General features: G+C 32.0%; 5 protein-coding genes across 18 annotated transcripts; 2 read left to right on the top strand and 3 right to left on the bottom strand.

Annotated features, from left to right (window-relative positions):
- Positions 1–9,470: 9,470 nt before the first annotated feature.
- On the top strand, positions 9,471–17,172 carry LOC108334029 (uncharacterized). Of its 10 annotated transcripts, none has more exons than XM_052870516.1 (8): positions 9,471–10,190; positions 10,593–10,678; positions 10,763–13,344; positions 13,720–13,773; positions 14,640–14,971; positions 15,580–15,672; positions 15,764–15,956; positions 16,595–17,172. In XM_052870516.1, the coding sequence occupies exons 1-5, from the start codon at positions 9,673–9,675 to the stop codon at positions 14,895–14,897; spliced, it is 3,498 nt and encodes a 1,165-aa protein (XP_052726476.1). In that variant the 5' UTR covers positions 9,471–9,672; the 3' UTR covers positions 14,898–14,971; positions 15,580–15,672; positions 15,764–15,956; positions 16,595–17,172. The 10 variants fall into 10 exon arrangements, with proteins under 10 accessions (XP_052726476.1, XP_052726475.1, XP_017425102.2 ...); XM_052870515.1 differs by having other exon boundaries at positions 10,483–10,678; positions 15,580–15,662; XM_017569613.2 differs by having other exon boundaries at positions 10,483–13,344; positions 15,764–15,809; positions 15,901–15,956.
- Positions 17,173–17,710: 538 nt separating this feature from the next.
- On the bottom strand, positions 17,711–19,506 carry LOC108333724 (transcription factor FER-LIKE IRON DEFICIENCY-INDUCED TRANSCRIPTION FACTOR). 2 transcript variants are annotated; one of them, XM_017569199.2, is made up of 4 exons: positions 18,970–19,504; positions 18,515–18,712; positions 18,240–18,413; positions 17,711–18,135 (listed from the first exon to the last, which is right to left on the bottom strand). In XM_017569199.2, the coding sequence occupies exons 1-4, from the start codon at positions 19,456–19,458 to the stop codon at positions 18,031–18,033; spliced, it is 966 nt and encodes a 321-aa protein (XP_017424688.1). In that variant the 5' UTR covers positions 19,459–19,504; the 3' UTR covers positions 17,711–18,030. The 2 variants fall into 2 exon arrangements, with proteins under 2 accessions (XP_017424688.1, XP_052726830.1); XM_052870870.1 differs by having other exon boundaries at positions 17,953–18,162; positions 18,970–19,506.
- A 5,519-nt stretch (positions 19,507–25,025) lies between these two features.
- LOC108334496 (protein SOSEKI 3) lies at positions 25,026–29,269 on the bottom strand. 4 transcript variants are annotated; one of them, XM_052870841.1, is made up of 7 exons: positions 28,988–29,269; positions 28,616–28,890; positions 28,452–28,521; positions 27,998–28,113; positions 27,025–27,898; positions 25,488–25,738; positions 25,026–25,377 (listed from the first exon to the last, which is right to left on the bottom strand). In XM_052870841.1, the coding sequence occupies exons 2-7, from the start codon at positions 28,803–28,805 to the stop codon at positions 25,352–25,354; spliced, it is 1,527 nt and encodes a 508-aa protein (XP_052726801.1). In that variant the 5' UTR covers positions 28,806–28,890; positions 28,988–29,269; the 3' UTR covers positions 25,026–25,351. The 4 variants fall into 4 exon arrangements, with proteins under 4 accessions (XP_052726801.1, XP_052726800.1, XP_052726802.1 ...); XM_052870840.1 differs by having other exon boundaries at positions 25,026–25,379; positions 25,489–25,738; positions 29,006–29,269; XM_052870842.1 differs by having other exon boundaries at positions 28,616–28,952; positions 29,113–29,257.
- Positions 29,270–38,916: 9,647 nt separating this feature from the next.
- Positions 38,917–40,183, bottom strand: LOC108333562 (uncharacterized). Its single transcript, XM_017569027.2, has 2 exons — positions 39,848–40,183; positions 38,917–39,701 (listed from the first exon to the last, which is right to left on the bottom strand). The coding sequence occupies exons 1-2, from the start codon at positions 39,899–39,901 to the stop codon at positions 38,967–38,969; spliced, it is 789 nt and encodes a 262-aa protein (XP_017424516.1). The 5' UTR covers positions 39,902–40,183; the 3' UTR covers positions 38,917–38,966.
- Positions 40,184–66,868: 26,685 nt separating this feature from the next.
- Positions 66,869–69,319, top strand: LOC108333369 (probable glucuronoxylan glucuronosyltransferase IRX7). Its single transcript, XM_017568794.2, has 4 exons — positions 66,869–67,616; positions 67,701–68,062; positions 68,146–68,396; positions 68,524–69,319. The coding sequence occupies exons 1-4, from the start codon at positions 67,334–67,336 to the stop codon at positions 69,002–69,004; spliced, it is 1,377 nt and encodes a 458-aa protein (XP_017424283.2). The 5' UTR covers positions 66,869–67,333; the 3' UTR covers positions 69,005–69,319.
- Positions 69,320–70,084: the final 765 nt, after the last annotated feature.

The following is a 70,084-nucleotide window of genomic DNA, read 5'->3' as shown; positions in this document are numbered from 1 at the left end:
ATTCAACGTCTAACCACTCAATAGTCAACATTAAAAATGATCGGTGACAATTTTGTAAATAAATGCAATTATTAAACTTCGTTTAGAATTATAATTCGACGTAAAAGGATAAAAAAAATCATCGAATGCCTCAGCGTTAGACGTTAATAGGTTAGTGAATTCAATAAAAATTTGAGCGGGAGATTGAAAATTCATTCACTTTATCTTAATGCACGTGACCCTCTTATCTCAAACTTTTCTTGAACGAAGTTTGACGATCATCACATATAATCTTCGTTTGTTTTCACCGATTATTTTCGTGTTCTTGTCCTTCATAGACGCATTCTGTTTTCTCTCTCACAAGTGGCAACACTTTATTCCGATGAACCCACCTTTTGAAGGTTAGTTTTCGTTTTCGTTTTGAATAACTTATTTGTTAAACTTGTTTGTTGTTTTTTTTTGTTGAACTTGTTTGTTGTTGTTGTTTGATTGAACTTGTTTGTTGTTTGTTATTGTTATTTGTTGTTGATCTTATATTACCGTTCATAGTTTTGCTTTTCACGTCTCGTAGAGTTATAAAAAAGGATTACAATTAATTAAAAAAAATTAAAAAAATTGATTAGCATTGTATATTGACAAAATTCAACGTTAAATTAACGTCTCCCGATATGATGTCGTTCTCGAATTCTTATATTGACAGAATTCAACGTTAAATTAACGTGTCTCCCGATATGATGTCGTTCTCGAATTCGACGTGAAAGGCCAAAAATATTCGACGTTGCACGCTGTTTTTATATTAGTGAATGTTATACTTCAACGTGCTCAAATATATTTTAACTTTTTATTAAGAATTTATTAATGGCTAATATATTTTAACTTTTATTAAAAAATTATTAATGACTAATACATGAGTTACATGTGATGTATATATTATTATTGATTGAATTTACATATCAAAATATAGTTAGAACTTAACTATATTAATATGTATTTATTGTGTTCTAGACGGTGAAGTAGTCTTCAATAAAAAACAAAATATGTTACTTTTATCACCATGGATTTAGGATTTAGGATTGCAAGACATACATTTACTTAGTTATTAATGTTAGAATTGTTAAAACCAATATATCGCAAATAAAATAGGGTAAATTGGATTTAAAAAATTGATCTTTCCATATTTAAAAAACAATGTATAATAGCTTATTTAAATGAACTTTTTCAATCTTTCAAAAATGTGAAAACCAAGTAAAGAAAATAAAGCAAGATTCATACTAAGAGTTTTATATTGGTTCGACTCAATAGAATCTATCTCGAGACAGTCTTCTTCTAAACAACCTGAGTTTTGAAGGATTTTTACTATAATAATGTAGAGTTTACATATATACAAGTTTACCTATGAAATCTTAACCTCTAACCAGAATGATTATGAATCACCCTTGTTATTTTCTTACACAACAAGTGCACATAGCAATCATCAAATTTACAACGAATGTAAAGAAACGAAAATATCTCAAGTGAGAATCTCACACTAAAATCAGAATAAGTTACCACTTAACTACATCCAACCATGCTTGAAGACTTCTTGTCTTGATTTCCAAGTATTAAGGTTCTTTATTCTCCAAAAATACTTCCTGGCCTTTGTTGCTTCACAAATTAAAGTTCTAGATTACACTTATTCAAAACATAATGGAGACAATACTCATTTATATACAAAAACATGTTATTGGTATTTTTAATCAATTATAATTTAACATAATAAATTAAAACGATAAGCCAACATTTTTTGTCTTGCATTTTAACATATTCATTAATGAGTTAAAGCCTAGTTATTCAAGACACTTGAAACATCATAAAAAAGTGGTTTAAACCCTTATTTGGTCATCATATTTGTGTGTCAATCTCAAGTGGGTCATCATGTTTTTTTCAGTCTCAATCGGGTCCTTAAACTTGTTAAAATGAGTCAATTAAGCCATCTCCATTAATTTTTCAGTAACGTCGTTTGCCTTTGATTACGTGGTGCACAGACAATGAACTCAGTTTAAAATATTTAAATACGTGGATAATAGTTATTTGAAAAAAAAGAAAAAAATAAATATACGTGGCAGGGAATGAGGGATTTTGCTGTTGATTGGCTTTTTTTTAAGTTAAACAGAAAAAATGAAATGGGAATTAGGAATTTCATGAGTTAGGGATTTTGCTGGGGTGAGTGAGTGTGAGAATTAGGGCTTTGTAAAATATTTGCAAAGACGAAGACAATCACGTTGCAGTGGAGGAGGGTCACTGTAAGGATGAGGTTGAGGGTGAGGGTCAGGCTGATGTTCACCCTGAAGTTGGAACAGAAATGGAGGAGGGTCACTGTGAGGCTAAGGTTGAGGCTCAAGTTGGAACAGAATTGAAGGAGGGTGACTGTGAAGTTGCAAAACAAATTGAACATGTGGAGGATGGTGAAGTACATGATGTAGAGGAGGTTGAGGTACATGATGTAAATGATTTTGAGCTGCAAGATGTAGAAGAGGATGAGATTGAGGATGATCATGTGGCTGATGATGAGGGTGAGGATGAGGCTGGAGATGATGGTGAGAATGAAGAGGCTGGAGATGATGGTGAGGATGAGTCTGTGAGTGAACATGGTGAGGATGAAGATGTAGATGAGTATGTGAGTGAAGAAAGTCTAGTTGATGGCACCATTGAGTGTGACATTGGTAGTTTGAAACGAAATGTGAGGGAAGAACAACCTGACAGTCCAATAGGTGAGTCATCAAGGACAACTGATAGTGATTCCATGCATGATGTTCGTGGCTTGTCTGACACTGAGTGGGTGTCAGATGAGTTGGATAGTGGTCCAGATAGTGAGGACGATGATGATTCCATTCGGAGAACTTTGTTTCCCACATTTAGCATGCCTAAAAGTTTGACGGATTATAAATGGAAAGTGGGAACCTATTTCACTGAGAAAAAGGAATTTACAGAGGCCATTAGGACTTATGCACTGAGTAATGGAAGAAATTTGAAATTCATGAAGAATGACAAAAGGAGGGTTGCTGTAAAATGTTTGGGGAGCTAGGGTAAATGCAAATGGTATGCTTATTGTGCCTACAGGTCAGCTGCCAAGTCATGGCAGCTAAGAAAAGTTATTGATGATCATAGTTGTAGTACAATTTGTAATGTGAAGTTGATGACTTCTAAGTGGTTGAGTCAAAGGATGGTAAAATCTGTCAGAGAGAACCCTAATATGAAGGTGATGGACATTAGGGACAAAGTAAGTAGGAAATGGAATGTAGGAATCTCTAGAAATATGGCTTTTAGGGCAAGAGCCATGACAAAAGATAATGTTGAGGGGTCATTCAAGGAACAATATAGAAGAATCTATGATTATGGTCATGAACTTCTGAGAGCAAATCCTGGTTCAACAGTCAAAATAAAAGTTGAAAATAGTAATGAAGAGTGTATATTCAATAGAATTTATGTATGCTTGAAAGCATGCAAAGATAGCTTAGTTAGTTGTAGACCCATCATTGGATTAGATGGATGCTTTTTGAAAGGCAAGTATGGAGGGGAGTTGTAACGCCCCGGCAACTCACAGGGACCATCGACTGCCCCCACAAATCACCACCAGGCTTTCCAGTGTGCTTCATCCCAGAATTACTCCAAGCTAAGCACGCTTAACCATGGAGTTCTTATGGGTCAGGCTACCGAAAAGTAAATGCATTTTGGTGATATGAGTAGTCAAATCAATTCCTTTAAGATATCCTTCAACTGTATAGTCCCATACCTACACAGTCTCCAGATCCCTCTCATTCCGGTGTATGTCCGATTCGTCCATGTACCCCTTCCACCCGAAGCTGCCAGGAGCCGCTCCTTGTCTGTGCCCCCTGCACCATGCTTCTTGCACCGGCGTCACTCCCCGCCCTCGTCTCCGTGCCCGGGTGTCACATGCCCACCAGCTTCCGCTTGGTTCGTCCTCGAACCACACCGTACTGGGAGAGGCTAGGCTCTGATACCATCTGTAACGTCCCGGCAACTCGCAGGGACCATCGACTGCCCCCACAGATCACCACCAGGCTTTCCAGTGTGCTTTGTCCTCACTCGCACACTTTCCGGGAAAACTTCCCAGAAGGTCACCCATCCCAGAATTACTCCAAGCTAAGCACGCTTAACCATGGAGTTCTTATGGGTCAGGCTACCGAAAAGTAAATGCATTTTGGTGATATGAGTAGTCAAATCAATTCCTTTAAGATATCCTTCAACTGTATAGTCCCATACCTACACAGTCTCCAGATCCCTCTCATTCCGGTGTATGTCCGATTCGTCCATGTACCCCTTCCACCCGAAGCTGCCAGGAGCCGCTCCTTGTCTGTGCCCCCTGCACCATGCTTCTTGCACCGGCGTCACTCCCCGCCCTCGTCTCCGTGCCCGGGTGTCACAGGAGTTACTAACAGCAGTTGGAAGAGATGGAAATGAACAAATTCTTCCCATTGCATATGTTGTTGTTGAGGTAGAAAACAAAGACTCCTGAACTTGGTTTTTGGAGCTTCTCATTGCAGACCTTGGTGAGGAAGCTGTTTGTGGAGCATGTACATTTATTTCAGACCAACAAAAGGTCAGTCACTCATAACAAATGTTAATTACAACCTACATCACAAATAAGTCAGCTGACATTAGTATTTGAAATTGGAGGGACTTTTGTCTGCAATTCAAGATCTTCTACCTAGGGTAGACCAAAGATTTTGTGTTAGACATTTGCATTCCAACTTCAGAAAGAAATTTCCTGGAAAAGAGCTTAAACGTATGATGTGGAGGGCAACAACAGCCACATATCCACAACTATGTGAGGCTGAAATGAGGAAAATTGAAGTGATAAATGTAGACGCATTTAAATACTTGATTACAATTCCACCTAGGTATGTAATCACTTTTCTCCAAACCTTATTGTGCTTTTACTGTTATATTTGCTTTGACATTTTATATTTATTGACATTTTAATCTCCCAAGTTTTGGTCAAGATCTATATTCAGTCCTAGATCACAATCTGACACTCTTGTCAACAACATATGTGAGGGGTTCAACAGTGTGCTAGTTAGTAGTTGGTGTAAGCCACTTATCAATATGTTAGAAGACATTAGGGTTTACATCATGAAGAGATGGGCTACGAACAGGACAAAAATGGGTTTGTATCAAGGTTCTGTGTGCCCTAAGGTTCTCAACAGATTCGAAAAGCAGTCATGGTTAACCAAATATTGGTTACCAAGGTAAGTTCACACCCACATTTAATTTCTGATAATCATTAACAACATGTTGCTAACTGTGTTTTCATTTTTGTGCTCATGACAGATGGTCATCAAATCAATTATTTGAAGTCTTACACATTTCACAATTTGGGGAGCAATTTGTTGTCAATATTGAAAACAAGGACTGCAGTTGTAGAAAGTGGTTAATAACTGGAATTCCTTGCACTCACGCAATAACTGCAATGAAATTCTTGAATTTAAATGCAGAAGACTACATTGGTCATTGGTTTAGGAAGTCTACTTATGAAGAGACCTACAGCACCATCATTTATCCTATTAATGGTCAACTTGTTTGGGACATAACTTCATATCCAGATGTGTTACCCCCAAAGAAGAGGACAATGCCAGGAAGACCCAAGAAAAAACGAAGACTAGAGCCTTGGGAGTTGAAGAAGAATGACACTGAATTAAGAAAGGGTGGGAGCAAAAAAATTTGTGTTGTCTGCAAACAACTTGGACACAACAAAAAAAACATGTCCACAACGACCTACAACACAATCTGTGCCTTCACCAGATGTGTCTACTAATCAACCTACTCAACAAACACAACTCACAATCCCTTCACCAAGAGATGTGCCTATTTCTCAGGAGTCAGCTGAATGTCCTTCTCCAAACGTTATTTAATCTGTACTGATGAAGGACCAATGTATTATTAGTTTTTTTTTTGTAATGTGTATTGCTCAAGACATATTTAGTGATGAAGACAATGTAGTATAACTTTTGTTTTGGTCTATGTGTACTTCATGAAGACATATTTGGTGTAATTTCTATTGAAGAAGTAATATCAGGTTTATTTTCTTATGTTATTGACTGAGTAAGATTGATGAAGTAATGATATCAGGTTTCTTTTGTTATGTTAACATCAGGTTTGTTTTGTTATCTTATGCATTGAGTAAGACAAAGTTCATATAAGGTTTTTTTGTTAAATGATAATGAAATCCATTTTTTATTCATGTCGTTATCATATGTTTATGATGTTTAACAAAGTTGCTTTCTGATGTTACCTTTGCACTTCCTTTAACAACAGCAACCCATATAAAATTACATTAATCAAATAAGACAATATTAAGAAGTCAACTTTATATTTAAAACAGGCAGACAACAACATTCTATTCCAAACATCCTTCCAAAGATCAAATTACATTCATATAAACCTACTTTCATCTACTTTCATCAACCAAGTTTCATCAACATTGATATCACAATTACATTAAAAACACATGTAACAAACACCATGCCCATTAAAACCTTCATCCTTTTCTCCAAAATAACTACACTTTTCTCCAAACACCCAATTCTCAGCTTTTCACCATCTCTTTCTTCCATCTTCATCACACTTTGTTCCATCTTCATCAAACTTCTACCCACTTCTTCATTCCTTGCACTTGCACTACATTCCTTGCACTTGCACTACTGTCTTCTAAATTCACCACATTTCGAGAATCAATTACTTCTTCAGTGCACCACTCAAAAAAGTTGCATCCAACGAAATCTTCACTCCCAACCTGTGGAACAACAAAACACACACTCCCTCGTCACCGAAATCAAAACTCTCACCCTCTGGAAAATCAAAACCATACAATAACTCACAAAACTGCTTCCATTAAACTCACCTTGAAGTTAGGGCAACCCCAAAATCTTTTGCCCTTGCTTTTAGGGGTTCTGGCAACGCGGAAGACTGCAGGCCGCCCACAAAAGCAACTGGGTTTTACACCCAACCTACTCCCACTATCAGAGCTATTTTGAAAACCCCAACCTGTGCATTTGCAAGACGAAGAACAATCAGACATTTCGTCACTTCAACACTGCTTCCACAACTCTTCCTAACGAAAACGGAGATGTTAAACACTTTCGAAATCAGGATTCTCTCTAAATATTAACTTTTACGGCTAACACATCACACGTGGCAATCTATTCACATAACACAACACCAATGAAATTTAATAAACAATGTCTCGTCAACTAAAATAGATTACACCTCAACAAAGATAAACGACGTTACTGAAAAATTAACGGAGAGGGCTTAATTAGCTCATTTTAACAAGTTTAAGGACCCGATTGAGACCGAAAAAAACATGATGACCCACTTAATATTGACATACAAATATGAAGACCAAATGAGAGTTTAAACCTAAAAAAGTTAATTAAATACACGTGAAACATCATAAAAAAGTTAATTAAATACACCTGAAACATCATAAAAAAAAATACATTATTAATCAACTTGCTCCCCTTTCAACAATTGAGTTTTTAACCACTAAAGACATTATTTTAGATCTTGATTTCTCATTATTGACTTTTTTTTTTATAATCAACAAAGTCAAATTTTAAGTTTAATGTTTCAATTACATTTTTACTTTTATGTTTTATATCAAATAATTATTAAATTAACCTAATAGATGATATGTTTGACCACTTACAATCAAATGATAATAACATTTTATTTTCACAACATTATATCCGTCTCACTAACACCACTTTTGTTTCTATTTTTGTGAATTCTTTATGACAATAATTAACAACATTTTTTGTTTTAATTAAATGTTTGATTGATTTAGACTTTTCTCCTTTAAATATATTTTGCCATAGTAAAATTTCATCAAATTGATCGAGTTGGGTTACGCAAACATGTGACCTTCAATAATGTACTTTTAATAATTTATTAAACTTAAATTAACTTCAAAGAAAAATATGAGATGAAATATAGATAAATACTGACCACAATATTATAAAAATTATACTGGTTTAATAAATCATTTTATTTCTTTCTTTCTCTTTTATAGATTATTATAACATGTTAACCCAATCTTCATATCAAGTTGCTTACACTTATACTATTTTACCATTTCAATTAAATTTGTTTTCCAATTCATTATATGTCTTCAACTATTTACGATTTATAATTTGCTATGATATTATCTTCCATCCTCTTCATACAATTAAATATTATCTGTTCTCAAAGATTTGACAATGAAATTGATAAAGATAAAAAAAACAAAGATAACAACAATGATGAGAATATACAATTACGTAATTATAGAAATCATTTAATTTTCTTATAAATTCACCAAACATGACTAAAAAATATGTGAATGAAAAAAAAAACTATTTTATAGTATAAACTATCATGCTTTTATATTTTTTAACAATATTATTATGCTAAATTAATTTTCTGTTATTTCATTTAAGACTTGTTTATGCTATTTATTTGTATAAAATAATCCATATATAATAATTACATTATTGATTTTGCTTACACAAACAAAATAGTAGAACCAAATAAATTGCAATCGAAAATATAAACACATAAAAACTTAAATAAATAGTAACAACATAATCAAACAAATAAATATTACAAATAAAAAAAAAATTCATCCCTTTAGAACCATGATAAAACAACATAAAAATAAAATAAAAAATACAAAAAATATGCTTCTCATGCACTAATGTCTTCTATAATTTATTAATTTTTTGTTCGATTAAAAAGTATGATAAAAAATTACAAAAAAAAAAAACGTGTTTCTCTTATACTAACTGGATAAAATAATAAAAAGTAAAAAGAAAAAATAAAAAAATAAAAAAACATCTCTCCTAAATATGAATTAGAAAAAAAACCAGAATTATGTTATACGAAACAATTTCTTCACAATATAAAAAAAAAAAAAAAATCTCACCTTTGCAAATTAAAAAAATAATGTATTTTACAAACATCACTTGCCAAACCTTTCGTATTCTGATAAGATATACGAAAATTATTATAATTGTATATAACATTCCTATCTATCTATCTATTTATAACTCTCTCTATATATAATTTAAAATCATGATGAGTAGAGTTCTCTACTATCAACACTTATTATTGTGCAAACAAAAATAATGAGGATAATACTCATTGTTTTTTTTATTGGGTTTTATTAGAAATATAACTTGCATAAAAAGCAGTTATCAATTTTTTATAATACGATACTTGCGGCATCTTGTTATAGGTTAAAATTTTAAAAATAAAATATTATTGATTAATATTGAATAAATTAAAATGAAATTGTATAGAAAAAGGATGTAATTTCACAACTAAAGTAAAATTATTGGAGATTAAAAAGTAGAAAAATAATAACTGAACTGTTAATAGGATTATGCTATGGATATGCATCAGATATAATAATGTAAATACTTTTTTTCAGATTTTCAGAATGTGTTGGAATTTTGAGTTGAGTTGAAGCCATTAGACCAAATTCTAACTGCAGAACTCCAAAGTCCACTTTTCAAACACCGCACTGCATCTATCTATCTATCTATCTATCTATATTTAAATATGCAAGTGCAACCTTGGAAGCCAACTCCAGAAAACTAAAACACAATCTAAACAAAAAAAAAAAGCAAAAAAAAAAGAGGGAAGAAGAATGGGATGAAGCTGGAAATCGAAATCTTGCAGGGCAAAGAGAAGGCATTGACATTTGAAAGATGGAGCAACGAAACCCTTCCCCGTCGCCGTCACCCGTTCGAGTCCTCATTCGCCCTCCGTCTTCTCCCTCGCCGTCGACCACCGATCATCCTTCGCCGTCGCCGTCGCCGTCTCAGGCGCCGCTCCCACGCGCCTCCGATGGCGTGGTGGTTGTCGGCTTCATCGCGCGACGGCATGACGATTCCGCGCAGCTCCTCGACCGTGTCATCGACTCCAACGTCTTTGCCTCCGGAAATCTCGACGCCCCGCTCCTCGTCGACGATGAGGAGGCGAGGGAGTGGTTCGAGCGGAGGAGAATCAGCTACTTTCACGACCACGAGAGAGGGATTTTGTTCCTTCAGTTCTCTTCCACTCGCTGTCCCGCAATTCACACGGCTGCGGACGTTGCGACTCCGGGATTTGATTCTGCCGTCGAGGAGCACGAGTTCGGCGACCTCCAGGGAATGCTTTTCATGTTCTCTGTATGTCACTTTCTTCACTAAATACCTTACATTTTATTATGTACACTTTTACAATATCAATAACCTAATCGTATAGGCTAAATTACAGTTACAGAAGTTCTGGTAAGGTTTTTGATATTCATGTAATGCAAGTTTGTGTGAAAGAGATAAGTACACTAACCTTCGGTGAATTAGTACGTTGAATTTTACTGTTGTTGATAGCTATCCGTGAAATTACAGGGTGCGTGGTCTGTATTATTTTTATTTTAAATTGTGTGTGGTTGATGGTGTAATTGACGTCTTAGAAATGCAGGTTTGTCATGTTATTATATATATTCAGGAGGGGTCACACTTTGGTTCTAGAATTTTAAGGAATTTTCGTGTGCTGCAATCAGCTAAGCATGCAATGGCTCCCTTTGTTAGATCCCAAACTATGCCGCCTTTGCCGGCTAGATCGCATCCTTCATCGTCCTCAAGATCCGCTTCAGCAGCAAACAATTCATCTCCAGGTAGAGGTGGTGGTAACTTGAGTCGCAATGTGTCGGCCATATCTCTCATGTCAGGTTTAGGTTCTTATGCTTCTTTGTTTCCAGGACAGTGCATACCTGTCACACTGTTTGTATTCATCGATGACTTCTCCAGTTTATCTAATTCCAGTGCAAATGGGGAGGATTCTTCAGATAGTACTTCACTTAGTCAATCGTCTAGTTTGAGTGGAGCAGCCAAGGGAAACTTGTCTGCTAAAGGTTCTGGTTCGGTAGTAGTGCTGGCACGCCCTGCAAGCCGATCTGAAGGTGGATTTAGGAAGAAACTACAGACATCTCTTGAAGCACAAATTCGCTTTCTGGTGAAGAAATGCCGGACGTTATCAGGTCCTGAAATAACTCATCCTGGCATAAGGACTGCAGGTTCCTCAACTGCTGCCCCTTTGTTTTCACTTGATGCATCTAGGACAGTTGTCTTATTAGACCGGTTTTCAAATCAAAGAGGTGAGTCTCTTGAGTTTGCCATTGGCCTTGTTGACGATGTATTAAATGGGAAAGCAACTCCAGATTCCCTTTTGCTTGAAAGCCATGGTCAAAGTGCAACCAAAGAAGATTTAATATCAGTTAAGGAGTTCATTTACAGGCAATCTGATATTTTGAGAGGGAGAGGGGGACTAATTAATACCAACAGTGGCTCAGCTGCTGGTGTTGGCATGGTTGCTGTTGCAGCAGCTGCAGCTGCTGCCTCAGCTGCATCTGGGAAAACGTTTACTACTCCTGATCTTCCAAATCTTGAAGTTTGGTTATCTTCTAGTCGTCATATCTTGAGTGGAGTTCTCTGTGCAAAAGGTGGTTCCCTGGATGAATTTGATATTGTCAAAAGGAAACCTCATTCTCGGAATACTGTTTCATCCTCAGCGGAAGGATCTTTGAAGAATACAAATCCTTTAGATGTTGCAGTATCTTGGTTACAAAGTGGTAGAGGGTTGAACACTAAATTCTCAACTATGTGGTGCCAAAGAGCCATTCCAGCCGCAAAGGAACTTTATTTGAAAGACTTGCCTGCTTGTTATCCTACTTCACAACATGTGGTCCATTTAGATAAAGCATTAAATGCATTTCGGTCAATGGTGAAAGGACCTTCAGTGGAACTATTTGCAAAAAAATTGGAAGATGAATGCACTTCCATATGGAAATCAGGAAGGCAACTATGTGATGCTGTTAGTTTGACAGGAAACCCATGCATGCACCAGAGGTATGATGCTGAAACCAGTAATTCAGATTTAGGAGCCTCGCCCAAGCCACATTCAAGTGGCTATTTTTTCCTTCACGCTTGTGCTTGTGGGCGTTCCCGACAGTTACGTCCTGATCCTTTTGATTTTGAATCAGCTGATGACAGTTGCTTCTCTGACTGTGATAAGCTACTTCCTGCAGTCAAATTACCAGAAACAGAAGTTGCAGCACCTGTTAAATCTTCTGCTTGGAGTTTGCTTCGTATTGGGGGTGCTAGCTACTATGAATCTTCTAAAGGCTTACTTCAAAGTGGATTTTCTGCCACTGAAAAATTTCTTTTGAAATGGACAATATACCTAGAAAAAAAGAAAATACCAAATGGTTCTACAGAGAGTATAGTGAAGCAAGGCTCTGTAATTAGGGCACCCAAGGTTGAATCCATTGCAGATGCAAAGAAAACTGGGGTTATACAAACCCACCCTGCTGTGCTGAACGGAGTGGAAGACATTGGAACATCTTTAGATGTCATGAAGGTTGATGATAAAAAGATAAGTTTTGGTAGAGGTTTCCCTATTTTCAAAATGAGAAAACCTTTTTCTGAGGTTGTTGCTGGATCCACAGCTAGTGATTCAGGATTCCCTCCTCTTCAACAAAGGAAGTTTCCTACACCAGGTTCAGAAAAGGGTATCAAACAAAGCAGGTCTACTAATCAGACTGTTGAACAGATTAATGTAGCCATTGATCATCAACTATCTCAAAATGTTTCATCTACTCAGGGACATGTTGATGGCAATGGCAACAATATCAGCAGGGACAGTGATCCTTTTTTGCGGATTGGTAGCAATGTAGTACCTGTATACTCGAATGATGTTGAAAAGAACAAATCACATTCTTTGAAGCATGTAGTAGTATATGTTGGATTTGAGCATGAATGCCCCCGTGGCCACCGTTTTCTGTTGAATGCAGAACATCTTGCCAAACTTGGTTCTTCATACTCATCATCGGAAGAATCTCATGTATCTTCTATGGAGCCTTCTGGCATAAATCAGGCAGGTCATACTAAAGTAAGCAAGAATTCTTCCTGGAACAAAGTTCATCGAAGCTCAAATGAAATTCTTTCTGTAGCCTCAAATAAGGAGAGAGATGTAAACAAATCTAACGAAATGATTCCTAATGGTGATTCAAATTCAGATGGATTAACACATACGGACATTTTGCTAAAGCAATATAATTTGAACTCAACAAATACATTTGGAAAACCCCTGAATCTTATGAAGGATTTTGGAGGAGATATTCATGCTATTAGCATGGGTGGTGATGATCTTGCATGGTCCATGTTGAATCAAAACTTGCCTATCTACATGATCTGTCCTCACTGCAAGCTTTCAAGGAATAACAAGGATACACCAAAGTTTAAGTTTGCAAGTGGGATCTCACAGCTTAAAAGAATTTTTCTGGTAGGAGTTTACTTCCTGTATAAGCATTAAATTATGTTTCAATTAGCATGATAATTTTTTTTTCTGTTAATAATAAAATGCATTTTGGAGTGTGTATGTCATTTTATTCTTCTGATTTCTTTTCTTATAAGCCTACATGTGTTGCACAAATTTCCTTATGATTGTTTGTCTTTTACACTTTGTCTATGAACTTCACTTTTCACATATTTACATTGTGTTAAAAATATGACATTTTCAAGGGTAATAAACTCATGCATATAAATTTAGCTGGTGCATGTTTGTGTGCCACTTGATACTGATGTTGACTGTTGAGTTTAATCCTTTTATTTTTAAATTATTATGAAATTGGCAAACTAATCTATATATATTCTTTAGGTGACACCCGCATTTCCAGTGGTACTAGCAACATGCCCTGTTGTACAATTTGAGGTATGCCTTTATTCTTCCATTGTGCAGCTCTTGGAAATTTTTGAATGTAAATTAAGGATAGATAATTTGCATATTTAAAAAGCCTACTCTTTATGCGTAGAGTTAAACTTCTGTTGTGTACTATAGGCCAAGCTTGTTGATTTGTGTAGCATTTTGTCTATCACCTTTCATCTTTGTAATTTCTGGTATTACTTTTACCAAAATGTTGTACAACTATAATCAGAAGAGAACTTGAAAGCCTTTAAAGGTACCTGTGAATTTTAGCAGCCATCTCTGTTATGATTTAACTATTGGATTTAAATTTATATGGCTGTGATGCGCTTATGCTTGACTAATAGCTGTTTGTTTAAGAAAAAATTTCAACTTTTCAGGAAGTGAGAATTGCTTTGTGCAATATTCAAGATCATTTGAATAATCTTTGTTTTTTTTTTTAAACCAATTTTGCAGTGAGTAAAATTGATTTTGAGAGAAGTCGAGTAAAATTCATTCTAGGTATGAGATCCACAAAACAGGCACACACACACACATTTAAGAAACGAGAATGGTTTATCTTCAAACAAAAGTAGTTCTTCTAAACTTAAATATATATATATATATATATATATATATATATATATATATATATATATATATATATATATATATATATATATATATATATATATATCATCCCCTAATTTAATATTTTTAATCTTGAATCTTTCAAAATCAAGTCTTGTAATGACAATTCTTTCTAAATTAATGTCAATATCTAAAACGAAACCAACCCTAAATCCAAATTTTGCAACCTTACTGTTGTTTGTACTTTTCAAGTTATATAAATTTTCTGATCTGCTCAACTGTGTCTTGCTTTTTTTACCTTGTAGACATCATGCTTGCCTCCCTCAGTTCCAGATCGTGAGAAAAAATTGCAGTTTAGCCTTGGATGTGAAGTGATCTTGCCACCAGAGAGCTTCCTGACACTTAAATTACCATTTGTGTATGGTGTCCAGCTTGAAGATGGCAACAAACATCCTCTTAACCCCTTTGAACAACAGCCTGAAATGACTGCCTGGATCGCCAAGGGCACAGTACTGAAGATCTTGTCCAAGTGGAACAGTGATGAGGGATATCAACCACAGTAAAAGCTTACTAAAATTTTGAGTGGCGTTCCTAAGATTGAAAAGGAATGAATGTCAACAGCTTCTCCAAAACTCAGGTGCAGCTTGTGCTCCCTCTTTCTTTCTTTTAGCTAACATCATGTTTTGGAAATTTAAAGGGCAAAAATATGCACCTTGCTATAGTTATTCAGTACAGAAACTAGATCCTTTATGCTAAAGGAAACAAATTATATTGTGTGCCCTTTCAAAGACGCCCTTGGTCCTTCTGATGGAGGAAGGTAAAAACTGTATATGAGATCATAGTAAGAAATTGACAAAGAGTATACTGTAGCAGGGTCCCATCTAGTGAAAACCTTGTGCTAGACTGTCTTGATGATCAGGATACCGCATGTCTATCTACTTTGAAGAACTAGCAGAAACCTTCTCCCAAGATCTTTTTTTGCTTCGTGTGTTCTTTACAGAATATTTGCAAGTTGTGATTAAACTTTAGTCTGTACCTTTAAAACCGATGTGTAATGTTTTCTTCACTCTTTATTAGCTAAATTATAGCATTTTTTTTCTTATGGAGATTATCTACGAATTTTGAAGGTCTAAAACTAATTGGAAAATGTGTTGGATAAAAAAATAGGCTATTAATGCGGATTACAGTTTAATATTGTCTTGCATAAAATAATTGAGTTTGTGACTTTATTGAGATTGTGTGCAGGATAAGTAACTCTGTGGATGATGGATATGTTCTGCAATTGAATTACTGAGATGTAATGGAAACTAGTGGAGTTCATTATTCAGGCATGAACTGGTAACATGGATTTTTTCTTTTGTACATTGTTTGTACTTAAATCTCCACCCTTTTAATTAGGTGCAATTGTTGGCCTCTTGGTTATTTGCAGCTCTGTGGTACGCTTTCTAGCTTCTTCGTACGTTCTTGTATCTCATGTGAGTATCTGCAAATTTATGATTCAATTATTGCTGTCTGGATTCATTTGGATGATATCGCCCTTTACAAATGAAAGCATTCCATGATTAGAAGGAGCCTGAGATATGTGCATCAATTACCAGAGAATCATAATGGTCGCAGTAATGGTATGTGACTATGCTTTCTGGACGTAGTTCCTTATTTTTTTTTTCATATTTATCTTTTCAAGTGTCCTCTCTTAAAAAAGACTTCATTTGTTGTGATCTTTTTTCTCTTTAGCCTTCTTGACAGTAAATTTGTTGTGGGGGTCTGCTTGGATCTTTATCTTAGTTTGGATAGCTGATACGTCCGTTCTACCAATATTGTGCAACTTATTATATAGAACTATAAAATAATATAAATAACCAAATAAACAGTACAGTTTGTTAGGTCATACAAAGTAGAGGTAAGTGTTGATTAATCGCTTATATTTGCACTTTTCACAGCTAATTGCATAACCAACTCTTGGATTTAGATTAAAGTCCATTAATTGATGTACTGGAATATCATGTTAAGGAGTAACTCTTGATACACTATAAAAGAATTTCATTATCTCTTTCACATAATTCTTGGATCTGCTTGTGATTTATACATTTTTGTCCTTATAATAGTTAAGATAAGATAATTGGGCTAAAATACAGGCCTCGTTTATGTCTTTTTATTTGTATGTTACTTATTTATGGTCATGTCCCTGTCAACAAATCTTGGAAGTGTAGAATTTCAACTCAATTGATAGACTTACTATGAAGACGAAGTTTGCTTGCAGGTGATGCTCCTCAAAGTTGTAGATGATGAAAGATACGATAGATGGCATGCGTATACGTAGAAGATCATATAACGAGGACACTCGCTGATATCTTTGATGTACTGATCTTGTTCTTCAACGTGAACCACAGTATATGAGCAATGATATTGACCGTGTGCATTTCAATATTATGCCAAAAACACCAAAGGATAAAAGGAGCAAGCGTGGTCTAGCCAGGAAAAAACCGTGCTCATTGGTGTATTTCTGATTTCTTGATATCGTAAGCTTGCTGATCATCAGGGTGGTGAAAAATGGTTGAACTGAAGCCTGTGATGACCTCTGTGAAAGCCTAAATTACTGTTCTTGAAAGTTGAAACTGTCGGCTTACGCATTACGTCATCTGGAGAACAAACTGTAATTTTACGAGTGAACTTTCATTTGTCTGTAGGGTTAGAAACATTGCTCTTTTTTTTTATTTCTTGATTTTCAACATCTTTAGTCATTTATTTTGTAAAAGTAAGTGATTCCATTCTATTTCTCTTCGTTTTGTATTAAAAATGTTTAAGGAGAATGCCAACTTTCAAAATCGGATGAAGTAAGGTAAATTTTCTAGGGATAAGAATTAGAAAATAATTCATAATTTTGTGCGAATTTTATACGTGAATTATTCCGAGGTGTTTAAAGTTATTTATCTTTTCCTTATAAAATGGAATGAAGATCAACTTGAATCGAAGTTTTGTGCATCCTGCTACCCATCCGAACATGTGATTAATCAAATATATTGACATGGTTGATTTTATTTTACTGAAAAGTTTAAATGTAATAAGAGTAATGTCAGGAGAGTTATGAAATTTAATTATTTTATGGTAGTTACTTTGTTTTAGAAGTTTATAATATTGTCAACCGTAATAAAATTAGATGATCATTGTCATACGTGATTAAATTACATATGTAAATAGAGTTAATTTTTACTTTATAAGTGGTTAAAGATTCACTAGTGGTTGAACAAAGTGATGATATGAAATTAGTGATTAATAATATCATTAAATTATTGAAATATATAATAGACTCATAGCCAATGATTAATGATGCTAAGAAGTCATTAACAATATTAAACGTCTAGTGGACTTTTTCAAATGTGTGAATATTCACTACTCTTTTCTCCCCGTCTCTGACGAATTAATATTTTTTAGGAGCACCAAATAATTTTAAAAATAAGTTATTATGAACACTTTGTGTGTAGGGTTTGGTGTTTTGCTAGGCTTTGTAGTGTTTTTATTTGTTCTGAAAATTGAAGAATTACACAGAACGAAGTGTTGTGATGGTTATAGTTGATGTCATACTAGTATTATTATACTGATGGTGTTGGAGGCTCATACTTGCTGCGGCGATATTATATGTGTTTCATGGTTCATCATAATCTCTTACATGCAATACGTCATACTTGGTGCATTGACTCAACCAGAAAAGGATGCCACAAATTCAAAACCTTGGTTCAGAAGAGCGCCAGTCACCCATAGCTTCAAATTTTGCAGGTTAATTTCTGGTTCAGACCCTTTTATCTGTTTTCAACACATCAATGACTTAATCTGTGAACAAAAATAATAACTCAATCTTTCAACGAAACAGAATTATTGAATTGGAAAGGAGAGGGAAAACAGCTCACATTCAATGTAAATGTAAGTTGAAAACTGTTACAAACTGTAGCCAAGTTTGAATTCTGAACACTAAAACCTGCAAGAGACTCAAGAGCTCTGAACAACGATGCAGCCACTCCTTCTCCTTTATTGCACACTATTTTTGCATAATACCCTCTTTCCTCCACTTGCACAATCTCCACCTACAAACAAGCATTCAAAAATGTTGCAGCGATTAGTGTACATAGAAAGACTAACTGAAAAATTATGGAGCTATATCATGAATTTCTATAATCAAACCTACCTGCATGATCTTCTTGAAGATTGGATGACTATTCCGAGCAGCTTGCACATTTTTGGAATTGTTAATTGATTCTTGATAGTTTTCACGCACTAATAAAGATGCTTCAAGTCCTGCAACTTCAGCCTTCAGCTTCCTAGCTTGAGCTTGAAGCTCATGCACGTATGCTACTGCGTCTCCAATTATGGAAGCCTTGTCCATCTGCGTACATAGCTATATCAATTACATTTCACTCTCAAATATAAACATCATGTTAGTTTTAGGCTCACTTTGGATAAATTTCAACATAAACAAACACTTACAGTAAAAGAATAGTTTAAGTAAGAAACTTAATTCATTTTACCACCTTCGTGTGTTTTTAGAGAAATTCTTCTAAGCAAAACTTAATTAAACATATGTTGTTAGTTTCAAGCAACCCTCTTACATTAGACTTTATAATAACAGTTTTACTCATGTACCTTTGTTATGTTGGGAACCAAAGAACGCAATGCGTAAAGCTTCTCCTTCATTCGGCCTCTCCTTCTCCTCTCAGAAATGAGAGTCTTGGACCTGTCATTTTTCAGTTTGGGTTTGGAATCGTCATTCTTGGTGGTTGTTGTTGTTTCAGAAGAATGCTCTCCATCGTGTTCTTCTTCTTCTTCTTCTCTTTCCCCTTCTCCTTCTCCCTTCATCTCCCCATCAAAGCATGAAAAGGAGCTAAATGTGGAGCTTTGATCATAGACATTCACAGCATTGTTATAGTTCTGATCAAAAGGGTTTGCAGGGCATGGAAGGAGCTGATTGTTAACAAAACCATCAGTGATGAGGTCAGAACCGAAGTCACAGTTAGCATCTTCGTTCTCCCCTCGGATCAAATTGATGAACTGATCAAAATTTGGATTGTCAACGAAGTCGTACAGCTCAAAATCATTGATGTACGCCTGTGTGTCTTGATGAATTGCATCCATAGCGTTCACAGTTAGAGCTTGGGTAGCTAGAGGCCTGATCCTAATATATATAGAAGGTTGACATGATTATTAATATATAGTTTTGGTGTGAATGGAATAACAAGAGTTTCCTTTCATGTCACCAAGGTCTATTATTTTATTTGCACCATTGTTAATTAACTCAAGTAGAGATGCCTTTCATTTTTTTTTTCTGATTATTTGGTTAGTATCTGTCAAAGGACCAAAAGATGTAACCTGCTTGTACACTAGATAGTTTTTTGTTGCTACTTGCATGTATTTTCTTTCAGAAACTATTTTACTCTCATATCTGACACTTTAGTTGTTTACGTTGTAAAATGCCACTCTTTTCATCAAATCCAACCCGTAAGTTTCTTTGGCTGTTTATATATAACATAGATTCAACTCCAAGACAAATAAATTGTCATTTTAATTCTGTTTTTATTTTATTTTAAGCATATATAAATCGAAATCAGTCCAGTTGCAGCCGCTCTCAACTTTTCAACTGTTGCACATATATATTCTGATGAATGATTGCAACTGGCAACAGCAAGAATAATGCAGAAGCAGTGTTGAGAAAACTGTGCAAAGTTTTAAACTGTGTTAAGTAACCTTTTTCCAGAAGCAATTTTAAATAAAGCTGGTCATTTTCATATCAATATGGGTAATAATAGCACTATTTTATGCTGCTTTAGATGAGGTTGTATATGGGTAATGAGCATTTCTCGACTTTTATATTGATTGAAGTTGAAGCCAGTATTGTTGTCAAGATCATTATCACAAAAGGGTCACTTTCTATGCTGAGTACTGCAACATCTTCGGGATAAATAAATGCAGATGAACAACTGCTATAATGTGAACAGAATCTACTGGGAACATGGTGACGTGTCTCACATATTTTAAATTTCATAAAGCAAATGGAAGGTGCTATGGATGCAAGTTAGTGATTTCACAATCATAACAGCCGTCAAACTTTGCACCACATAGTAATACTCCCTATTTTATAAAAAAATATCAAATATTTGATAAAAAGGAATCCACAGTTTCTGTGCTGAGTAAAAAAGAACTATGTACCAGCAGTGTATATAGAAAATCTTTTTTAATCAGTATAGAAAGTGTATGGTATGGTCTCCATTGGAACTAAACACCACTTAGGCTTTAGATTGTCTATCCAGGCCGTTTTCTCGGGTTGTTCATCCGGAAGTTCACTCAAGTCTAAGTCAGGCCAGTATGATCTACCAGGTCAAATTATTAGTGATAATGATTCATTAAACCCTTAATGCAGATTAAAATATAATTGAGTTGTTATTAGATCAGCGAAACGTAAAAACTCGTTACAACTCTTATAAATAATGATCCAGGTATGATTTTAGGATCATTATGTACACATAACTTGTTGTGTTAACTGATTGGTTATTTTAGTGCGTCAGAGTGTCTTTAACTGGACCGATCCATATGGCTTGAACAAGAAAGACAAAGAGGCAACAATGAAACTTGGAGCAAGTCCATCAATTTTTTAACACAATTTGAAGTGATTTGAATAAGTAACCTCAACCAGGAAAAAAAAAATTGGTTACCCTAGTTCCCAGTTAATCAGTTAATGCAAATATTAACGTGTCTATATAAGTCATGCATGTTAGCTTAATTAGCTAGTGATTGATAAATTATTTTAAATTTTTTTAACTATTGACTTGTTACTGAAAGAAAAAACATGCAGATATGAACTGCATATATGTAACTGTCAACAAACGAGAGTAAATATATAACTGTACCAAGTAGACACATGTTGCTCCCATTGACCTTGATCAGATGATTGAAGTTTTGGATCCTCTGACCCTTTCTTTTTTCAGAAGGAGAATCTAAACTGACATCATTGACGACGGTTTTGATGCCTTATTTAGTTCTATTTTATGGTAGGCAACTATAACAAAAAGGAGAAAGAAGAACCACACGCAGAGTTTGAATTTCTTAATGAACATCATTGCTTTGGAATAATACTTGTGGAAGGCACACAAAGGAGTGTGTGAGACAACAATGTGAGGTGACGCTTACACGTGCCATGACCACCGTAGACATTTTATTTTCCACATATCATAGCCAATAGTTCAGTTCATCTCATTTTAACATGGGTATATATATATATATATATATATATATATATATATATATATATATATAATAAGCTTCATAGTGTTGTATCATAAAAAAATAAGCATTTTTTTTTCTGGTTTTGGTTCTAGAAACAATAAGCAGCAGGAATAAATATTGTGGGGTAGGTCATATTATAGCTTGTTTTATTTTATGATGGTGAATTTCTTAATTTCGTCCTATGTCTGGAATGTTGCATGATCCATTCTATTCTTTTGTATAACCAAACTGAGTCAAACCTTGGATTATTTTTCAGTTCCTAATGTGATAGAGAAGAAAGTAATTAATACCCTCAAACTAATTGTACCAGTAGGACCGGACGTTAGATAGGCCGGACGTCTACACTGGACCAAACACGCTACCCTTTGGTTCATCATCAAAGATTCGACACAACAAACTAGACGCCCACGCATCCGAGATTACGCGACCTTACCTCGTCATCCGGATATACTAAAAGGCCGGCCGGACATGCCGTTTGCTACACATGCCGCCTTTAGGGGTCGGTTGGCCCATAAGCCAAACCTTAGGAGACCGGTCGGTCATACCGCTAATTAACCAGGTTTAAGGTAAGTTGAGATTAAGAGCTATTGGGCTGAATTTGGGCCGTGATTAACTTTTCACTAATCCCAAGCCCATAGCGAAAACTATAAATACAAATCCAGGGTGTTCGATAAAAAACGCCATTATTCTCAACTGACTTTGGCATCGAAGAATCTTTCGCAGGTCTTCCACCCGGACTGAGGAGAAAATTGAGGAGCGAGTACGGAAGACCGAAAACACGAAATACGAGCAAAAGAAGACGTGAAGACATTAAACGACACAGTCCTTCACATACAAAACACTAATCATATATGCATAGTTTTATCATACAATATCTCACATTAAAACTTTTCCTCATTCCACTTTTGTGTTGTACCATCTTCTGTTTCAGTGGTGAATGTTAAAAATTAATAGACTCTGAGTTCATTGGGAGTGAATTTAACTTTTATATATTTTCGTAAATTGATGGTTTTTTCTAAACTACATAATTTTTATGGAAAATTATATTTTAGTTTCAAGAATGTTAATGAGGATGTTTTTAACTTTTCATGAGCATAGAATTAAGGGTTAATTCATATTTAATATGCAAAAGTTTTACAAAAACTAAAAGTTAAATTAATTTAATGTGAACGAAAAACATTTACTGAGGGAAAAAAAACTAACCGCAAGTGAAAATTCAGATTATAGATAATAGAAAATAACACGTTATGATATAAACTCTATTATTTGGAAAGAAGTAATTTATGTAACAAACTCTATTTGGAAAGAAGTAAGCTAACTAGCTTAGGATTAGCTCACTCAGCACCAAACTTGTTTGGATGTAAGAACTTGTGAATGGATTAAAGGATGAAAATGGAGAAATGGATTTGAGAAAAAAAAAACGTGAAAGTGAAAATGAAGATGGTGAGAAATAAAAAAAAAAATGAGACAATGAGAAAATTTGTAAGTGATGTTCCTAGTTTGATAGATTATAAAATATTTTAATTGATATAATTGTAAGATTAGTCTTGTGTTTAAAAAATAAGTTAGCATATTATTATTATTATAAGGGTTAATTATATTTTTTGTCTTTAATTTATAACACAATTTTGAAATTAGTCTATATTTGGATCTTGATGATTCTTATACTTTAAAAATAAATGGATGAAGTCTAAGTTAATTTTTATTTTTTTTACAATAACTTATTATATGTTTGATATATTTGTGGTTCATGTATGTTTTTCTCTCTTTCTCTCTTATCCTTTATTATTGTTAGAGACTAATTTAAATTTTAATGCATAAATCAATTATAATTTTTTTATTAATGATAAAAATTATTTTAGATACTGATAATTTTTAGTTTATAAAATAATGTTTAATTTAGTTAATATAATGATTAATAATTTTTTATCTTTAAATTAGTTGTTATTTAATAATTTTCTTGTAGAGTTATAAAAATATGAAAAATAATATTAGTTTTGGATGAGAGAAATAATTAATAACTAATTAAAAATGAAATACTAAATTTAATTTCACAAATAAATTATGTTCGTAGTTGAAGACTAACTATGGCATGCACATCAACGTTAAATCTTACCCTAAGAAAGAGGGATCCTCTTTTAATATGCCAATCATTTTCATTAACATCATCTAAGCATTAAAAACATGCTTCTTAAATTATAAGGAACTTGTTTGTGATTGCATATTACTATTCTAACTACTTAAATAGTGCTCTTTCTCTCTTCTTCTTTTCTACTTATTGTGATCATTATCATCTTTATTAGGATTATCAATATCTCACATTTGTCTGTATCACATTTATTATTATTATTATTATTATTATTATTATTATTATTATTATTATTATTATTATTATTATTATTATTATTATTTCATTGATAAGATTGTTGTAGCCGTTCCCATTTTACTGTGACCTTTAGTGCTACTAGTATAATTGTCATCACCATTATTACAAATAATAAACTAATTACAATTTTTTTTAAAAGTAGGAGTAATTAAAAATCATTAAAAACAAGTTATGAGATTTTTTTTAATTTAAAACAGATTTATTTTAAATTTCAAGGATTAAATTTTAAATAGAGATTAAAGAACAAAAATCATAAAAAAAAAAGGATCCTTCGTAAGACATTATATTTAATCTTTAAAATAATAGATTTATAGATTATATATTGTTTATTTTATTCATGTGAAAATTTCAATTTATCTTCGTAAAACATGCACATGAAAACTATATCCCCTAAACAGACAAAAGCATTTTAACTAAACTGCAGATCAGATCACCGTCACTTTTTATTTCTTTGCAATTTGCATATAGCTTAAAAATTCCACTTGCATATACCTTAAAATATAACAACAGAAAGTAAATATAACAATATTAATAATACAACCCTTGTCCATTTCCAGAACACCAACATTATTTTGGTATAAAATAGTAACCTTAAGAATCTCATTACTTTTTGGGTTACAGCTTTTACTGTTACATCGAAATTCCATGTTTGAATTGCACTGTTATCAATCACAAATCTACATAATGTTCCAAAAACCAACCCCTACTTTAGCAAGCTTAAAGCCTTCATGTTTCTTTCTATAGGCTTCAAAGAGTTTACTTTTATAAGATTAAGAGCTAACTGTAAGGACTTCCCTAAAGAATTACACAAACATAGTGATTATTAACTTATTCTGAGAACACAATTCCATATTCTTCTGTAATTTTCTGACAGACATTTAATGTTTAATACAAGTGCATGTGTCAGGTTCAATCTCACATCTAACATTCAACATATTTGAAAACGACCATGCACTTTTTTGGTGTGGCAATTTTTAGCCTTGGAAGATGGAAACGCAAGCAAAGTAGCAGGCACTAACTTTAAGCAAACAAAAGCTGCAGGCCAAAATAATACCATATATATAAGTATGTGTAGTTACAAAAAAATGTGCAATCACTTGATTTCAGGTGGTGTCCCTATAAGATGTAATAGGAGACCATGGGACCACACCTTCACTATTAGCCCCCCCAATCCCCATGCACTCGATAATCTGTCACAACATTTTCACTTTGTTCATTTAGGGATACATCACATGGACCGACATAGATATACACCATCATGTTGCATTCAAACAAAAATTGTAAACTAGCAGTTTTTGCTAGCTGCCTAACATCTGTAACAAAAATATTTCAGAGCTGTGTCTCAAAATGGTTTGGACTGGATTATAACCCGAGCTCCAGAAGCAAGCCTGTTGAATTAAATCAAACTCATCAATCAATACCTGAAAACTATGAGAACAACCAAATGAAAAACCTTTAAAAGGAGATGGGTAGAAACAGAATAAAGACAACACTTAACTTTCTTCAATTTTGATCACCCTCTCCTCTTCTCTGAATGAGTCTACCCTCTTAGATTGCTTTCTCCCTGACCCTGATGAATTTTCAGTGATTCTTTTGCTGCTGCCATTAGATGGTGCTGAAGATATGTCTGAACCGTTGGCTCTATCCATGGAATTTCTTGATCCATCAGAAACAGGAGATATCATGCGTTTTGAATTTGCTGGGGATGATGATTCCTCAGTGTCTTGTGATTTCAACTCTGTAGATGTCCTGCATATTTGTTAAAGATGAGATACTGGCCAGGATGTGACGACTACTCAAAATCAATCACACCACTCTCAGACGTGAACTCACAAAGTTGGTCATTATGTTTTTTTTTAATAACTAGTTACTTTTTGCAGCATGTGATACAAGATGGTCTCCAAGCAAGGACCTCCTTTTGTAAGAAAGTAAGAGCATGTTCGTTAACATTAAAAGCTTAGAAAGGATTTTGTAAACTGCAATTTATATTGCAAGAGAAATGCTACTCGTTCCCATGGGGATTCTATCAACTCTGCTGCAAAATATATTATCAAATTAGGATGTTATCCCCAACATTTTTTCTGGCATACAAAACATAAAAGCCTTATTCTTCTTTATTATTCCATAGGTTCTTTTTTCTCAGAGTTAAGTGTTTCACATGATAGGAGACGGAATTAAAGAGTTGAAAACTAAAGAGAACCAAATCCTCCATTTGTCCAGTCTTTTTTTCTCTTTTACTTTTCTTTTCTCCTTCCCTTCTGTGGAAGGATGCTAGCTATTGGATGTTCTAATGATATCTATTTTATTTCAATAATGACTTTATTAAAAAGCAATGAAGGCCCTTCTTTTGTGCTTTTGAAGCCTCCCTTGAATCATCTTGCTGTACTATCTATCATAAATGTAGATCTAAGCAAGCATGTGAAAGCAGTACATACCATTAAATATTGTGTGTTTTGAAAACAAGTTTCGAAAATAAATAATTTCAGAAAAGTTTTACAATCTTTCACCTTGAACAAGTTCTGAACTGACAAAGTGATTAGAGTTGACAGATGATGCTCAATTGTTTTTTCATCCAAAAATTTGTTTGATGTTGTTTTGTATGTAATAGAGTGTAGTCAATGCATCTGAGTTTTGAATTGGTAATAATGATTAACTGGCATCTCAGAGGATCGTTTGTGTTTCTAACTACAATATCATTCGTTTAGTTTGGTTCAATCCGGACACTCAGTAACAAGCATTTTAACACCGGATTCAGGCATTTTCTATTTTTGTACTATGGCACAATCTATATGGTAATGTGGCCTAATCCAGCATTATTCAGTTTTGAAAGAATAATACAACAAAAATGGTCACTCCTCAAGCACTTACTTCCTCAGCGTTGAACAAGAGTTCTCCGAATTAATGACTAGTGTGTTCCATTTGCAACAAACCAAACAGCAATATGTGATAAACCATGATTTTGGGAATGGAAACAGTAACTCTACCTAATGCTAATTTGTCATGTTGCAAGAAATGAACTGAAAGCAAAAACCTACCTCTCAGCATTGTAAGAAGAAGAGTGTTTTAGAACAACATTATGTCCACCTTCTTCCTTCAGTACTTTAGACTCCACTACGCTCCCACTATAATATTCTTTGTCTTCCAATTTGAGGCCCATCACCTTCGTTTTCTCTGCTAGACAGTCAAATTCCCCAAACATAACAGAAGATGAGAACAATGGGGAGGGGAATTTGGAATTGGAAAACCTGGTCTTGTAAGAAGGAATAAGGCCAACACTATGATTTTTCACAGATATAGACCCGCATGAGATCAGTTGCATTAGTAGACTTGAGGCTTTCAGCCTTGCATTGGTTTGCATTCGAATACGCTCCTCTTCTAGGATCCTAAAGCTGTTCATTTTACTCACATCAGCTCTTATAAGGGACTCCAAAGTCTCAGTTTTCCCTCCAGAAGATGATGGACTAGAAGTTGAGGGGAGAGGAGAAATAGTATCCCTACCAATTTCAGAATTGTCTTTCACTTGAGTATCACTTATTTCATGGCATTCCTGATCCAATGACCCATCATCCTCGGTTGATACACCCCTGGTACACGTTTTCTGGGTTTCGGTTTTGCCAATATTTTCTTCTGTCTGAGTTGAAGCATCTGCCAATCCATCAGTCTTGTAGATTTTGTATTCTGTCAATGGTAAGCTAAGAGAATCACTTGTTCCAGCTCTAGACTGAGGAGAAACATCAGATGAACCGGCTTGTTGTCTTGGCGAAAGTTCATCATCTTCTTGGGAGTTTCTTGTATCTTTCTCATTCATGCTGGAAGAGGTGGAAGCCTCATCATGGCTCCTACAAGAAACAGGCTCTGGCAACTGCTTCAGGTTCTGTGTTTTCACATTGCTAGAAGGGTCAAAACGTTCTGCAAGGCGAAATCCACAATCATTATAAGATCTCAACAGGACCTAAGAAAACACACCATGATTCAGGCAAACAAAACATTGAAAATAACATTCTTAACCTGAATTTGATTCGTAAAATAGCTCAGAACCTTTGAGGACATACTCATTTCCATGAGCAGGTAGAATTAGATCGTCTTCACAGAGATCATGCCACACGAATCCGTTTTTGTAGCTTCTGAACAACATAATAAAACAAACATACATGGTGAAAATTAGATCATGGGGTGAAGCAACAACACAGCTCAACAATCTCGACCGCTTCATCCAACTAAAACAATGAACATTGGGAAAAGATACTCTCGATTTCTTCCATTACTATGCTTCCGAGAAAACAAATGAAATGAACATCACCCTGCGTTGACTTTCCCAAAATGCAGAAGAGAAACAAGGGACAAGAACAGACCCTACCAGTAAACTCTCGGCATTTATTCATTTTTCAAGCTCTCTTATTCTCAGCATACAAAATCAACACCAAGAGAAGATACTGATCAAGGAGTTAAATAACTTCCTCACCTCTTACAAGACCACGAATACAAAGAAGCCATGCCTCTACCTCTCAAAGCGTTTAGTCTCTCAATCACATCTGCACACAAAGAACCCCTCAAAAAACCACACCCCACAAACAAAAACAAAACAAAATCACATACTTTTCCGTTTTTCATATAAAATAAAAGTACCTCTCAGAAGCAACCCATCAGGGGATGAAAGAGGAACCTCCATGAAATGAGGATGTTCCAACTGCCTATTCCTGCAAAGATAGTAAACGACCGGCACCTTCCGATTCTGATAGTACTTTGGGGACTTTTCCGTCCACACTTTGGCCCTCTCTGGACTCAATTGTCGGAACTTTCTCATCCGTGCTTCCATTCCCACATTCACAATCTCGTCAAAATTCAAACTTTCTCCGCAACTTGCCTCTGGGTCCAATTATTAATTCTCTCCCACCATAAATCTTATTGAACCCGGAAAATCATCAGCAATAACAACCCAATAATTAAACAATAAAAGAAAGACCTGCGTAAAAAAGTAAGCAATAAAAAAGATCGTACAGGAATCTATGTGGTCACCATGGTTTGTTTAGTTGCAAATTATGAAAGGTCGCGCCTAGAAGAACGTGTAGTGTTACAAAATTCCAAGTGAAATACAATGAGAAGAAAATTGAAGAGAGAAATACTTGTGATGTATGAAATGGAGTGTGAAGTGAAGGATATAAAGCTTTTAGAGAGAGAGAGAGAGAGAGAGAGAGAGAGAGAAAGTTTGTACTAAGATTGAAACAGAGACAAGACGAGGAAGTGAAGTGAAGGTTACAGCTTACTTCCTGTTAATCTTTTGGCTGATTTGATGGACACATCCTTCTTATACTTACTTTTCCTTTTGCCTTTTTTTTATTTCTTAATCATTCATTCTCTTTTATTCCATGATTATATTCTGTTTATAAAAAACTTGTATGAATTGAATCTAGCTAACTAATCAAAATTGCTATATGTTTCAAGATTCCACGAGATTTATCAATGTACTTATCGATTGTGTACTAAAAAGAATTAGAATTTACGAGGATCAAGTTTCACCAATGAAATTCTCACATTAACAAGGACATTGGGTAGTAAAAAGTGAACTTAGATACTTACAAATCACTTGCTAAGATTTGAGATTAATGTAAAATATGAGTTACTTTCTCTGATTAATTAATTAATTAATTATTAGTGTTAGCTATAAATGGAAAATTTTGTATCACCAGTATTTTTGCCTCAGTGGTTCCTTTCAAGCCAGGTAAAAAGAATTTTCTGACAAATGTGAGTGTGAACAAGTTATTCATAATTCACTATATTTTATTTTAATCTAGTAAACATAAATTATGTTTCATTTATTAAAGCATTAAACTATTTTAAAATAATATAAATTTAATGTATATAATCTATATTAAAGAAATTTTTACTCCAACATTAATTTTTAAAAACATGTTTCAATCTAAAATAGAAAAATAATGTAATATTTAATGAAAGTTGTATAACTTTAATTTAGTTTCTCTTCTTATATAATGAGATAGTTATCTTAAAAATCTATTTGTGAATTGAAAGTTTCCTATTAAAGAAAATAAAAAAAGTTAACTGATGAACAAAAAAAAAGTCAGGTCTGTTAAACAACTCACGTACCAATGAATCTGCTAAGCAAATCTTTTTAAATATATAAAATTTAAAATGAAAATTTGCTTAAAAAGTTTTTTCTTTTTGCATTATACATTATATAAAATATGTAACTGTAATATAACTTAAATGATTAAGACTTAAACAATTAATTATAATTATTAAATTTAAGAAGATAATTTAATATATAATTTTTTTAATATATCATATTAAAAACATTAAATAAAAAATAGATTATTAAAATTACAAAAATATTCTCAATACAAAATGTTATAACTCACCCACTAAAATTTTGAAAATACCTAAAAAATGAATTCAGACCAAAAGGCCTAATTGACCAAGTTTACCAGACCTAATAGCACCCGCTCACATGATTCATGAGCCTCCGCCCTTGCACGGATCCAGACCAACATTAATGTCTCTGTGTGGGTTTGTTGGAAATATTGTCTCCATGAGAGTTTTTTTTTTTAACCAAAATTTTAGTTGAATATAATTTTAATTCTTAAATTTTATATAACTATAATTTGTTATTGTTTAAAATTTTAATACATTGTAATTTGTAAATTTTACATCTCTTTATTTAATTTGGGAGCATAATTTAAATTTATATATTCGGCCTCTTCTCCTCCTTCAGTATTTTCCATAATCCACTCAAGTTCAAATTTCTTTGACTAAAAATAAATGATTGGTGTGTATCCAAAGTCTGTGGCCGAAAAAAATGAAAATTTTAATTGTATTAATTTTTAATTGGAAAATAAATTTTAATAATAATTGTATTAATTTGTAATTGGATGAAATATGGTGACAACACACATAATAATAGAAATTTTTAATTAAATTATAGGTTTAGGTTTAGGTTTAGGTTTAATTTAAGCTGAATTTATATAATCAAGAAGGTGGAGATGTGGTACAACAAAAAATTTAAAGAAAACTTAAATATATATGATTTTATATGGCTATCATATCCAATCTATTAGGTTATGATTATTCATGAAATCTAATTCTTAAATATTATATAATAGGATCTTAGGATTTTATTATTTAAATTTAAATTTTAATTATTTTGATTAAATGCACTATATTTATTTATTTTTAAAATTTATAAACAAAAATGTATTAAAATCTTTGTATTTCTCTGTAATGACTGACATATTTCTAATTTAAATTTTTTCTCCTAATTAAAAATAAATTATATAATATCATAATATTAAATTTTCTGTGCAAATTTACTATTATGATTTTCATAAAAGTACGACGACAAATATAAAGTGTAATGCAATCAAACGGTAATAATCCTTCCAAAGTCATAAATGTAGGTTAATTATAATTAACAGACATATTCTATGTTTGGATAAAATAAACATTTTGTTTCATTTTTATTTTTCTAACTAAAAACTAAACCAAATATTTTTCAATTATTATGTTTAACGAGTTCAATTTTATACCCCACTTTAAACCAAAATTACTATTTGAGATTCTGTATAATTTTTTGAGGTTCTAAAAAGTATTTAAACAATATTTAAGTGCTTCGTTAAGTAATTTATTGGTCTATATAGTTGCACCAGTTTCTTAAATAAATTCCCATCATTTTAAAAATAACTTGTATGCCTTTGTAATTTCTTATAATTGCTATAAACACACCATATATATATATATATATATATATATATATATATATATATATATATATATATATATATATATATATATATATATATATATATATATATAATATGGGGCCAATATTATATTTTGAATGTGTGTCTCAAGATAAATGCGTAGCCATTTAAATTTATTAAGTAAACATTTTTTTTCTTCTAAAGTTGAACCACGTTAACCTTAACCTGCCTTGACACATTAATGTACAATAATTCTAGTACCAGGAGTTACAGTGTTTGTGAAATTAGTCTAGGATTTTTTATTATCTTTTTTTATTAACCAGGAAATATATACAAGAGTTATTCTAGTACTAAATTATTGTGTCAATGACATTTACTTTTAAAAGTGTTTAATTCTTAATAAACTGTTGATATTTTGTTGCAAGTTATAAGATTTTTAAAATTTCAGTAAAATTATAAGGATTATTTCATAAAATACTTTAACCTAAGTTTTTAAATGTTACTTTCGAGCTTATTCATTTATGCCAATAAAGTTACTAAACTTGGCCTTATCATATTTCATTTGGGGTATGAGACATGTGTATGTGTATATGTAAAAATAAAACATTATAATTGCATATAATTGTACTCTAGTGGGCAAGGTCATCTGAGTCAATTATCAGATCATAGAACATCTATTTTTGCATCATAACACTATTTTTGTGGTGCGGATTTGAAGATTTTAAAAGATAATTTGTAAGTATATTTATAAATATTTTTTTATCACTTATTATACTATCATACAAAGAACACGTGGGTGAGATCTGACATAACCAATTCTTTCCATTTCTTTGAGGGTAAGCAACCCATGTTAATGTTAGTTAGCCAAACATATGAATATCTGCAACAATGAAAGTTGGTGCAACTCTTGATGCTGAATGATCTGAGAATATTACAGAAAAAAGTGCAAAACTTATGGAAAAAAAGAAAAAGAAAGAATAAAGAAAGCAATGGAAACAAATTTTGACTGAGGGAATATAGTTGAGACACTTTTGTTTCATCTTCTCTTTGTGCTTTATTTCCTTTTAGTTTACGAAGATCTATGAAAAGTTGCACTAGTAACGAATTTTCATGAATATCGTGGGCCATTGTTTATGTTCTATAGCAAGCTTTCACTTTAGCTTCTCTTCCCTTACCTACTTTGTTCCTCTCTGTAGCTGCACAAGTACTGTCACCATTAAACACCGCCAAGTTAAGCTGCATGCTTTCACTTCACCATACTTCTTACCTTTTGAATTTCGAAATACCTATGAACATTAACCGTGAAGCACCCCAAAAAGTGAATGCTCTCACATTCAATCTCTGTTAAATTAAATCACTCTAAGAATGTAATCATATGTTACAAAGAAGGTTTAAAAGTTAAATTCTATATGTTTTGTCATCTAATTAACCAGACATTTGAAGAGGTGTTAGATCTGAAGTTAATTAATCAGACATTACTTTCGGGGTCTTGAAGAATTTTTTTGTAGTAAAAGGGTCATGTGAGTCTAGTGAAGTTCAGTTCTTTTGGTTCATCTTAATCGAACAAAATCTTTTAAAAGAAACTGGTTTTACTGTAGACATGTAAAAGGATAGGCTTCAGATTTCAGTAGTTAAACTCATGAAAAAGCCTGACGCAGACATTGTTTCCTAGTCCCTGCAAAAGATACCTCATCGTAGAAAGGAATATTTATTGTGACAACGAAAATGTCGGCCAAGGACATTGGTTTATGCATATAAGTATAGGAATGTTCAAAATTCTATATCGAGATAAAAAAATTAAAGGTCATTTTAATAATGTTTGATCTATTCTGTCATTAACTTCTAAAACTTTGTTTTTTCATCAACAATTGAACATTTATCACTGGGTTCTGCTTCTAGGTTGTACACTGACGGTTATCAAAATACAGTGGTACTGTAATGGTAATTATTCGTGTAAGGATGAAACGATGATGTTAATGTGTTGTTGCATATTCCTCTTCATTCTTTACTCAATTGTCGCTTTTTAGGTAATATTAGTACATCAGTAACAACGTACGGGTAACTGCCACAGCTGATCTCTTAAAAGTTCTTGCATTTTTCAACTTCACTAAACCAAACCTAGCTTTGAATTTCCTGCTTGCGTAGCATTAAATGTATTTGATATGTCAATGCCCAAATCATGAAGGCACAAAGTCCAGAAATTATTTCAGAGTGTCTTTGGTCATCAAATCCGTTGTATTAAACAGTATATTACAGGGTCGAAGTTTAAGGAGGTGGGGTTAACACAGAAAAACACATTAAAAAAATTCTTGTGACAATGATAATGTTCATTTCTATTTACAGAAAATTGATCTGTTGTTGCTTAGGTGAGAGACATTAAATGTTGTTACAGTGAGGGCCAAGTTGCAAGTAGAAAGTGCTGTAAGCATCAGACTAGTTGCCCACGTTCAAGGCAACTAAACCTACCAAGCAACATAGATAGGAACCTGATGGCTCGTGACAAGAAAATGGAGATGCTTCTTCCCTCCAACAAGGGTAAACTGATTAATTGCAATGCAACATTCACTGCATCTCAGAAAGCACCAACTTTTTCGCCATTTAAAGAAAATTCTATCTGCACAATATCTTTATACAACATTTTACAACTGTTCTAGACCACATATGCAGAGGATTTAGGCCTAGGATGGTGAAACAAATTAATGCCCTTCTTCACTTCCTTAGAGTTAATACCTTATTGCCTTATCCACAAGCACCAAATTTAATGCCACCGTCAAACATTTGATTCAATCTCATACAGAGGCACACTGCATGACAAGTTTGTTTGAAGAAAAGTCTCACAGAAATATAGTTTTTTCAGCTTCTCTGAATACAGCTCTTGAAGTGACGATAACTGCATTAATGGCACTTGGCCAAAAAAGAAGTCACATTTGGTTAATGATGAAAACAACATTTAAGGAAAAAAAAGATACGGAGTAGAATTTTAAATGCTTTTAAGACCGATTGAAGAAGAGTTCAATGAAAGAGGTTAAAAACTATGTTTTGAAAGGTCGAGTTTGAAGATTTAGTCTATGTTGAGCTTTATTCTACGATTGAGATGACAATTGTTACAAGTTGTATAAAATTATTTTTATTATAAAGTTAAGTTATTGTCGTTTGAATCTCCGATAAAGGTTTCCAAAATAGTTACGTAGGGTTTGAAATTTCTATGTTCTCGAACGAGGGAGGGAAACGAAGGAAAAAAACGTATTTTGTTCTACATCAGAGTTTAAAAGGAAGAAAAATCAGACATTATATCCATTTTCTCCCTCTTAAGCTTTTCATCGGATCGTTTTTTGTGAAATTAGGAACAACAAAACGGTTTGATAGAAACACCACTGCAAAAATATAACTATACACGTTACTTTTTTTGTATGATAATAGAAAATAACAAAATTATTTTATAATTATGAAAATAAATATAAATCATTTTAAATTTTTTATTATAAATAGTTATTTTAATTTAAAAACTTAATTAAATTTAAAAAATAATCTAATAAAAGAATGATTAAATTTAAAAAATGATAATTTAAAGAGTAAAATCCGTAAAGTGATTATTTTAATTTTAAAAAATAATTATTTAAAAGTAAAAGCGAATAAAAAGTTTAAACTAAAAAATAATTCTAGTATAAAGTATATATACAGTATAAATAATAAAAAAATATATAACATTTTTTTATAATTTAAAATTAACTTATAAAATTTTAAAAGTAATATTACATAAGAAGGTTATTACCAACTAACTCGTAAAAAAATTTCTTTCTCTGTTAAAAAGAATTCTGAAAAAAATGCCCTAACTAGAGAGGTGAACTCGAGAGATGGGGTCAGGGAGATGTGGTGTTGCGACGGTAGAAATGAGAAAGGGAAAGATGGGAGAGAAAACAAAATTAGGGTTTTTGATGAAAGGGGTAAAATCGGGATTTTAAAAGTAAGAATGGGCTGGAAGAAAAAAAGGAGTGCAGAAAAAACTGGCCATAGGGCTTTAATTTCCAGTTTGGAAGAGACTATATGGGTTGGGCCTTAAATTAGATGGGCAGCTATTTTTTTTTTCATCTTGTACCATGGTTTATCAGACTTTTTAAAATGTGAGCTTAACAATTTATCTTTAAGATAATACTCCTTATTAATTTGAATTTTAATATTAAAGTAGTTAAATATTAATTAATTTGATTCTTTTAACATTAGTGTGCGTGCGTCAATTAATTTAGTTTCTAGTGCCAGAATCCCGTTCAATTATTTAATGAGAATAGATAATAAATTAAAAATTAAATATATTTTTAGTTTTTATAGTTTATATAAAATCAAAATTCGTTTTCAACTTTAACAGAGTTTTTTTTCAAAAATTTAAAATTAAATAAATATAATCATTCTAATTTAATTAATTTGTTTAGGTGTTAAATAGTGTTTCATACAAATTTGAGCTATTTATCCATATAACATATTGAATTTCAAATATTAGTCTAAAATACTTAAAAAAAATTATCTTAAATTTTAAAGACCAAAATATATCAAAATTTAAAATAAAAGACGAATTTCAATTTTATATTTAAATTGAAAGACTAAATCTGTATTTAACTCATAAATTAATTAATATAAATTTTGAAGATTAAATTAATTATATTTGTATGTATGGATACGACGACTGTAATGGAGATGGAACTAAAAGCTCCATATAAAAATTATCCACAACTCCATTACTAAGTAAGCCTTAATGGGTTAAATTGACTGATGATTTTTAAAATAGACTATTTATGATTTTATGTAAATTTGAGTAGCAAGTTAAAAGTAGGCCTAAATTATTTCACCAATAAAGTTACAAATTAATGTTACAGCCTAGTTTATATTAAGCTTACATTACGCAAAACTTATTTACTAAATAGGTTAGGTAAAGCGTTTTTAAAAATATATTTTTATTTAAAATAATACATTTTTATATTATTTTTCAGTCTAATAAATTTAGTTTTGAGATTAATAATAACAAATCATCATTATATAAGCTTATATTATTATTATATTAAAATTACTAAAATATTTAAATTCATAAAATAAAAAAGAAAAATTTAAAGAGTTGCTTTAAAGTTAATTACATAGTAATATTGACTTCCCTTATTTAATAATTGAATATGTAGACCATGAAAGGCGTTTTGGAAGGCTCAGAAACAAATTGACTGAAGGTGGAACTCTGCCTAATGTTTTGGAAATTTTGGTTTATAAAATCAACCAAATATTAAAGCCTCCGCGTTCCCTGGAGTAACCTAACCTACACTACACTTCAATATGAGTGTTAACATGGGCCTGAAGATTGGGCCTCTGTTTGGACCTGGGTTTCTGAATGTCAAACTTAGGTCCAAGTTAGTTGTGTTTTTATGGCAGATTAGTTCTTCACTGATTGACCAAAGCCTGAAGGTTTGTGTAGTTTAGTGATGCATGAGTGGCGCCATTTGCGCCTTGCTTCACTGTCCACAATGTGCCTTAGCGCGTTTTTTCCATCTCTCCAAAGGATATATTGTCGCAACCCTTCAAATCATTGCTAGCTAGCTAGATTGAAAGTAACACATTCTTAATTTCTTTCTTTCCACTCAAAATCAAAAATCACAGGTCAAAATCCCCTTTTAAGCTCTTCAATATCGACAAAACAACATAACCTTAATACTATGTAACATACCACTAAAACTTACCTACACTGACAAGGGAAAACAGTATGTGAGCGCTTGATTATAGGGTTAAGAAAAAGAAAGAAAAATGGATGGAAGAATTCACAATTCCTTTTTCCATTTCAGGCACCTCAAAAATTCAACTCCACACAGTAGTAAAGTTTGTCCTGTGGCTGCACTTTTAAGACTCGGAATTGAGACTCTAACTACTTTATCTTCTTAGTGTGATTAATTGTAAGTTACGTTATGCTAAAATTAACTCTTAATCAATTTTTAGATGGTAATGCTAATAGTTTACACCCATTCCTTAGGCTGTAACAGTGTGGCCAAGACACCTCAGTAACATTGCGTTTTCTAGAAAGAGCATGCAGAATATTCTTATATTATGTTTTCGACCAGATTCATATTTTTCTGTCTTTTGTTTATGTATGTTTTTTTTATTTATATATAAAACTGTACATGTTTTACAAAATTAAAATGTAAGTGGTTCTATTTTAGAAAAGAGATGTAGCAAGAGAGAGGATGTGGCATGGGAAGAAAGTGAGGGACAAGGAACCTGCTGCTACATAAATAAGAAATGTTCTGAGACTGGTGTATAATTTAACCTTTTCTTTTGCCCACAATATAATTCAACCCCTTTTTTACACCATAATGCAGCATGTTACGTTTGTCTGCAGAATCTCTCTCTTTTTTCGACCCCAATTGCCATGCTTTCATTGAGCATGATAGTAGTCAACATTTTCTGCTCTTGTACAAAAGAAATATTTGTGAACTCAAATTGAGACTGTGGAAGCATGTAAGTTAAAACGAGTTTAGATGCCAAACACGGACTTAATTAATATAATGAAAAAGAGTATTTGGAAAAGCACAAGATTAGACCTGCATAATGATAACAACCCTAACAAAGGCTTAACATAATCATACACCACACCGGTAACAGATCCTGTGTTCCTAAATTTTGGGTCCACCCAACCCGACAAGCAGAACTCAAAAACCTTCCCTTTGGTCGTTGGACACACTCATCTCCACAATCCACCAACTCCACACCATTTCTCCTAACTGTTGATGTGATCTTACAGAGATCAATCAATCTCACTTCACACCCACACACACTCATACTAAATGCTTGTTGGACTACAGTATCTTTGTTACATGATAGTAATAATAGTAACAATTTAAAAGAAATCAAATAAAGGCCTCTGGGAAGCAAAAGTTGAATGTGAAGAGTTGAAAATGTCAAGGACAAATCTTCACCAAAGTAAAGCCAGCAAGCCTAAACCAAGCACTTCTTCACCATCCTTGTCTTCTCTCTCAATGAGTTAAATCCGGATAACTTGTGTTCCGTCCTAGAACAAGTGAACAATCACTGTACAGAAGCTAGATCAGTCGCGTACCAGCTTGTTACTCTTACCCTCTAATCCTAAAACTTGCGCGAATAAATATATATATATATATATATATATATATATATATATATATATATATATATATATATATATATATATATATATATATATATATATATATATATATAAATTAGAAACTAAATATGTGAATCTGACTTGTGGAAGTAAGTCAGTGAAGTACAAGCCTTTGGTACTTGGTCTCGGTGGGAGAATCAGAGCCATCACAGAAGACCCTTTTTCGACTAACCCTTCCGCAGTTGGATGTGGTGCTACCACCGTCAGTGTTAAGAAAGGAATCATGGTGGAGGAGTTGTGGTTGTGGTTGTGATTGTGGTTGTGATTGTGGTGGTGGTGAAGGTATGGTGACAGGGGGAATCTCAAAGGACTCAAGTGGTGGAGGAGGGTGTCTCCATTGGGGAAGAGGTCCTGCAAGGAGAAGGGTCTGAAGGAGAGGACCGGCTTTCATCACTGCTTGCAAGAGCTTACCCTTTTCTGGTAATGGTTTGTCTGGTGTTAGCTCAATCATGGATTGTGGTAACTGTGGTTGTAACTGGGGTTGATGTTGAGACAGATGGTCAATGACAGGAGAGGAAACAATGCTCTCTTCACAGTCTGATGACGAGAGGCCATTGTTGGAGTCAATTCCTCTCCTTGGCTCATCCTCAATGCTTGAAATTCCAGACACAGGAGCTGCTTGTTGTTGGTGTTGGAAAACTATCTTCTCCAAGAGTAGTCTCCGGCATTTCTCTTGCGCTTCATCTCTCTCTCTCGCGGTTTTGCCGAGGAGTTCCTTTAGGTTGAGTAGTTGTTCATCTCTCTTTCTGAGTTCTTCTTGCACTGCAGCCCTTGTCTGTTCAAGCTCCATAGTTGTGCATATGACAGACTGCCTCAGCTCCTCCATTGACTGTACCAATTGAATTAAACAAACAACGGGGAAAATCAGTGCTCAAATTCAAACAATTATCAGCCCCATTACGCTTGTTTGAAGACTAATACATTCAATAGAGGACTTTGAAAGGAAATAGTTAAAGGGTAAAAGAAAGCAGGTACCTTTCCCTGGAAGTAGTAAGCCCAAGATATAAGAGGGCTACGCTGGTTGTCCATGCTATGAAGTTCCCAATTTGGATAATTATATAAATATCTGGGTTTTGAAAGAGGAAAGGAAAATGGAGGGAAGAGAAAATGGGGAGAGTGTTGGGGGAGAGAGAGAGAATGTGTTAGGAGTGTTATGTGTGAAGGAGCAAGGTGTTTTATAAGTGGGTTGGATGTCACTGTTGAGTTTTGTGGGAAGAAATGCACATAAAAAGCCAAAAGGCAAAGAGAGGCAAAATCCTAGTAGCAGTGGGAGTGGTATTTTGATTTTCAATTGTATGTGTGTGATGGGAGAAAGGGAAAGGGATGGTAGTAGTGCCGGGAAGAAAAAAGAATCAGTAAAAGCGGGAACAGGAAGCCAGTATCTGAGACACGTCCTCTTCACGTCTATTACTTTGCTCTTCTAGCCATTTTGCAGTCTATTTGGTAACAAAAAATGTTTGAAAGTGACCGTAGTAACCGTGGAAAACAACCATTGAATTTACAATAATAATAACCACAATGAAGATGACATTTAACTTAGGAAAACCAATTATACTCGAATGATGTCTTTTTCCCTTTCAAAAACGAAATTTGCGTAAAACTACAGCTCTCGCGAAATGTTCTAGAGTTGTAATAAATTCAGGCTGAGTCGATTGGTAACACTCATTCATATCTCCAGGACGACAACATTTATATCGCATCTCCAATTTATTACTCATCACAATACCCAAAACATTCAATCTTCATCCTCGTCGTATTTAATTATTTCCAACACACTCATTTTAAAATCTAATAATACTTGATTTATCGAATTTATCAGATTAAATTTACTTCTACCAGTTACATTTATCAGATAACTTAAAATCATAATTTTAACATTTTTTTCGTAATAAAATGTTACTTATCAGATTCAAAATGCGAGTTGAAACAAATCTATGTAGTTTTGAAATTAGATAAAAAGTACACTAAATTTTATTATTAAATTTCTTTTAGAGTAAAGTATTTAAAAATAAACTACTTTACTTGAAATTTAATTTTAACCAATTTTTTTTTCATAATAACTTATTTTATCAAAATCAATTTTATAAGTATTGATCCATATGTATATTTAGTTTTATTTTTCAAATTATGTAATTAAATTTAATCTCTGTGAAGATCATCATGTAATAATATCATTATCTATTTTTCCTTTTAAGGTATCCTCTTAGTCAATATGTATAGTAACTGATATTTAACACCACTAATAAAAAATCACTAGACAATTAGTATATCAGTATTTTAATTAACTAAAAATGTTAATATATATTATTGTATCATTAAAATGAGTTGTAAGTTGTTAAGTGTAGTGGATGTGAAAATACCTCCCCATCTAAAAATGTAATAACATGTAATGTCTTTTATATTCTAAAATGGAAACTCCTTCAAATTTTCAATAATTTTTTTACCCTAAATCCATGTACAATGTTACTGATTTTGCATATATGATCGTAAAGTTTTGTTTTGCTTGACTTTTTCAGCAGCTGTGTGAGGAATAATACTTTTTGCCAAAAATATTGACAATTTTTCATATATATCCACAATATAGTAGTAGGTTCCTGAACTGACTACTCACTGGAGCTAAATTGAAGTTTAATATATTAAGAATTTCAAAGTTAAATCGTATAATCAAATTAAACAACCATATAAGTTTCCAATTAAGTAGGTTTCTTCTAACTTACACTTGGAACTTCGAGAGAATTTTTGTTTGCTAGTTTAAATAAAATAATTCATTCTACGTTAATGAAAGGAAAAACCCACTACGTTGATTTTTCTATTCAATAATAAAGTTTTCTCTCTTCAACTAGATTAATGCCCACTTATATATATAAAAAAAATAACTCAGAATTGATTGATTATTTTATTAAAATTTCAACCTGCTATTTAACGACGTACCTACCCTTATAAAATTTGAATGAGAAGGATATTTTCTTCCCTTTTTTCATTGTGAAAGCAAGAAAAAGAGTAAATTATCAATGTATGAATGCGATGATAAGGTTTTGTTTTTCATAATTAATGCATAAGAACTAGATACACTTAGGGAATAACATACATTTTAAGTAATTATATTTACAATACTCAAAATATATGAGCTCAGCTAATCATGTCTCTAAATTAAAATTATAAAGCAGAAGTTTTCAATTTACTATTTAAATAAATTAAAAAATGTTTTTCTTTCCTTTTCTCAGTCTTTATTTATTTATTGTCAGGATTTATTTAAGTTCATACAAATTTTATTTATCTTTAATATTTATATTTATTTTAGTGAATTTCAGTTAAGTTAATGGTTATTTATTTTTATTTAAGTTTTTCGTTTTGAAATTTATTTATTTTAGTTAGAGTTTACTAAATTGATGTTAATCTTATTTATTTTAGTTAATCTAATTATCAGATTGAAGTTAATTTGATATTAAAACAAATATTTATTTATTGAAAAAGTATAAATAATTTTATATTTTTAACCTTTTTTTAAATTATTTTTTTTGTGTCACGTTAGAATTGACTCATATTTGGTTTCTAATATTAACTAAACATCCAATATGAACTCAAATATTTATTTCTTAAAAAGATTAAAAATAATTTTATATCTCTTAACTTTTAAAAAAATAATTTTTTTGCGTTGTATTAAAGTCAGTTTAGCCAACTCCAATATAGTGTCATAATTTAACCAACATTGAAAGTTAAATTTATATTTTCTTATACTCTACATTACCACCAACAAAAATGTAACTAGTGATTTTTCTTTGATTATCAACTTCACCTCCAAAATTCCAAAATCTACCCCTACATAACATTGCATTTTTAATTCTCCTTTACTAAACTATAAACACATATCTAGTATATCTTGTTGGTAGCTCAAATTTGATTTGTCATAAATCAATTTTCATTCTCGTGCGTGATTTTGCATCTTCTTTTGTTATGATGAGTGTCATCTACAACTTAAGAGAGTGAGACACTTTGATGACATAATCTAATAATACGTGTTTACAAAAAAGATAATCTTAGAGGGCTTTTTATTAACAAGTTTGAAACAAATTAATATATAAGCTCATCAAAATAAGATATTATTTGTTATCATTAAAATTATGAATAATGTAAAATGTCTTTATATATGAAAACTTGTTGAGATATTTAAATGAGTCAAAGTCTTACATTAAATAAAAATAAGAAAAGTTAAACACACTATAAGAATAAGACTTATAAATATATTGTCTAAATAATGTTAACTTCTTATGCATGGATTAAATTCATGTCTCATTAATATTATGTTTTTTTTATTGAATTATAAATTGTGTCAATAGATGAATTGAGTTCATGTCTTATTAGAATTGTCTTTCCTAAAACCTCATGAAAACTAAATTATTGTAACATATAAATTATTACCCATACATTAAATTTCTTGATGTAATAGTGTATAATTAAAATCGCTAAGCGTGCTTGTTATCGAGAACTCTTTTCTTGACTTGCATTTTGGTGTGCATCAGGCGACTAGTTTATAATCAATCTTTACAAAAACAGAAAGCAACTTAAATTTTCAGCATGCCCTTTTTGACAAACCTAGTAAATGAAAGAAAATATGTATTTATGAAACATCTCAATGCACAATCATCTTTGACTTGTTGAGTCTCTACACGTGCTTAGCCTACTATTACCTTTTTTTCTTTTAAGTACTAGTGTTTTATAAAAAAGACTAGAAACAGTTGGTAGAGGGATACCAGATATATACAAAATAACCTAAGCTAGCTGCTAACAGTTACATATACAAAAGCCTAATTAAGAGACATTACTCCCTTCCATCTTTGTCTGGTTCCATGGGCTTGTTAATATCAATTACTGGTGAAGGAATATTATTATAGTTTGATTGGTCAGAAAAAGGAGCTGGTAACCAAACTTTCCCACCAATATTTGTCCAAAGAAAGGTGATGGACCCTTTCAAACAACAAAGTCCTACCTTAAGGAAAGCAATAGGGCTTCCATTTGACTTAATCAAGACCCTAACCCTGCAATTCGCAGGGTATCCTAAATCTTATTATAATGTAACACATCCTCTCTTGTACAAGACACGTGTACGTTTTCAACTCACAAGACAACAACGGTAGATGTTAAACAAATGATGAGGGTAAAAATTAGTTAATTCGTTGATGAGTTATCATATTGTTCACCTACTAATTATATTTTTTCACTTTGAAGAAAGAGAAGAGGAAATCTAGATGATAAAGAGCCCAAATCCAAAGGGAATAAAATGGGGCGCCGCATCTTTATGTCCCATCTTCGTTTTTATTTATGCCTATGCTTGGTTTAACCTCTCAAAATTACCCATCTTGCTACCAAAAAACATTTGCATAAAAGAAAAATAGTTCTTTTGTTTTTCTCTTGTAAAAGGTTGAATAACAAATTTAAAAGAGTTCTTGATTCTTGTGAGTTATCCGAACCAATTTACCGATCTTGATAGAAAAAAAAAAAAAAAAGTTGTGTACATATGCTCAAGTGTGTGAATGAATGCCTGGGAAGGGGCACATTTAAGCATTGGTGCAAGGTGAATAAGCTTGCTGGGTAGGGAAGATGCCAGACAGGAAGGACCTTGAAACCCTGCTTATGTTTTCAAGACTTTTCTTATCATATTCATTGCTAACAGTGACGTATATTTCTCCTCTTGTATTTTTCTAATTGAATTATGCTGTATCTAGTTATTATATTTGAAACAAAAATTATAATTAATAAATGTTAAGAAATATGTTTTAAGTTTAATTTAATTTCACAAAAATCAACTTATAGAAGGAAGTTTACACGTCTTTTCATTTTCATATTAAAATATATACATCTAAAAAATTTCTAACAAATATTATTATAATGTTTTAATATAACTTAATAGCAAGAAGAAAACTTTTAAACTTAACTCAATTGTAGAAAACTAATTTATAATTAATATTATAACATAATTATTTATATTCAAGAATATATATATATATATATATATATGGGTTTACTAACGCACATATGCTTGTTTTTCAGTTTGTACATTTTAGTAATGTGTACTGAGTTTTAATAGACAAAAATATTATTATATACCATGAATTCTAAGTTTTAAGATTAAGGGTATTTTAATAATTTTCATTCTCAAAACTAAAAAAAAAACAAACCCCCAAACCCTTGCTCACCTCCCTCATTTCTCTCAACCCTCTCTCTTTCATCTCTCTCCCTCCAACATTTTCTCTGTCATCCTATGGTAGCTTCAACTGAACAAAAATCAGAAACAATGGCCGTTAAACAATCTTACAAAAAATGATTTTATAATGAGTTTTCATTTTATAATTTTTGTCTTATCTAATTTTATCTAATTTTCACAAGCATAAAGAAATTGGTAATTGACCTGTAAAAAAATCAGAAATACTCGTTGTTAAACAATTTCTTACAAAAAATGATTTTATAATGAGTTTTCATTTTATAATTGTTGTCTTATCTAATTTTATCTAATTTTCACAAGCAATGACATCAAGGAATTGGTAATTAGCCTGGAAAAAAATCAGAAACACTCGTTGCTAAACAATTTCTTACAAAAAAGGATTTTATAATGAATTCTCATTTTATAATTTTTGTCGTATATAATTTTATCTAATTTTCACAGTCATAATGATATCTGAAGGAATTGGTAATTGGCCTGGAGGATTTTTTTTAGAAATGATGATTCAATGCAGATGATGAAATTAGAGAGGTTAGTGAAGATGGTGAAATTGAAGAGATCTTGAATGAACCTTTGCCTGAAGGTGAATATGTCAATGACTCAACTCTTTACAAAGACAAATTGTTTAACGGCAAATGTTTCTGATTGTTTCAATTGGGACTACAGTAGGAATAACTGAGAAAAGGTTGGAGTGAGAGAGACGAAACAGAAATGGTTGAGAGGAATGAGAGAGGTGAGGAAGGGTTTGGAATTTTATTTTTTTTAGTTTTGAGAATGAAAATTATTAAAATACCCTTAACCTTAAAACTTAGAATCCATGATATATAAGAGTATTTTTGTCTACTAAAACCCGGTACACATTGCTAAAATGTACCAACTGAAAAAATGCTCTAACTATTAATAAAATATAATTATTCAATGTTTAGATATTTTAAATATAATATGTATTATATAGCATTAAATATTTTGATATCATAATTTATTAGTATGTTTTGTTATTATATATGATCATAACTTTTTTAAAAAAAAAACTAATGTATTATGATTCAATGATTATTTTTCTTTTAACACAATAATAAAGTGATTGGTTTTGAGTCGGGTGTTTACCAAAATCTCACATAGAATAATACAAACAAAAAATATGTAGAAAAATACTATAAAAATGAAGAATTATTTTTAGAATTGTTACTACAATTTAATAGGTTTCTTGTGTGTACGGAGGATTAGTTATATCATTGAAATGTTTGCAGTTTTATTTTAAAAAAAAAAGCACTAGAAGCGTTGGTAGTTTTGTCCAAAAAAAATTGAACAAAAAAGTTATTAGTTTTGTTCACAAAATAATGGATTAGCCGTTTTGTCAAAAAAAATTGTATGAAAAGAAGTTACTAGTCAACAAAAATATATGAAGGTTTGTAGTTTTTAAAACTACACATGTTAAGTAATAATACTTTTAGGTCTTGAGGTGCCTTTCTTATGTATTTTTTTTTATATTTTTGCTTTGTATGTGGGTGTAATTTTGTTTAAATAGATTATTTTCTTATTACATGATTTTTAACAATAATCATTAACAATTTATTATATTTAAAATTTGTGTCACTCATTATTGGATTCTTCTTAATTTTCATAATATACTCAATATTAATTTTTATAATGTTCTCAATATAATCATGACAAGTGTGTTAAAAATATCACATCAATTAAAAATAAAATTACATTGTGTTTCGGTTATAGATTAAGGTTAAATCTTCTCTTTAACATAATCTTCTAACTCCAAGTACATATCAAAACTTCTCTTTTGTTTCACGCTCTCTACTTGTAGAAGACACTATGACGCTAAAGTTAGTAAGTGTTTGACAATATTAGCAATGAATGTGCAATGAATGTAACCAATCTATCACAATACCACAAGCATGTATTTATAAATTTTGATATGAGCTTTAGGTTAGTACTAGCCTAATCGGTCCAATTCATAATATTCTGACTTAGACTGAATATAATCATCCTTAGCATTAACTCCAGTTCACTCCAATCATTCGACTACCATTCTAGTTTCTGAAGGATCATAGACTAGCAACACTTTTCGATTCTCAGACTAACTAGAGAGTGATACTATATACACGGTATAAATGAGAATAAACATTACCTTCAACAAATTATTAAACACCATCTTTAGAATATGGTAGAAAGAGATCTCTTTGATATATTGTCCACCGAAGGATTAACTAAATAATTTGAGAAGCATTTGGGCTTTGTGGTGTCCACTAGCTTTGTATAATTAATTTATGGCGTTAATGAATAGGGTGTGGCATATGTTATGATACACAATTAGCAAGCGTGCAAAGAGACCAACGTTCCTACTTGTATTCAGTATAATTTTGATGTCCACAATGTTTCTTGTTTGATAACCATATAAAAAATGTTAGTTAGTAGTTAGCATACAGTGACAGTTTTTGAGGATGTATAATTGTATTTGGTAGGCATGTTAATAATTTCTTATTCAGGCATGATACTAGCAATTATGGTTATTAATCAATCAAATAACGAAAAGGCAAGCCATAATCCATACACCATACCCAACACCTTTAATTAATATGTCAATTATATTTTCACAAGTATTGGGTCCACATTATCGGTAAGCATATAGAAAGGGTATCATCTGGTTGGCAATTTGGAGTGCAGAAATGAATGAGTTCCAACCCTTTGCAAGCCTACAAAGTATTGTCATGTGTTATGAAATAAAGCCAATTCAAGAGAAAAACTATGAGAGTTTCCCCATTAAGGTTGCAATTTAAGGTAGTACTTTGCCGACCAAATATGGTAACGCCCATGTTCTTCAAGCATGGATAAGAATTTCATTGCAAAGACATATACACAAACACGTGAGAGTCAAGTCATTTATTATTTCTTTTCGCATCAATGTCATAGGAGTCACATTTACTCCACCCTTTTCACAAGAACAAAAAAATCATCTTAGAATGTATAATGATGTTATTTTATTCGTTCAAATCAGTATAATTATTGAAAAAAATATAATCTGGTAAAAGAAATAATTCATTTTGACCCTTTATTAAAAGATATAAATTAAAGTTAATGCATATACTTATATGATATATATACTGTCTCTTGTTTACTTTACTGACTACGTCTAACAGTTAAAAAGTGAATTTTTTTTTTATTAAAATCTTACGTTATAAACTTAAATTATTAACAGATACATCATCATGTTCTTTTTTATATTGTTTAATATGCTTTTCACATATTTTATAGTTTTTTCTATTATTTTTGTATTATTCATCTTTGTATTATAAGTTCTTATTTAAAATTTAAATATATATACTTACAATATCAAATATAAAATTTAAAATGTGATTTCAAATATTATAAATACTTTAAAATAAATTATAAAAATTTTATATGCAATAAGATTATATAAGTTAATATTTTTATTTAGATTGAAAATTTGTTTAAAATTTTATTTAGTAGCATCTTACATTTAATTAATAACTGCCACTATATATGATTATTCATAAATTAATTTAATTTTTATATAATTAAATACATATTATGTAAATTTTTTATATATCTACTCAATATATAAATTTAGGATTTATTATAATATTTTTAAGTTTTAACTTAGTTGAATAAAATGCACTCATTTCAGAAATTAAATTAATGATAAAATAGGCACGAGTATATTAAAAATACGAATTAATAAATATTAATAGAAAATAGTTCTTATATATTAAAAATGTGAATTTAGTTTAAGAAAAGAAAAATTTTAAAATACAGGAATAAAATGAATCGATCTATCTCATTGTAATAAATTTAATTATGATTGTTAGGCTTCCAACATCAAAATAGACAAGAGAAAATTTGACTTTGGGCAAATATTAACTTAGTAGTTGGTTTTATATCCTTAAATGAATTTAAGATACTCTCGAGAGTTCTTTTCTGGATTTATTACTGATTACTTATCATCCACATTCTTCCACACTCCAAAGGGTCACTTGTATTTCTTTATATTTAGAGTTTGGTGGAACTTTAACTTATTCAACTACACCTATCTTTAAGTAAGGTAAATACTAAATAATACTAAAAAACTTATTAATGAATTTAGGAGATATAAAGTTAACTTGGCAAGTTTGCAGTGATTCTTTTCTAACAATAATTAACGTTTATTTGTTTTGAAAACTAATTAATGAATTTAAAATAGAAGTTAAAAGTTTCCCATTAAATAAAAACTATATGAGTATAAATTTCATTGATTATGTGACAATTAAGTTATATATAAAATCTATTTTAATATAATATCAAAATCGTTGATATAACTTGTTCTAACAAAATTTATTATTTATTCAACATATTTTTACGTTATCAAACTATTCAGTTAATGTCTAGTGTGATCCACAGTATATATATTATTTGATGTAAAATATTATATTAAAAATTTCATATTAACTAAAAATAAGATAAATTTAAAATATACATGAATACAAAATTTATTTTATAAATCAGTTTTATAAAATTGATTTAGATTTAAAATTTAATTTTTAAACATAAAAAGAATATTTAATTGAAAAAAGTTAAATTATTTGATCCATGTTTAGGTTAAGGATACAAAGGGAATCGCTTTAATAACCTGTGTTGATAACAAAAGAAAGAAAAGGACGATACATAGCAAGGAATGTTTAGCCGTTGAAGAATAATTTGGCGCGCTACACATCAAAGTGATCCCAAAAGTTAATTACAAGAGAAAACAGTGACTGTAGAAAAGAATTAACGAATTTCTTTTGGGGCAGTTATTGTATAAAAAGTGTGGTTGGATAAAGCCACATTCTACCACCTTTTGACTCCTCCACTTTTAACTCTCATACATACACCTAAATCACCACTTTAGATTTTTTTTTCTCTCTATTAATTTTTCAAAACATACTAAAAATTTAAAAACTGAACAAGAAAGTAATAATAACACAAAAAATTCTAAAGTATGGTTAATGAATTCCGAAATCTCGATGAAAATAATGTTAATATTCCGAAACGATAAGTGGTTAAGTCATGAGTGGGGTCTTGACGGGTAACACATGTCGGGAAGAATCCAAGAGAATCATGGATGCCAACTTTGTTTAAACCGTGTGGGGTCCATTAACTCACATAATTTTTTTAAGCCGAATAAAAGTAAAAAATAAAATAAATAGAAAAATGGGTCACTTAGAGAAAACCCTTTTTTATTAAAGTCTTTAGGTGGGTCGTCAATTCCATCTCCAATCATATCATGTTTTATAGATCTTTGGAATCCCAAGCGCTGGTTAGTTAACACGCACGTTGGTCACCCATTTAACTAAAGTTAATATCACTTCATTACGCTATTATTCATTCTTAATTTTAATTACACTTTAATAATCCACTTTCACTCCTTATGTATACTATTCATTCATATATTAACTCCCCTGCTTCTTTATTTACAATTATTATTTAAATAAACAAAAATGTACTAATTATTTAATGATCTTATTAAATAAACAATTTTTTTTTCTTTTGAAGAATGTCTCGTTCTACTTATTATGGCTTTCTCTCCCTTTCTTCAAAAAGTCTTATTTATCTTCTCGTTTTTTCCACTTGTAAACAATATTTCTTTTCCTTCTTTCTCTCTTTCATATTATGTACAGTTGTATTTTCGTTTTTGTCCTTTTCTTATTTGTTGGATGAAAGTTTGCATCTTACTATTTAGGATTGAAAATATTAAACAAGATTAATTATAATAATTTCATGTCTTGAAAGCTTTGACAAATAAAATATAATGATTTATTATCAGATTATGTGTGAAGAAAATATCTTATATTTTTTTAGTGTATCACAAATATTAGATCGAACGTGTGAACAGTGTCTACATATATGAACTTACGGAATATTATTGAGTAGAACTTATTAAATAGAAACTTTTATTTTTGAGTTTGATATTTATGTTTAACTTTATAAACTTTAACTTCACTGAACAAACAAATTTAATAAGCTTAACCAATTACTAAATAACTGTCAGAACCCATTAAAATCTCTCAAAACCCCTTCTTAGTGGATTACATGTGTCAAGGAAGGGGAGCTGGACATAAGAAAGTGGAAACAGGTGGCTGCAGGAGAGTGGACGTTCGTTTTTGGTGACGGCAGTAGTTAATGCCAAATTTTCAAATGTTGTGTCACTTCTCTGCATGCTTACCTTCTTCTCCAAATCTCTGAAACCATTTTCTCCTCTTTCTCTCTAAGATTTCTTCATCTTCTCTCTACGAAATCTTACTCTTTTCTTCCTCCGATCCTCAAACAGACCACACCTGAACATTTCCGGCGTCGAGGGCGCTCGTTTGAACCGATCAGTTTTCGATTCCGAGCTTTTTCGGAAGTTATCGAGCATTGAGGGTAGAAGGATTTGTAGAGGTGAACCAGTAACCATATCAATGAGCGTTCGGTCACGTTAAGAGGTAAGGGAAGCTTATATAATTTGATTTAGTTTCTTACTTTGAATGGATGCATGTTCGTTGACTGCTGAATGAATATGAAAAATGGTTGTTACTGCATTGTTGACTGTATGAGTATATGAATATAAGAGATGAGAAACTAGAATAATATTGTGTTTGATGATTTGGTTGATGATGAAATATGGTACGTTGTTTAAAAGTATTGATGATTAATGAAAGCCATGAAATGGGTAGGGATGTTGTCGAGAGTCAGTATTGACCATCCAATTATACAAGCGTTCGTTTTCAGTAGCGTTTGTTCTTAATAAGTGTTGGTATTGGACTAGCGCTCGTTCAATATAGTGTTCGGTTTTCTTGAGGACTCGGTTAGAACTGAATTCTTTCATTTGGAGAGAATTCCAGTTGAGGATCGAGCGTTTTCATTCTGGTTATATCTGTAAATAAGCGTTCAATCAAGGATATTCGTTCCTTGGTATTTGATTATAAACTTCAGTATATCTATATGGATTTGTATATTTTGTTCGTTCTTGAACATTAGTAAAATGATATCTTATATTTATCAAGCCTTTATTCTATAAGCTAAGTAGTGTTCGGTCTTACACCAAGCGCTCGTACTAAGTAGTGCTCGGTCTTACACCAAACGCTCGTACTAAGTAAGTGCTCGGTCTTACACCAGACGCTCGTTCTCATTTCCGTAATCTATCTTTATAATAAGAGCGTTCGTCCAAACTCAATAGTGTTTGCTCTCTACAGGGCCCGGTCTTCGACTGGCATTCGGTTTCCTTGATGTTTAACTCATTAAGAAGCTAAGTATTTATTGGCGTTCGGTTTCTTCATATGATTCTATCAAGTGCTATTATTTGATGTCCTACAGTATCTGTCTTAATTGGTTTCGGCCTAGAGTCTTAGTACTCGGCCTAGGCTTTACGGTGTTCGGTTTGAACTCTTAAGAGTCAATTCATTAAGTTGGCTCACTTGGAAAATAACGTTCGATTCTATTAGTCTTTGAGAAGTATTATTGTACTAAGTAGTGCTCGGTCTCACTCCAAGTTTTCAGTCTTGTCCTGGGTTAAAAACTAACGTTCGGTATTTGGTATCCTACGAGATCTTTATTCAAATTGGTTAAGTGAGGTTTTCATAATGAAAGATGATGGAAAATTATATGGATGAAATGACTTTGGTTATGAAAGAGTATTCCGGGGAGGAATATCTCATGACTGGATATTGAAATTGGTAAAGTATGAATGTGGATAAAGCTAAGCTGGCGGTTCATCCTGATATTCTGTGATTACTCGTTTCTCACGTAGAAGGGTAAGTCATGTGTGGGAATGACAGGAGGTCCTAGTCCTTATGGTTAATTTGGACAGATAGGACTAACCTCGGGTGGCAGCTGTTGAGGGTATCTCAATTACTACATCACCCGGGTGCACGAACGTCGTAGCTACACAGAATTCATACAGTGCGGACAGTTAGAGTCTAGTATTAGGCTTTGCATGAAAGAGTTAATGATTTATCTGGTTTAATTGATTGTGTGAAATATATGCTGATACATGAATTAAATTACATAAGCTTACCCTATTTTCATGTCTTGTCCGTTTTGTACGTTCGGTTATTGTCCTGTCGCAATGGTCATCCGTGTGGATGTGAGCAGAAGGAGAAGAGCTGCTGGAAGAAGCGCTGGAAAAAGAAAATCTGGTTGATGTGGAAGTTAAGACCGAACACTAGAACCGTTCGGTCAGCTGTTGGTTTTCTTTGTATTACTGTTCGTACAACTCTTGGCTACTTCTTTCGTAAACCGTTCGTCCTAGTTGTAGCTAGTGTGCAGTTTTAACTCCCCGTTATATTGTAAGGTCGTTCGGCCGTATCTGTACTGAATCTCTTTTTGAAAGACTGAACTGTAATATTATTATATGTAATTATTCTATTGTATGGTTTTACACTGTATTTTTGGATGTTACAATAACAATGTAACATAATTTTAACTATGTAGATAACCTTTCTATGAAAGCATATTCTAATCATACATTGACTATAGATAGATTTTTTTTTACATTCACTAAATAATAATCATTACTTATGAATGCAAAATTTTAACTTATTAAAAAAAGTATAAATCACATCAACTCATTCAATGATGTGTATACAATGTGTGAAGGTAAGAAAAATACAACCATATGATACATATTAATAGCAGATTATCAGGTTAAAAAAATTAAATTTCATTAAAGAATACATAGAATAAAAAAGAAATAGCAAAATTGAATATGTTTTTAGTTTGTAAAATTAAATATAAATTTTTAAATTTTAATATATTTTGATTTTCAAAATTAAAATTGAATTACATAACTTAATTTGTCTCAAATTTTACTATATGTCAACGAGATTTCAAGTTAACATTTGAATAATTTATATTATTTTAACACGTTTAAATTTAAATGTTAATTTGAAACACAATTTAATAAATTTAATTACATTAATGTTATTAAGTTAAAAATATTATATTCATTTTTAAAGTTTGAAATTAAAATATATCAACTTTAAAATAAAAATAAATTTTAATTTCATATCCTATTAAAATTATATTTAACCCAAAGTAATATTCAATAATTTTAATTAAACTGCCAGAGAGTACAATTCAAAATCCAAGTACCAAACTAGTTAAATTTTGTTAAAAAGAAAAACAAAGTTACAGTTAAGCAGTCTTTTCAAACCTGAATATTACTGACTCTTTACGAAAATATATGAAGTCTTAAAAAAATAATGCAGTTGTAAATAATAATAAATAAAAAATCCGGGGTGGACGCGGTTTTGGGTGTAGAGGAGAAAAACGATGGCGCAATTGTCGTATTGTTGGTACCGTTTTTAAAGTATCAACCAAGAATAATTCCAAAATCTTAGATTTTAGTTAATGAGAAATTTGAAAAAATGAATGCAGGTGAAATCTGATAATGATCATAACGACAGGGGTTGAGGGGTAACGAAAAGAATCTGTGGGAAGATTAGAGTAATAGAATTGACATCATTGTCTAAACGAAACCCAAAAGTTAAGGTTTTGGCAGTGTCATTTGGAATCAAAATGGAATAAAGTACCTAAGATTATAGGTCCCACACGTTTCTCTACAACACACATAAATGGTGTTATTGTCTTGACTATCACTTCCATTTCACATGCTTCCACAACTTGGTTTTTTTTCTCACTAATCACTTCTCATCACAAACTTCACGTGCCTTTAAAACCATCTATGTTTCTTCGTTTTAACGTTCCAACCACTCATAAGAAACTCAAGAGTTAAATTTGTTACTAAAAATTAAAATTTATTTATATTGTAAACTTTAATATATTTTTATCTCTAAAATTTTACAATAAATTAACATTATTATCATCATTCAACAAATTTAATTTTTTTAGTCTTGCCTACTTTCATTTAAGTTAAAAAGTCAAATATATAAATAGTTCAAATATCAATTCGAAATGCCGTTTAATTTGTAAAAAGATTTGTCTTAATGAATTATAATAAATATTTTTATTTGTTTTTAAAGTTTAAAAATTAAATTATATCAAAATTTTGACATTTAGAAATTAAAATCATATTTTAAAAATATAAAGAACTTTAATTTATTTATTTCTTTCTATTAAGACCAAAATTTTACGGGCTTAACTCGTAAGGTGTGTTGATATGTTGGGTCTTCAAAGTCCAGAGATAAGATGAAAGGCCCACATCGGTCCAATTGATTCATAGCAACACTGATTAATGTAAATACAATTACATGGCAATCACTGATAAAATTTATTATAATAATTAGGAAAAATAAATGATAAAATTGTCAATTAAATGAGTTAGAGTTAAGAAAATTAGGGTTGAAAATCTATGACATGGAATGTTATTTATTTAATAATTTACAGTGAATTGATTGAATTTGTGTGACCCAGTTTTAATGAAAGAAGTCAATGGGTTCATCTGTTTGACATGGAGAGAGAACTAACCTTTTGTCTTCAACCTTCTCTTTTCTTGCAATGTTTGTGAAAACAGTAGAAGAATACGTACAATACTAAAAAAACAAAATGTTAGAAATACAGTTAGAGTGATGGTCCTACCCTTTGCTTCTTATATACCTCATGCATTCTCTTCCGTTCATATTTCATATTCTATCATTAATATATTTGACTCTAAAAATATTATAGGAAGGGAAATGGAATGGAATATTTATGTTGTTCTTCGCTTAGATCTTTTTCACTTGAATGGATTTGGGAGAAAGTGATTGAAAGAATTTGAAAGGATTTGAAAATAAATTTTTGTTCTTGTTTATTTGAGTGGATTTGGAAGTAAATGAGAGTGAATTTGAAAGTAAAGTGTGTGAGAATTAGTGTAGGATTTGATTGACGTGAGAGATTAAAAATATTTACTTCCAAATCCACTTTCATTTACCTCCAAATTCACTCAAATAAACAACAAAAAAATTTACCTTCAAATCCTCTTCAGAACAAAACCTTAATGCAAATGGAATATTTATGAATCAAGGATCATTTTATTCTTTAAAATATCATTTAAGTATTTTTTTTTCTCTTTCTTATGTATTTATGATCCATCAAAATTATCATCGATTATATTTGTGGAATAGTCATAGGTCAAACAACATGTTATCTTCCTTCTTCCGACATCACCAGCAACATGTCAACTTCTTAGATCTAGTTTGGTTTTTATGGAGTTCTTTTTTCTCAAAAACTTGACTTTTATGTCTAAATGGTTCTTCTATGAATAGACAAGTTACATATTTAATGTATAATCATTAATGTTTTCTCACACAATTTTATTATTTTTTAAAGATAAGTGATTCAAAATGATATTATATTTATTTAACTCTAAACTTCAATTCATATGTATTAGAAAAAAACTCTCGACAAGTTTACAGATATTTTTTCATATTAAAATTATTTTCCATCTAAAGTTATACCAACATTCAGCTACTTCTTCATTTAATCCTCTGCTTGTTTTAGATGGTTGTATATTAATTACATATTAAAATATATTTTCCGTAGACAAGTGTCAGTCAACATAATTATCAATTTTTTATTGAGATAAAAAATTAGACTCTATTATAATTTTTTAATAGTATTTTATTTATTTAACTTGAATCAATTATACATGACTATCATTTTATTGCTATATAATTAAAATATTTAATGAATTATCAGAACCTCAAATCGGAAAAGCTTTACAATAACATAAAAAATAAATTTAAATACTAAAAAGTTATATATTTGATAAAAATGAAAATGGAAATATATTATAATAAAAATAAATATATTTGATACTTTAAAGGAATGAAAATAGTGTAATAATGTCACTACAAATTGCTTAATAACTTTAATAAATCTTTAAATATTCTTTAAGTCATTAGAACTTTTGTTATGAATAGTTTACAAGTAGCCCTGGGGCACTAACGCCAGCTTTAATATTAAGTTCTTCTCTTGCGATGAACTCGGAATTTTAAGAAAAATATTAATAATAAAAAAAATCTTCACTAACTTTTTAATGCAGTTTTGCAAAAAAAATAAAAAATAATTGAGGATGCATTAATAATTATTATTTTACTAATAAAAGAGTGTGCTTGAATTTTTTGTTTTGTTTTTTCAATGGATTGGGTTAACTATGAGTAGTAATAAAGAAACATGACCCTCTGCATTTTTTTTCCTGGTTTTCAACGGGCTTTTAATTTGGGCCTTTGTTTCTAATTATATAATACTGTTGCTTCCTGCACCCCATAAAAAAATCTACGGGAAAATTTTTTCCCTATTAAGAAGGGATGGCTGCTGTCAGGGAAAAAATTTCGAACACTGTTTTTATATTCTGGAAAATAAATTCCATAAATTTTAGGATGTAGGAAGAAAAATGATGGGGTGCAGGAAGTAATTTCCATTATATAATAGTGTTCAGTCCTTCAGTTGAGTTGACTTTAAGTCAAAGGCCCAATATACAAGTGTTTGGTCTTTCTTCGCAGCTTCTATTTTTCAATTTTCTGTACATTTCCAAAAGATTCCTTTTACCACCCACTTTCTATAAGATTTACTCTGTGTTTTGTATTTTTTTTTAGTGGGTTTCATTATATTTGAGGAAAAGAAACGTGAAAATTAAGTTGTTTGGATTAAGAAAAGGATAACTAGATTTGAAAATAAATGGGATAAAAGTTTATGAAAATTAGTAAATGATATGATAGATTAAAAGAATGATTTAATAGATAAAAAAATAAGATTAACATGTTACTTTTATATATAAAAGTAATTTAACTTAAATTGTAAATAGTGTAAATTATATCATAATGAAATTTGTGTGATTATTTATGTAAGAATCTAGAAAATATAATAATAGAGTAGATAAGTGTATTAAAATAATGAGACGAGTATTTTATTTAAAAATATAACTTTATAATATAATTGAATTTCCTAAAGTTCAGTTCATTATCTTAAACACTTCATCTCTCTAAAACTCTACTCTCTACTCTTTCTCTGCATTCTCTCTAGAATTTCTCTCTACTGAGTTGTCGGATTTACGATCAGGAGGTGCCTAGACGTTCACGGCATAGAGGGCTACACAACTGAACGATCAATTTATGAATTTTAGCGAGTAAGCTGTTCTTCCCTTTTTTCCGCTGTTCTTGAACTTAGACCATGCAATTTCTGCTGTTTGCATGCGTCTCATATCGTTCTTCTTCAATTCTTTGTTCAATTCTAGCTCTAAGAGCTGTTTCTATCACCAATTGGTGGTTTGTAGGGTTTTGTTGAGTTTCCTTACTGTGTAAGGTGTTGTTGAGGTGATCCGGTGAGCTGGGATGTGATATTTTGGGTAAGGGGAGCTAGAATACTTCTTGATTATTAGTTATATGTTATGTGTATATACTGAGTTATGCATTAATTAAGCTGCTTGAGTTACATTTTATGTTTTGAGTGTATGGAATAGTATGTACTGGAATGTTCATCTGTAAATCTGTGAATTCATGCTTGTGAACTGTTGTAGATGTGATGTGTAACTGTAATTGAGTATGTTAGATGAATGTAATATGTTGTGAAAGTTATTATGTTGAAAGTTAAGTCAATTGGTAGTGCTTTAAGTCATTTTAGAGGAAGTGAGGTAGTAAATTTGAGAATTAGAGGTCAATGGCTCATTTGGTCTGTTAAGGCAGTGTAGGTAAGTCATTTGTGACTTGTGTGAGTCATTTAATTGGTCAACAACATGTGCAAAGTGGTAGAATTGAATTTGGGTCTTTAAGTTGAGGAATTGAATGTTTTAGAGTAGGAATTGGTTCATAATCACTTTAGATTGGTGGTAGACATGTTTATAATCATTTAGACAGGTCTAATTAGGTATATAATACAATCTAGGAGTGTTAGAAGTTGGAAAAAATAGTTAGAATTGGTATTTTGTAGTTGAGTTGCATAAATCTGCAGAATTTCGTTCTGCAGATTATGCAGACTCGCTTTCGCACAGCGAGTCGCTATGGCAAGATGCTCTCTACCAAGGACATTCGCACAACGAGTTGGTGCGCTGTGCGAGTGACTTAAGAGAGTTGCTCTCTATCTGCTGATTCGCATAGCGAATCTGGCCGCTGTGCGACTGGTAATGGTCTGGAATCAATGATGGGTTAATTTGAATGGCGAATTTGTGCGCACAGCGAGGTGTTTGGGGGTGTGGTCTCTGTCTAGTCTCTCGCATAGCGAACCGTTTGCGTTATGCGAGGTGCTTGAGATCTAGAACTTTTGCGAGTTAATTCGCATAGCGAAATGTGTCGCTGTGCGAACAACTCCTATCTCGTCTTGCGGATAGGGTGCGTTGAGCGAATCATCTGAGTCTAATGTACTCTTTAGTTCTTTATCTTGGTTTGAAGTTAGTGCAATGTTGTTTGAGATGCAAAGTATGATTGATGTATATTGCTAAGGTAAAAGTGTGTGAATATAAGAGATATGAATGGTGTTTAAAGTGAACGTATGGTTAATGGACGTAATTCCATGATTCTCAAGGAAAGGATACATGGTGGTGCCCTATGTTGTGATTCAAAGTGAAATCTCTTGTTGAGATTCAAGTATGTTTAGAATGAATGCAAGAGCTCAGTCTTGAGGGTTATCTTGAAACTCCAATGGTCTTTCATTCTCAAGTAGAGAGGATTGATCCATGTCGTGAGGAGTAGCAGGAGGTCCTAGTCTTGGGTGCTTCTAGTATGATCCAAGGTGAGTGATAACAGACTAATCTCGTGAGTGTGGTAGGGTGAAATCCATTGACAATGACTTTGCAAAGCAGTAGAAGCCACCATGAGTGCACGACCCGCCATAGCTCGACAATCATTCTAAGTCCGGACGAGTCAAGTTTAAAGTATAACATGTTATGATGTGTGATCCAGTTTACTTGAATTAAGCATGTATGTGTGTTATTGTAATAAGTATGATCTTTGTATATCTAGCTCACCCTTCTGCTTGTGTTTGTATCTTGTTTGTGTTGTATTTTTCTTTTGCAATGATCATCCACTGGATGTGAGCAGAGGTAGATGAGGTGCCTTTGGAGCTGGTCTTGGAGGGTGATGACTCAGTTGTATAGTCTAGCCCGACTATATATTTTGTTTTGTGTAGTTTTGAAATAATCTATTGTATATAAAGTTTTAAATTTTATAGCCATTTTTGGATGATTGTAAGATTAATTATTTATCTACAAGTCTTTAACTGTTCTATTATATTATAGGTTTAAACCCTGGGTTGGTCCTCGTTTTTGTATGGTAATCTCAGTTGGGTCCTCATTTTTGCAACTGTTTTAATTGGGTCATATGTTTTGTAAAAATGAACCAATTTTACCCTAACCGTTAAGTTCTCTCAGACGGCGTTAAATATAGCTGACGTGTTTATGCTGACATGTGTTGTTTGATTACGTAGAAATTTTATTTAAATTAAAGAATTATGATATGGCAAAATTGAAGGTGTCAAAGAAGCTTCCAAAACCCTTCACACGAACACCAATCCTTTCACCTTCCTCTTCTCAACAGATTCCAGCACTGCCATTGACACGCTCCTCGACCTCGAAGCCAAGTCCCACGCCGTCTTCTCCTCCGACCCTAACCTCCGCAACCTCTCTCGCATCCTCTCCTCCCTCCCATCCCTAATCGATAAACTCCACAAACACATCGACTACTTTCCTTTGTATGCATATGAATGATCCAAAGCTTCTGTATTTCGTTCTCGCAAAATGTTTCTTTTTCCTATAATTTTTTATGTGGGTTCCTGTGGTGCCCTTTTCTGTTTCTGATTTCTTGGTGGATCAAATTGGTTCTCTAGTATATGAAACCCAAACCAATTAGCATTAATGATAAATCCAATTCGAAAACTTTAATGTTTATGATAAAATTGGAAATTAAAATCCCAATTATATTTCTAGAATTTAATCCTCCAGAAAATCTCTTTTAAGAACCCTAATTAAAATCTGAAATCTAAATTAGGAAAATTCCCAATTTGAAACCCTAATGCTCTTGAACCCTAAGGAAAATCCAATTTTCTGGTTTCCTTCTTCTTTGGTGCTGTGGAGAAACCACCTCTAGAGGCTTCTTCTTCTTCCTGGTTCAGGTCGTGAAGGCGTAGGCAGTGGCAGTTCGCACATCAGGTCTCGCCATTTTTGGTTTTCGCGTTCTGTTTCTGCTCTTCTTCTCCTTCGGTGCACTGCTCAACCGTGACAAATTTCATTCTCTCACGAATGGCGGCATAGCGGCAACGATCGTTCGGTGCGGCATAGCGGCAACGATCATTCGATGCGGCATAGTGGCAACGATTTGATGTGGCGCAGCAACAGAGGCGCGACCCATGGGGTTTCGTGTTCGCGCAACAGCGGCGACCCGTAGTGGCGATGATGAAGGCACGACGAGGAGGACTCGCTCAATGGTTTTTATCTTTTTAATTACCCAATCAATGGTATGCCGAGTGAAGTGGGTGGTGGAGGGAGTCTGACCAGATTTGGATGAGTCTCATAATTAGAAACAAATTCATTGGTTCAATTAGTAATAAATTTTGCCAGGTAAAAAATTCTTAATTTAAAAAAAAAACTTCCACGTAATAAAACACTTTTACATCAGCGTGCATAGGTCAGCAACTGCTAACGCCGTCTGAGAGCACTTAACGGTTAGGGTAAAATTGGTTAATTTTTACAAAAAATATGACCCAATTGAGACAGTTGCAAAAATGAGGACCCAACTGAGATTCCCATACAAAAATAAGGACCAATCGAAGGTTTAAACTTATATTATAATGTAGACTATTCTTTTATATAGTTTATATTATATATTTATTTTGGGATGTTACAATTTAAATTGAAAAAAATTAATATTAATAAAAATATATTAAAAATTAAAATATAATATTTAGAAATAAGATGAATAAAATTTTAGAGATTAATTTAAATAAAACTAAGTAACAATTTGAAATAATGAAATTATTTTAAATTGTGATGTGGTTATTTAAAATTAATATAAATTAAATAGGAGTAAACGTCTAGTTTTCCTATATACAATACAAACATATGAATTGAATTTTAAAAAGTTATTTTTAAATGTTTTCACGAGTTCGAATTCTATTAAATTATTATTTGAATAGGTCTATTGGAAAAATAGATTTAGTTCAAAATGGATTTTAAGATGAGATTGTATGTCTAAACTGGTTTTCAAACTTGTAATTTGCTCGTATAATGTTCAAAATTGAATTTACGGTTATAAATAAAACTGGCTTTAAGCGTATCTATTTAAACAAAACTATTTAAACAACCAGATATGGAAGTTTTGTTTTTTCAAAGAGAGAAGCCAATTTATATTATTTAATATTTTAGCCTAATCTTTATGAAAATTTTAAAAGGGTGCCGTGAGTAGTTGAACAAATTTACTATTATATACATGACAAAAAAGAAATTGGTAGCCGATGATATATGTAGATAAAACCCATAATAAAAACATTTAATGAAGATTAGCTGCAAATGGATAGAGTATTTTAATTGTCCCCTGTTTATTGTGGGAGGATATGAATGTTATAGTAGATGTTACATGCTAATAATTGTTATTTTTATTTGGATACCCTTACAAAATATTAAGTGATTTTATTAATAAAAAATATTATAAAAATATTTGAATTTAATTATATGGATTTAAAAAGTTTAATTTATTATTTTAAAAAATATGTTTTTAAAATTTATACTTTATGATGCAATCTATTTAATATTTTTTTGTTAGTAAAATTAAACTTATGTGTACTGATATTTTATTATACAAATTTATTTAAATTGTACTAAAATAAAATAAAGTTTTAAATATATTTTAATATTATATTTTTGTGAGAACTGAATGGTCTAAGAGTGGTGGTGTTTTAAAAAAAATATGACTAGAATATTTTAATAATAAATGTTGAAAATTATAAATAGATTTTTTGTTAACCGAAAAAATCACCATTTCTCAAATTTTTCTTTCTAAACTTCTCTTTTACTTTATATCTAAATTTCTATTATCAATTTTCATCATTTTTGAAGATAAGTGACCATAGAATATTTTCAGGAAACAACTTTACTTATTCACCAAATCAGAATAAATAATAGAATAAATTCACTTTTTACCTGTTTTAAGGTTGTTTTGCTATTTGATTTGTATGTGAACTGTAAAACTATGTTTGAGACTCAAAGATATTCTAAGTGAATCTTTATTGCTTTCTGACCATGGTGATATGTTTAGAATTATGATTGAAATTTTATGTTTTTATTTAGGATAATATATGAGAAATAGAGTTTTAAGGAGCAATTATGGGATTGAGATTTGTTTAACAAATGTAAGCAAAACTAATTTCAATCTTTGAACATTTGGTTTATATGGTTTTAATGGATTGTTTACTACTTTGTGAATTAAGTGTTGAATTGGTGCATTACAATTTGTTGATTTGGGAAAAAATTGTTGAGTGAGTAAATATATGTTTAAATTGTTATTGTGATCTTTACACTATGGAATGGTGATTAAGATTGTGAAGTGCTCCTTAGCTTCTAAAGAGTCATTTCCATCAGAATGATGCTCATTATGACTTGTTTAGAAGAGGAAAAGTCACATTAAAGCTAAGGGTACCATCTAATATGCAAATTGTTGCAATTGAGTTATGCAGACTCAATGAACCAATCAAACCCTTACTGAACGATTACTAAATAGTCATTTGAGGCTCGCTATCAAAGCGAGCAAACTCTCATAAAGAAAAATCCAAATTCGAGTTTAGCAAAGAATCATGGAAGGATAAGTTGTTAGGCAAATATGGTCTCGTTGGACAAATTTATTTATATTTTCATTCTCGTGCTCAATTCATTAGGTGAGCAATTTAGTCAACAAAAAAGTGTTTTTTCAGAGATAACTTACTAAACGAGTAATTGGACTTGCTGAGCGAGTTTGTTAATTATTATAATTGAATTGTAGTTTGCATTTGTGGAGAATTTTTGTGGAGTAATTATGCTATGAACATGTGATGGTTTTGAGAAAATGAAAGTAAATGAATGAGATGAGATTATTTGTTTATTGATATGTATGTGTTATATGAAATTATTACTTCTAAGGAAGAAGTGGAATGTTAGTTATAGTATTATGCATTGATCAATGATCCTCATTATCAAGTCATCATAATCTTACTAGACTCATAAACTCATATAAAGAATGGAGTCTAGGTGGTGATACTTGAAGGAGGTTCGTATAGCGGGATCTGAAATTGGGATTCCTTTTTTGGCGAGACTATAAGTAAATTCAATCTTTCATGATAGATTGAGACTAGGTAAATCAAGATTGATCATGACGTTTCATTTCATGATTACATGACAAGTGTAAGACTTCTAGAATCTAATTCAATGTATAAATTCATACTTGAGTCTTGAATAATTATGTCTTTAAGTATTAGAAGTGTGTTGCTTGATATGAGTGTATATTTTATTTGAATGTTAGTAGAATTTATGTTATGAGTTGTGATACAGTAATGTCAAAAATTATAATTTATTAATCCTTTCTTTTTTGGTTAAGTGTTATATTTCTCTTTTGCTATAATGAGTAGATAAGCTTTGATATTAGAAAGTAAAAGTTGAGTTCATATAATCTTAAATAGGTATATATATTTATATATAATATTTTGTATTATATAGTAATAATTTTTCTTGTTGGTATTAAGATACTTAGAAACTACCTTCTTTTGATAAATTTTATCTAAAAGCAAGTGTAATTACATCCTATGTATATATTTATGCATGTTTTTTTTTTGCTTTGCTTGGTCAATTTGCTTAATATCTATAAGAAATTAACTCTAGAAATAAAATTGGTCTATTACTTTGGGTGTTATAATTTTAATTTTATAAAACCATTATTTCATCATTAATCATTTTAATTTTCTTATATTTATTATTATTAAATGAAATTGATTTTTTTTTCTCAAAAGAAAAAAAATTATCTAACGTGTTATTAAATACACCATACAAAACAATCACTCACATTTTTTTACCATTTACCATATCATAGAGCTGTCAAAACGGGCCACTCGGCCCGACCCGACCCGGCCCACCACGGGTTGGTCACTTAGTGAGTCAACCCAACCCGGCTCATTTATTAGCGAGCTAGAAAAATTCGAATCCGGCCCGACCCACCACGGGTTGGTGGGTAAACGGGTTGGCTCACTGGCTCACTTAATTACAATTTCTTTTAAATAAAAAAAAATTACAAATTTTCTATAATTAAAATCTAAACAAATTTCACTCCCAAATTTCACTCTCAATATGAGTGTTTAATTAATTTTGAAAATAAGGAACTTAAATAATTTTTTCAAGAAAAAACAAAATAATAATTTTTTTTATAAAATTAAAATTAATTTTAATAAAATAAAATTAGGTAGGTGGGTTGGTGGGCCAACCCGGCCAACTACGGGTTCAACCCGCATGAACCGGGTCGAAATCTGACCCGCATAAAAAAAATACAATTTTTTCAAACCCAACCCGGCTCAAACCCGTGGTGGGCCGGGTTGACCCGTGGGTTGTGACCCATTTTGACAGCTCTACCATATCATATACAAATATTCCTTAAATTTTTATTAAAAATAAAATCTTTATATATTTTCTTTAAAAGTAAATCTTTCTCTAATTTTGTATCAAAACTCAAAATTCTCTTACTAGAAAGCAATAATTCACTTTTTAGGAGTCACTTACTCTATCTTAAAGACTGTTCATCTAATCACCTTCACAATTTTCTCTCTTTCTGAGCAAATAGTCCCTGTAGGGTCAGAGCAATAATCTTAAGTGCAAGTAAATCCGATCACATACCTCTTATCTTTGACCTTTAGTTATAGTTTTTGAGATGGGCTTGAGATTAGTGAAACCTTAATCTTAGTCCAATCTCAACCCATTACTCCTAATCAATACTTATCTTAATCTTTGCTGAGAAGATTATTTATCAAGTTGAGCCGTCTAGTACTACTAGTATTCGTTCGGTCTTATATATTGAAGTCCAAGTATCTTTCGTCTTTAGGTCATTTAGTCGTTCCTATCTTTAGGGTCACCCGACCCTACTTAATATATATATATATATATATATATATATATATATATATATATATATATATATATATATATATATATATATGCGATACTTGCCTTTGAAAATACATTAATCAAGTGGTCAATATAGTAAATTCATTTACCACTCGATTAATATATTTTCAAAAACAAGTATCGCACAAATTGCTCGATCAATGTATTACAAAAGACAATCGGTCATTTAATCCTCTAACTTTTGAAACTACGATCAATGTATTACAAAAGACAATCGGTCATTTAATCCTCTAACTTTTGAAACTACTTCATCCGATTTGTTATGAACCAAATGATCACACTTAGTATTAAAGATTAAAATTAATATATTTAACAAATTTAACAAGGTAAAATATACTTTTATATATATATATATATATATATAAAACTGAGTTCTCACAAACTTTATTTTACACTTCTAAATTGTAATATATTCCATCCCTTTTGAATTCTGATCCCTTTTCGAAGTTTCGAACCGTTAGTTTAAGCACAATGACCAGGTTCATGCCATTAATGGTTTTTAATCTTAGATGTAACGGATTCCACTCATTTAAGCCACTATACGGACTTTTATTCATTCATCAGCTATAAAAAGAACTTTCTGTCGTTTTTTTTTTCTCTGCCCTGCATTATTGCATTATCTGCGAGCAGCGTGGTCTACGGTTTCCAACCATTTCACTCGACCACGTTAGCTGTGCTAGCATCCCGTGAGAGCTTGATATCATGTTCTGCTTATTAAAACCACCATGCAATTCTTATCATATTGTTATATAATAATAATAACAACCAAGACTACGATGAATAAAATATGAATTGTTAACATGGCAACAAAGGAAGCAGATTGGACCAATCATTTAAGACGACAAATACTGAGAGGACCAAAAGCAGCACAGTAACCTATGCTTCCGCCGAGCTACAAGCTCATCCATCATCCCCATGTGACTTCTGGATCAAACACAAACAACTCTCGTTTCCATGTTTGTTAAATGCACCTTCAGTAATTAGGGAAGAAGAATTGGATTTCGGATTAAGATCAATAAATATATCCCCACTTGTTCATCTTCTGGTGCAAAAACGAGATGTTAATAAACCTCTACCTTTCTTCATTTTTTTGGAAACCCCTCTCTCTCAACATCTTCTTCAAACCTAGGTTGCTATCAATTTTTTAATTTTGAAAGAAATGTCAGAGCAAAAGAAACCCCCCAAAAGCAGGGTTTTCTTTGTTGGGATGAAGCTTCTGCATAAACCAGGGAACAAGCCTCCACAAGAGAAAAACAGTTTCTTTCATACATATTACAAATGGCTTCTTTGGCTTTCTCTTTCCCTCTATTTCTTCACTTCCTATCTCATCACCAGCAACCCCAACACCACACCAACCTCTCCAGACACATCGTCCCATGTTTCAAACTCCGAGTCCCACGCTGTCCCCCGTGCCCTTATGGACTCCGAAACCAACTCTCTAGGTGGCGTAACATAACACACGGGTCAGCATTTTAAGCTCAGTAATTGTTTAGTTCTGAAATTTATTTCTACTCATTTCGTTGCAGGGGTGTTGAAGAATCTGAAGATGTTCGTGTACGAGCTTCCTCCCAAGTACAACACCCATTGGCTCGCAAACAAGAGGTGTGGCAACCATTTATTCGCGTCGGAAGTGGCCATCCACAGGGCACTGTTAACGAGCGAGGTTCGCTCGTTTCATCCTTATGAAGCTGATTTTTTCTTCGTACCCGTTTACGTTTCTTGCAACTTCAGCGCCGTGAACGGCTTCCCCGCCATTGGGCACGCGCGCTCTCTTATTTCCTCCGCCGTCAACCTTGTGTCCATGGAATACCCTTTCTGGAACCGCAGCAAGGGACGTGACCATGTCTTTGTCGCTTCCCACGACTTTGGTGCGTGTTTCCACAGCCTGGTAAAATGTCAATGTCCCACATCGATTGAATATAATGTCTGATAAGGTTAGCGTTTTTCTGATTGACTTTTCTGCTTTTGAAGGAGGATGCGGCCATTGCTGATGGAATACCCCAAATTTTGAAGAATTCCATTGTGTTGCAGACATTCGGCGTTGTTCACAGGCATCCGTGTCAAGACGTGGAGAACGTGGTGATACCACCTTACGTTTCGCCGGAAAGTGTACGGAGCACGCTGGAGAATTTTCCGGTTAACGGCCCGCGAGAAATTTGGGCGTTTTTCCGTGGGAAAATGGAATTGCATCCTAAAAATATCAGTGGACGGTTTTACAGCAAGTAATTACCAGTGGCCCCACTAATCATTAATTAAAGAGATATTAATTTAGTCAAATGATTAACTAATGAAGCGTTTTGTTTGAAAAGAATTGACCGTTTTCTTCTCCAATTTCTTTTTTCTGTGAAGGCGAGTGAGGACGGACATTTATCGGAAGTTCAACGGTGACAGGAGGTTTTACCTGCAAAGGCACAGGTTTAGCGGCTACCAGTTGGAAATTGCTCGGTCGGTGTTCTGTTTGTGTCCGTTAGGGTGGGCACCGTGGAGTCCGAGGTTAGTTGAATCTGTTGCGTTGGGCTGTGTGCCGGTCATTATTGCGGATGGGATTCAGTTACCGTTTTCCTCCACCGTGCGTTGGTCGAAGATATCGCTGACGGTGGCGGAGAGGGACGTGGGGAAGCTAGGGAAGATTCTTGAGCGCGTGGCAGCAACGAACCTGAGTGACATTCAGAGGAACTTGTGGGACCCGCGAACGAGGCGGGCCCTGCTTTTCAACGAGGAGATGGAGTACGGCGACGCCACGTGGCAAGTTCTGGTTAGTTTGAGTGAGAAGCTCCATAGGTCTTACCGAACGTTTTCGGGTAGTGACGAATTACAGAGCGACACGTGATACTGCATTTCCGACGTGGATGTTGTATTGCATTTGATTGGGTGGCATTTTTTTGTGTATATAGATTGTAGATGATAGAAGTAGATTAAATAAATTATTGGTATTCTTTACTATTGTGAGTTGTGAGGAAGAGTTTTTGGTGTTGGGACAGCGACATGGTTGAGTGGTGTGTGTCAGAACTTTTTACCGTTTTTATTGAAAGATTTGGGAAGTAGTGAAGCTGTCAGTGGTCACGGATTGGTTTTTCTATGTCTAACGTTGAAGGAGAGAGAATTCAATAATACAGCATAGCATCAATTATTTATTGACTTTCAATCATCTCGGTTTCCTGACTTGCTTTAATTAACCTATTAAACCACTCATAAAACATTGTAAGCAAATTCTGACATTGCAATTTTTTTAATTGTTTATATAATGTTCATATGGTTTCTATCTTTTCATGGCATTCATGTATTTAGGCTTTTGGATGCCATAAACCATAGTATTAATTTCACTACAAAAGGGTATTGTCAATTTTTTTGGTATTTATTTTTATTAATTAAGCAATTTGGTTTTAATTGTAAATTAAAACAAAAATTCAAACAATAGTTTATTATGTTTAAATGTAATATTATACGTTTAAAACTCATTAGCAACTAACATTGAAAAATATAACTTTCTAAATACCGATGTACGGTGTTATCCTTATAATTTTTAAAACATGTTAATAAATTTGTATTATATTTTTTATTTATAAAATTATCTCAAATTGTTCCAATGAATTTTTATTTGTTTTATTTAGGTATTGTTTTTAAATATGATAATTTGGTCAATTTTGTTTGTATGATGTATTAATTCTTGATTTTTTTAATATTATTTTTAATTCTTTTTATTTTTTTATAGAAAAAATATTACTGTCACTAAGAGTGTCATTCTCATACTAAATATCATTATTTTATTCTTAATTTTGTTATTGAATTTGTTTTTTATTAAAGTCAATTTCAGTTTTTTAAAATTAAACAATTTAATCTATTTTTATATTAAGATCAAATTTATTTCTCATATAAATTTATTTTTCATATAAATATTAATATTTTTATT

Source organism: Vigna angularis, chromosome 11, assembly GCF_016808095.1.
Source record: "Vigna angularis cultivar LongXiaoDou No.4 chromosome 11, ASM1680809v1, whole genome shotgun sequence".
Classification (NCBI taxonomy): domain Eukaryota; kingdom Viridiplantae; phylum Streptophyta; class Magnoliopsida; order Fabales; family Fabaceae; genus Vigna; species Vigna angularis.
Note: the sequence above shows the minus strand (reverse complement) of the source record. Positions and strands in the feature narration are given on the sequence as shown.

Excerpts from the sequence above, each read along its gene's own strand:
- LOC108334029 (XM_017569613.2), top strand. The coding sequence starts at position 9,729 with ATGGAGCAACGAAACCCTTCCCCGTCGCCGTCACCCGTTCGAGTCCTC. Across the intron at positions 13,345-13,719 it reads AGCTTAAAAGAATTTTTCTG|GTGACACCCGCATTTCCAGT; the intron begins GTAGGAGTTTAC and ends TATATTCTTTAG. Across the intron at positions 13,774-14,639 it reads GCCCTGTTGTACAATTTGAG|ACATCATGCTTGCCTCCCTC; the intron begins GTATGCCTTTAT and ends TTTACCTTGTAG.
- LOC108333724 (XM_017569199.2), bottom strand. The coding sequence starts at position 19,458 with ATGGATGCAATTCATCAAGACACACAGGCGTACATCAATGATTTTGAG. Across the intron at positions 18,414-18,514 it reads TCTTCAAGAAGATCATGCAG|GTGGAGATTGTGCAAGTGGA; the intron begins GTAGGTTTGATT and ends GCTTGTTTGTAG. Across the intron at positions 18,136-18,239 it reads AACTTACATTTACATTGAAT|ATAAAAGGGTCTGAACCAGA; the intron begins GTGAGCTGTTTT and ends TGTTGAAAACAG.
- LOC108334496 (XM_052870839.1), bottom strand. The coding sequence starts at position 28,805 with ATGGAAGCACGGATGAGAAAGTTCCGACAATTGAGTCCAGAGAGGGCC. Across the intron at positions 28,522-28,615 it reads TGATGGGTTGCTTCTGAGAG|ATGTGATTGAGAGACTAAAC; the intron begins GTACTTTTATTT and ends CTTTGTGTGCAG. Across the intron at positions 25,739-27,024 it reads TCTTCTTACAATGCTGAGAG|GACATCTACAGAGTTGAAAT; the intron begins GTAGGTTTTTGC and ends ACAAATATGCAG.
- LOC108333562 (XM_017569027.2), bottom strand. The coding sequence starts at position 39,901 with ATGGACAACCAGCGTAGCCCTCTTATATCTTGGGCTTACTACTTCCAG. Across the intron at positions 39,702-39,847 it reads CTTACTACTTCCAGGGAAAG|TCAATGGAGGAGCTGAGGCA; the intron begins GTACCTGCTTTC and ends CAATTGGTACAG.
- LOC108333369 (XM_017568794.2), top strand. The coding sequence starts at position 67,334 with ATGTCAGAGCAAAAGAAACCCCCCAAAAGCAGGGTTTTCTTTGTTGGG. Across the intron at positions 68,063-68,145 it reads GTGCGTGTTTCCACAGCCTG|GAGGATGCGGCCATTGCTGA; the intron begins GTAAAATGTCAA and ends CTGCTTTTGAAG. Across the intron at positions 68,397-68,523 it reads AGTGGACGGTTTTACAGCAA|GCGAGTGAGGACGGACATTT; the intron begins GTAATTACCAGT and ends TTTTCTGTGAAG.